The sequence below is a fragment of the Lactuca serriola genome, chromosome 9, assembly GCF_051521515.1.
Source record: "Lactuca serriola cultivar US96UC23 chromosome 9, Lser_US96UC23_V15, whole genome shotgun sequence".
Lineage (NCBI taxonomy): Eukaryota > Viridiplantae > Streptophyta > Magnoliopsida > Asterales > Asteraceae > Lactuca > Lactuca serriola.
In genome coordinates, this window is record NC_136416.1 from 101,909,269 (window position 1) to 101,981,357 (window position 72,089).

Consider the following 72,089-nt stretch of genomic DNA (forward strand, 5'->3'; position numbering starts at 1 on the left):
AAATTTAGAATTGAAATGTAGAGATAGTAAGTAAAATGGAATAAAATTGAAGGAAGAAAAATATAGTTTTAAAATGGTGGAAGAATGTATTATAATAGGAAATTTTATTAGAAAAAATATTAAAACATTCAAAATTGGAGCATCAGAAGATTCACGAGTCTATCAACCCGCATATTAAAACATTCAAAATTAGGCTGGTCGGTGTGGGCAACGCCCACACCGGCGTTTTTAGATAAAAACAAAGAAACAACGTTAAACGAAGGTGGTGGTGGCAACGTGAAGCAACCGCAGGCGTATAGCGTCCAAAAACGGTGAATGGGGTAGTGTTTGTGCGTTATAACGCCCAAAAACGCTCATAGGATGTTGCCCATGCCCAGCACTCTTAGAGCGAAAGGTCGGGACTAAACTAAAAAACCAAAACGACTTGTTGTATACATAAAATTAATTGTGAAAACTGACAAGTTTTTTCAAGGAAATTTGTAAAAAAAATTCTTATTTTTTGCCCTATTGACTTATGATGGTGAGAAATTTGTATTTTCAAAAAGTGTTTAGATTAACTTTTGTAGTTTATGATGGGGAAAGTCAATAAGTTGTTTTTTAAAAGTGTTTGTATTAATTTATAAATGTTTTAAAGGATATTTGACTTTTACAACCCAAAAGTTAGACAAAATTGCAAGAATGATCCCTATGGTTACGTGGAAATTATCAATTTGAGCCAAAAACGTTTGAAGTAACATTTATGGTCCAAAGATTTTTATTTTCTTGCCACTTTGATCCAATTTACTTTAAACTTTTTTGTAAGGACGACGGTGGGTTTGCCAGTCCGACTGGCTGTGCTGGTGTTTTGTGACAAAATAAGAGAGAGAGAGAGAGAGAGAGAGAGAGAGAGAGAGAGTTATTAAGGGTGAGAATTTGGTGGGGTAATTTCTTATTTTTTTTTAATTTAGAAAAATTTTATATTAAATAAAAAATAGAAAATGAAAATGTATACGGTAAATTCATCATTTTAAGAAAAATCAAACGAAAATGAACCAAACTCGCAACAAAATGATATTTTTTGGACCATTGGTGCTAATCCAAATATGTTTTGCCCAAAATGGTAATTTTCGACATACCACATGTATCATTGTTACAAATTTGTCAAAAAGTTATAAGGAGTTTTGATAAGTAAGAAATCATAACATACAAAATCTTATTTTTTTTTTTGTTGAAACACCCTCTAAGTTATAATATATTTTTGTTGAAACAACCATTATAATTTGTTTGATTTTTTTATATATGATAATAAATAAATTATACTTGTATTTAAAAGAAATATAAAAACCAATTAAAATGTAAAAATATATTGTTATGAAATGTATTTGTCACTCTTTGATGATGGAACTAAATCAAAATTTGATACGAAATGTATATCTTGATATCAAATACTTCGTTGAAAACAATGCATTAATTCATCCATAGATCGATAGAGAAGATGAAAAGAGTCTCATCCGAAAATGTTGGTTTTACCCTCCACGGATTTTTTTTTTCCTACGGTGCATTCCGCCATTCCACCTTTATCATGCTAAACAAATGAGATTCCAACACCTTTAACTAGAACATAACAACACAAATCAAATAGTTTAAATTCAGTTTATATTACACAACCTCCGGATAATTCTTGATTAAATATACAAAAATCAAATACCAAAAAACTTGAAAGAACCAAAAACCTAGATAGCATTGTGGTGGAACTTGAAAACCGAGAACCAAACGTCGAACAAAACCAGGTTTATTGAAACTCAAAACCACTTGAAAACCCAACATCGAACAAGATAAGGTTTATTTTCTGTTCAGTTTTGGCTTTAAGCATAAACCAAACCAAACCGATTCATGTCTATCCATATCAAATTTTATTTTATCTTTTAGGTGATTATCTTATACTCATACATACCATGTTATTTGCTATAGAGTTTGACTTATGTTTGAAAGTATATGGTATTCCCAAAAGTTGAAATACCTTTTGTGAAAGCATCTTAACATCATTATAACACTTTAATAAAGCAAATATACGTGGGATATTTGTTTGAAGTCAAATGGGCATTATGGAAATGACATACTAGTACCAAAAAGTTTGGCCATGATCATGATGGGTGGCATTGTGGCATGGGCCATTATTGTGCAACCAAAAGCCAACAGTCGTTCAATTCAATCATCCTCATCCTCAACTCAATTAACCAACTTTCCATCATGCTACAACATCTCATCATTGACTTCTTATATAATTAACTTAAATTCACGAATATTCATGATTTTCAAGTTACCATTTTCCAAAACCAAGCAATACATCCAAAATATATTTAAAACATTATGTAAAAGTTGTGAAAGAATAAGATTGCACGTATATATATTCATTGTTACATAACCATAAAGATAAACATATACCCCCAAAAAAAACCCGGTTCAACTTATGTACATCACCACAAAGGCACAAAAGAAAACAACATTATAACCCAAAATACAAAATCATGAACCCTAATTCCCAAAACCATTTATTCCCTTTACACAATTATATTTCCCTCAAACCCTTCACCTAGGTCTCGGTTGAACCGGTCGAACCAAATTAGCCTGAGACCGAGTCAACATCTGAGTCATTGATGGAGTCTGATACGATTGAACCAGGCTCGAACCATCGGTTGAGTCCCCACGAGCTGTGGCTCGTTGCCATGAATGTGAGCTCAAACCCGATAAGATATAAGCCCGACCCGATGCCTCGTATACATGTCGGCTAGCCATCCTCTCTTGCATTTCCTTAAGCTCAGCATCTAGAGCCATACAAAGCCGGTCTCCTGACCTAGCCGACACGGTTCCCGATAGAACCGCCCGACACCCCTCGAGTGCACCCACGGCTCGTGTCAAATCACCTTCTTCCGCTGCTTCTCTCGCTTGTACCATGGCTTCGGCTGCTTGTAACCGGTTCCTTTGTCGATCAACTTCAATCGAAACGACGTTTTCACTCCCGACTTTTTCCGGTCTTTTAATCGTAACATCTTCGGTTTCTAATTTCACGGTTTCCTTCGTGAAGGGATCGGTGTAATAGCAACGTACTTTGAATAACGAAGAAGTCAACTCTTTTTCTTTTGGCACGTTGACCGAGACGAGAAAATCGCGTTCCTCATCCGCGTACATATCGCCCACATCGATGATGCCGGATCTTCGATCCGGCATCAAGTGATTCTTGTAGCTTCCGGCTTTTAAAGATTTAAGACGAATTCCAGGGTTTTCGGTTTCGATAATCAGTTGTAAACTTTTCACCACAACACTCAAAAGTCCACCAATACATTGAGCAAATGCATCTTGAATCACACTTTCGGTTTCAATAAACGAAAATGTCCCCCCGGAGATCTCGGAAATCGAATGCATCAATGACGCATCGTGATCCGTTCCAAACCCGAATGTATGGACCGGAATCTTGATTCCGGTTCCGACCCCAGGAAGAAGTAATTGATAGTTTAACCGGTTCTGGCCACCGGAATTGGAATTGGAATTGGAACTGGCGATTACAGGTACGGTATAAGTATCTTGTCCATCGGATAACAATATTATACTCGCGACCGGATTTTTCTCACGGCGGTCTTCCATCACTTTCCTACCCTTCCTCAACCCTTCGGCGATATTCGTGCCGCCGTTTGCCGCCAGAGAGTTAACGGCTTGAAGCGCGTGTTGCTTCCCGGAATCCGACATTTTCCGTAGCGGAAACAACCGGCGGGCAGTGGAGGAGAATGCGATCACCGCCAGCCGGTCCGCGGGCCCAAGGTTTTGTATCACAAAACCCATAGCCCGTTTAAGTAACGCGAGCTTTGTGCCCGCCATACTACCACTTATATCAAGAACCGTTACAAGGTCAACCGGGGCCCGTGGGGCCCGGTTGACCACAGTTTGACCGGGGTTGATTGAAGTAGAAACCGGAGCTTTTAGGTGGATCAAAACTGTAAAATCATCGGTGGTGGTGAACCGTGGGACCGCCGGAACTTCGGTGTAAGTTTCCAATTTTACCCTTTGTGAATCTGATCCATTTGATGTGGTTGTTGAAGATTGGAGATCTAAGGGTTCATCATCGTTGAAGACCGGCGGCTCGTTCGCCGGAAAAACAGCAGCGGTGACTTGGCGGTTGGAGTTGTGTTGCGGCGGAAACTGGCGGATCACCGCCATTACCGGATTATTTAAACCGGTTGAAACTTGTAATGGGACTTCTTTCCATTTTGCTCGACAAATTGGACAGATTTGGTTGCCATGTTTTACATTTGAAGAAATACACTGAAAATGGAATGAATGCGAACATTCTGCTGTGAAAATTGCTTGACCTTCTCCCCTTTTCATTGATGTCAAACATATTGTGCATTTCTGAAAATTGACATGAGTCGAGTTAAAAATATGAAAAATAATAACTTACTTCCATTTCATTTTTATATATTGTCTTTTTCTTAATACTTTACAAAAAGACTGTTTTTATGTTGTAATAAGAAAACAAGAACGATTTTGCTACTCCTACAACTGTCATAAAAGTCAAAAAACATCAAAAAGACACGAACAAAAGAACAAAACAACCGAATCGAACATAGGGTTTGACGTAAGTTTTTGGTTGTTTTTAGAAATTCCGTCTTATTGTTTAATTCTTTTAGTTGATTATTAAGTTAAAAAGATAACACAGTCAACAAATGAGGCCGTTTACTTTTTGCACGAGGGGTATAATTATAATTATAATTATAATTATAATTCTCTTATATTGACAATGAAATGTAAAATGTGAACAAATCCCCGAAATAATTATAATATATAAAGAAGATGTCATGTTTCAACGATTAATTAATTGGTTTAGAGGACCATTTATTCGTTAGACAAAATCAAAATTTAAATATAGTATATGATGTTCTTGCTGAGAAATAAACAAACCATCAAGTTTCTTCTAAATTGGCGTAAAAACAAATAATATTGTTTTGTTGTATTGTAATAAATAACTTTTTTCATTGGTTTTTGCTACATCCTAATTTTTACTTTTTTTAGGCTTCCTGTTATAATCTTTTTATTTTTCTTGGTTTTTGTTACGTCCGAACTTAACTTTTTCTTCGAATAATAATAAGGTCAAAATTAATAAAGCAGGCAAATTTTCAAAAGATAAATCTTGATTATGAACGCAAATTTCAAGAATAGCTTCTAAGTAAAACAGAAGAGTATACAAAATCTAACCCGACAAAATTAAAGAAAGAAAAAAATTATATCTCAATTCTTTGTTTCATAAACATTTTAATCGAGAGAAAAATTAAAACACCCACATGATGATATGAATATGAAACTCTAAGTATAGTTGATTAGATAAAAATTTAGAAAATGAGGAGTATTAAGAACAAACCTTAGAAGACCTGCTAAAGCTTTTAGACAAGCGTAAGGCCGGAGACCACGGCCGAGGAGCAGTGGCAGAGCCTCCGAGGCTCCGCTGGTCAGACGCCGGAGACAACAACGCAGCGTCGGAGCACCTCTCCGATTGGGGTGGCGAGACGTCTGCATCAGCCGGAGGCACATATACACACAAATTAGAACCCAAAGCCATCTTCACTTTCCTCCATTTACTCCCCATTTCACCAAATCCGTTGGAATTAAAGAAGATCTGGAAGTGGGTGATGAGCAGGATTAGGTGAAATTGAAGGTGATAAATGGGGGTCGAAGAAAAATTGGGGAAAATAGGTGAATAGCACGAAAACCTAGAAGGGGTTTTAAAGAGGTGTGGAAGGCTATGACTGAAGAAAAAGGGGGTTTACAATTCAGAAGATAATGAATGGTGATGGGGTTGATTTTACAAGAAGTGTGTACTCTTCTTGGCGGGCATTTATTGAATTCGATAGAGGGGAGAGGAAGAAGGGAAAGAAGAATGATCTCCTCTTTCTATGTCTATTTTCTTTTTATGGGGTATTTTGTTGACTTTGGGTTTTTGAGTTTGTGGGGAATATTATCGGAATAGTACAAAAGCTTTACCCTAAATTCCCATCCACTAATTTTTTTATTTTTTTATATTTTTTTTATTTTTTAATTTTTTTTTAGTATTAGTAAACAAACTAGCAAGAAACTAAAGAAACTTACAAAGTACAAAGCATAAAACGGAGAGCTACACCAATCAAACTGATTAACATAATTATAAAAAGATTTATACTCAATCCAATTATACACGTTAATAACGGGATATCAACCGACGTCTTTAAGGGAGAGCTCCTCGAATTATTGAACACCAAATTGTTACGAGCATTCCAAATCACCTGAATCATTGTATAAATAGGGTTAAACCAAGTTTCTTCCTTTTTTTTCCATGAGTTTGGGCATTCATAACTTTTAAAATGGCCTATCTACTTGAGGGAGGAGAAGAAAACATCAAACTTCACTTGTGTAGCCAACTCGATACCTATACCGAGTAAGAGCACTTGAAGAAAACATGACCGATAGTTTCTTCCTCATCATTACAGAAAGGACAGGTAGTGCTATTTAACGAGACTCCAGACAACAACAAACTATGAGCCACCGAAATCCTGTCAAGTAACATGCACCAAACGAAACAGTTGATCTTGATGGGTACCCAACTGACCCAAAAAATATTTGTAAATAGTTATCCACCACAATCTTATTATCCATAAATCTTCTGCATGACTTAAACTCCCCGAGACATCTCCTTTCTAGATCCACTTATCTGGATCAGAAGATAGTCTTAAATCTACCAACAAATAACTCAATATCGAAAGTTCAACTGATTCCTTCCCTCTTATTGGGTCTCTCTTCCACAACCATTGAAAGTTTACTCATTATCAAAAGACAACCTTTTGGATAGATAATTTTTTAGAGATTCAATGTTATACAAGGATGGAAAATAGTCCTCAAGGATGACATCCCCAAACTACTTATCTTTCAAAAAATAAGTGGAATTTCCAACTCCCATATTTCTTTCGAACAATTCCTCATATATCAACGCTCCAATCTTCCAAAATCCATATAACATTGTAAATTGAAAGCCATGTACCCGGAATCCCACTCTTCGCAAAAGATTTACCGTCAATTTCACTAATATTATGAAATGCTTTGATGCATGACGATCAAAAGGAATTGCTTTCCACTTTCAAACGTTACAACCATTTTACAAGGAGTGATAGATTTAAGGATCTAAGACACCCTACCTAAGACCACCATTATATTTTGGCTGAATCACAACATTCCAAGCCACCTAATGGATTTGTCGGTTGTCAAATTCACCATAAAGAAGCCTTCTTCTAACACCATCCAATAACTCGATAACCTTTTTAAGGGCTTTAAAGAGAGCAAAGTTATAAAGAGGAAGGTTGCTCAAAACATAATTAACAAGCGTGAGTTTACCCCCAAAGGAAAGATTCTTAGCTTTCCGTATTGAGAGCTTGTTTTTGAATTTCTTAATAATAGGAAGACAATTCCTAGTAAGCTTCATGTTTGCACCTATGGGAAGACCATGATAGGAAAATGGAAAAATAATGGCCTCATAATTTAAAATATTAGGAAAACGGTCAATATCAATAAACTCCACTCCTACTCCAAAGACCTTACTATTAGAGAGATTAACTGTCAACCCGGAAGCTAGATAAAAGCATCTTAGCATTCTATTTAAATTGATGAGATTAATTTCGGATCACTCTCCCACAAAAGTTATGTCATCCGCATAAATAATGTGAGATAGATAGGGTTCGTTATTAGGTTAGGAGATACCTTGAAAGATATGATGTAACATCCAAAATTTCGAGGCCAAAAATTTCATTTTAAAATTTAACATGTAATAAAGCGTGTTACTAAAACATTGTCAAAGTGACATTAATTATAAAACATAAGGTTATGTCTCAAAACAATATCATCGGAAACAAAGAAAATCAGATTACGATCCCAGAAAAATCCAGTGCGGAAACCATGTGTGTGATGTGTCGTTACGCCGCCGGCTCTTTCCCCTTTGACGAAGAGGTACCTGAAACCACAACTAAAACTGTAAGCACGAAGCTTAGTGAGTTCCCCCATCATACCACATAACATATAATATCATCGGTATCTTTCAACCGGTAACAGCCGTCGGTATCTTTCAACCGGTACTCATCATCGGTATCTTTCAACCGGTACCGGGGACTATCTCACCCCCTATCGCTAGCATACAATAACGAGATATGAACATACAGTCTAGCATAACTGGGTACTGACCTACCCTACTGTCCTAGAGACCGATGTCAGGGAAAACTAATTCCTACTACACACAGCATATCATAAAGGCATATCTCACAACCAAAGCGCATAACCAAGCCAAGATAATTATCATGAAGACAATCATCTACTAGATACTCCTTTTTGGTGGGCCGGCATTGTGGCCTTAGACCCACCCCAACTGGAAGGTAACTCACCTCAAAAGGCTGGCTGCTGAAAAGCTGACCCGCAAATGTTCGACTGCTGCTCCGGTGATCCTCCGGCTATATTTCCATAAAACACTTAATCAGACATTGATACTATTCCTAGGGTAAAATGACTATTTTACCCCTGACCGATTCCAAACCAAAGTCAATTCAAAGTCAAAGTCAACTTCCAGTTGACCCGGCTCGCCGAGTTGGCTTTCCAACTCGTCGAGTCCATATCCAGTCGATTGTCCTTACTCCCGTCTCTTCTCGTCGAGTTAGGCATTGACTCGTCGAGTTCTCTTCCTAACTGATACTCAATGGTCCTTCATCCGACTCGCCGAGTTGATCTTCATCCGATGAACACTCTAGACTGTGACTCGCCGAGTTGTATGAACAACTCGTTGAGTCTGTTCTTGAGGCAAGAAGATTGCCTTGGACCCGCCGAGTTAGGGCATTGACTTGCCGAGTCCCTCCATTGTTGAGTCTGGCTTCCGACTCACTGAGTCCACCTATGGCTCATTGCTCTATTCATGTACTCGAAAGGGGAAAAATCGGGGACTCACGACTCAACTCGCCGAGTCCGAAGAACAACTCGTTGAGTCGCATACATGCAATCTCTATACACTCGATTCTGCTTGAATCCAGTGCATTCCATTCATAGATCTGGGTTCCTAGGGCTCGATTAACACGTAAAGTTTCTAACTTTACGTGTATATAATCATCAATGGGGATTTTAAGGCTCAAAACACACTAAAAGGGGTAGATCTAGGGCTTTCATGCAATATGGCCCCATAAAGGTATTAGATCTAGGCTCCTGGAACTCGAACATAGCCAGATCTAGTGGCTATTCAACCCATTATGATCCCTATTCTACTATCAAGCTTGGAAATGGCTCAAAGATAGCTTTAATGGTGTTCTAATGGGGATTTGAGCATAGAAACAGAATAGATCCGAATTGTACCTCAATGAACTCTGGATTAGGTCCTAGATCCTTGCTCTTCACCTTCTCTTTTGGTCTTTCCTTCCTTCTCTTCTTCAATCTTCAAGGAACAAGCACAAAAACACTTCAAATCACAAGGAGAGGGTTAGGGTTCGGTATAGGATGCTCTGAGGGTGAAGGATACTAATTTGGGGCGCATAAGGGGGTTTAAATAGGGTGAAAACCCCTTAAATTAGGGTTTCTTCCAGACCGGTGGACTCGCCGAGTCTAGAGTATGGACTCACCAAGTCGCTAAATTAAACGTGCTCAATATCCCATCCCTACTCGGCAAGTCTAGCCCACGACTCGTCGAGTCCAAGGCTAAAAATGTAAAATACTCAGATAAATCATACATACCAGGAACCAGGTGCTACATATGATGATCACAAGCTTCCTTAAGAGCAACTATAAGTCCCAAAAGTCGCTTGACGTATCAATCTAATCCGCTTGATGGTGCGGAATCCCAATCAAGAGAATGATGCAAGATCAAATGGAGAAGAAGAAGAACTCAATGAATATGTGATATATTGATGATATGAATGACAATCCTTACACAAGATTCACACATACTAGTTCTCTCTCTAACTTTCTCTCTCTAGCACACCTTGATTTACACACACTTGACCGTAAACTCCTCTTCCATCTAACATCTACTGACACTATTTATAGGGGAACAATAGCCTTAAACGTGTTTACTACCGTAAACACATTTACAACCATAAACCCAAGGCTATTTTTGGTCCTAGACCAAAAACTACAATTGCCTAGAAAAGTAAAGTATAAAGCGTATTTTAGACCCAACAATCTCCCCCTTGGTTTATAACTTTCTTTTCTTTTTGATCTAACAAACTCCCCCTAGGATTGTAGCCTGCATTTCTTCTAGATCTTCACTCTGAGCTTGAATTCAACATTTATCTTCGATTTCTTCACACGTTAGGTGAGGAGGCTTCTTGAAATAAAACCCAAAACTATTTTCGCCCAAGACTAAAAACAATAAATGCTTAGAAAAGCAGAGTATAAACCATATTTTTGACCTAACAATCTCCCCCTTGGTTTATAGCTAAACAGAGTGCATGTTGTAAGTGTGCTTGTGGAAACAATCAGATACAAGGCAAGGACGTGCTACCAGGGGCAAGTAGAAAAAATTCATACGTGAAGAAAAAGACGTGTTTTCACTGTGGAACACTTGGACACAAGTCCAGAAATTGTCCTAATCGTGCATATGTTCCCTATTACGCACAAGGATGGCGGAACACACCAAGAGGGAGATACCCCAAAAGAAACCCTTAAAGGTCACAATCGCGCAATAGTGACTGGAACGCGTAAAAGGCTAAAAATCCAACTCCCAAGGTCAAGAAGGGAATGTCGGACAAGAAGTCCAATTCAAGAGATGATCCAATGAAGCCAAGACTGGTTAGGTCAAAGCCATCTCGACAGCTGACTTCAAGTTCAAAAGCAAGTACCGAGCCACCCATCCGACCGAACAAGAAATGGGTTAAACCCGACTATAGATGGGTACCAAAGGTTCAATATCCCAAATCTTTAAATGATTCTAACATTTCTTCATCTTCTGTTTGTGATAAACAGGACATGTCATGGGAGATAGTACCTTGCAAAGATGACAAAGGTCAAACCAGTTTCAAAATGGATTGGGTTCCAAAGAACAAGTAATTTTGCACTCTGTGCTGGAGCAACTATGGAGGCATATCATCAGACTTCAGTTTGTTGGTAGTGGTTGATCCAAGCACATGATAGGGGACATCTCTCAATTGTACAACACTCAGAACTTTCAGTGGGGATATGTGTCCTTTGCGGGAAAGGAAGAAAGGAAAGGATCACACATGGGGTTTGTGCTTAACAATGTGAAGAATTTTCAGATCTGTTCTGAGATTGGAATATGCGTGCTATTCTTAGACCTTCTGGATGCAAATTCAATTGGTGGCTTACGGTTTGAGTTTTCTTCTTGATACTCCTGAGTTTTCTCTTACAATGATTCGTTTCAAAGAAAACTTTTTTGTTTTTCGTTTGTAGGTATTGTTTGGGAAGTGATATGAAGGCTAGTGCTAAAGGGCAATCTGAAATTTGTGTAATGCACTAAAGCCGAATTGTTTAGACTTTGTGCTCAATGTGCTGGTAGGCACGAAGGATTCAAAAGGACTAGACTTAGATTGATAAATGAAAGGACTTCACTTTGTGGAACTAGTTAGTTCCATTTGGTCTGACAATACGATGCTCGGGTAGATTGAGCAGTGAGATATACATGGGAACTTGCGGGATACACTCAGTGGCGAATCTAAAATAGAATAGTATGTGGTTCCTAATTAAGTGAAATTAAAAAATCTTAAAAGTAAACAATCCATGTGATGAATCGGCTCGGGTCGATCCAGTAAAAACCAGTCTACCTGGCCTCTAAAACTAGATTTTTGTAAAAGAAAAACATTTATTTTGCACGACTAAATCTCTTTTTTATTAAAGAGTTCATTTGCGATAATTATTTTTACAACCAACAATATGGAATGAGTTGTGTTGCTTTTCAACTTTCATTATAACCATCCACCATCCATTTTATAATATCAAATAATTACATCTCTTTCTTTTTATCTCTTATATGGGATAAGTTTTGATAAATATTAACTCTTTGTTTTGTAAGTTTAAATATAAACCCACCACCATTTCTTTCATTTATTTGTATTTTTTATCTTGTCAAAAATAATGTAAGGTAGGTCATATTTTTTTCTCAAGATGGTTCTTAAACTTTATTCAATATAGTTAATATATAAAACTAAAAAAATAGGTGGGTCCTAGGACCCACCTTTTCTATTTGGATATACGCCCTTGGATACACTAAGAGTTAATTATCTAGAACTGTGGCTCAACATTTCCTTGATGTATGGACTCATGTCCTTAATTATGGTATTGATAGGGCGACTGGGGGTTCTAATAAAGTAGGTCTGTAGAAAATTATTTTCTTGCTTTCTGTCTATCAGTCATATGTTGCTTCCTTTGCGTGATTGGAACATATTCGACCTGGAATGCAACATATGCAACTCTATCTCTATGCATATACTTATCTATGAAATTCTTTCTATTTATTAGTCATATGTTGTCCCCTCTGCGTGATCGGAAGATCCGATCTGGGACACAGCATATACACCCTATTATCTCTCTAACCCTCTATCTATGTTAGTCATATGTTGTTCCCTCTACGTGATTGAAAAACATCCGACCTGGGATACAACATATGCATTTATATATCTAACTTCTCTCTTAATGATTGAATACTCACCTAAAGTAAGGAGTTCTATGGAAGTTCTTGATTACCGGGGTATGTCGGGAAGTGAGAAACACGTTCTAGTACATCTAAAATTGAATCATTTAATAGGTTGTCTGTAGATCTTGCTGCTAAATTTAAATGGACAACAATATCCTTGGTCGTTGTCATGTAAATGGTCCAATTAGGAATATAGGTACAATGTCTTGTCACTTATAATCTGTCCAATTTGTCGAATATCATTTGTGTTTAAATGGACTACAATACCAGTGATTGACCAGATCTATTCATGCAGATGTGTGCTGATAAAGGATATTGAATTGCCTTACAACTTTGATCCCAATAGTCTTAAATTTAGTAACTATTTTCGTTTTTGTTAAATTTGTTCATAGTTTTTCTCTATGCACAAATTTATGGGGAGAATTAAATTTTTTAAAAAAATCAAACAAAAATCAGAAAAATTAAAAATCCAAAAATAGTGTTATTTCTTTATTGCTTGTTTAGAAAATATGAAAAATCCAAATATATATATATATATATATATATATATATATATATATATTGTGTGCTAAGTTTTCTTTTAATTTGTTTTTTATCTCAAATTTTTCTTGGTCTTGAAAAGTGAATGCAGATGTAGATCAGACTCATAGAGACTGTATCGACATTTTCCGAACCAAGGCTTCATCCGTGATCATTGAACAATTCTTATTCGAAGGAACAAGAAATAAAGATTATTCTTTCAATTTTCAATCTTTCAACTCCATAAGCAAGGTGAAACTACACTTGAAGATTATGTGACAGATTGCATTGAAGCCTCCTCAATCAATTTGTTGCTATCTATCTACCTGCTGAAGTGATCCAAAAGATTTGATCTCTCTGATATTCTCTCTGAAGATTCTCAAGCTGAAAGCGTAGATTTTCAAGAATCCTTTCAAGAAGCCTCCACAACCAACGTGCGTTCAAAGTCAAATTTTGAAGAATTGCCCAACTGCTCAAGATGATGTCACTCACATAGAAGATTCAGTTGTTTATCTCGAAGTTGTGAAGAAATAGAAGACAAAAAGTTGAAGTTAAGCTCCAAACGAAGATCGACAAGAAAAGCCAACTACATTTTTAGGGAGAGTTTGTTGGGTCAAAGGAAAAGAAAGCTATAAATCAAGGGGGAGATTGTTGGGTCAAAAATATGGTTTATACTTTGCTTTTCTAAGCATTTATTGTTTTTTTTTTATCTTGGGTGAAAATAGTTTCGGGTTTTATTTCTTTTTTTTTTTAATTTTTTTTAATTAAAAATACTGACAATCAAATGGGTTTACAGCCGTAAACGAGGTTTACAGCTGAGAACAGTTCACAACTAGGTTTACGGTCAATCAAGGGTTTATAGTCAACACTGGTTTGCGGCCGAGAACGATCAAATTCCAATTTACAGCTGAAAACTCAAACAGTTTACAGTCGATAAAACATTTACAGCTGTAAACACAAGTAGATTACAGCCAAGAAAACGTTTACAACTGAAAACTCAAGTAGTTTACAGTCGAAAACACACATATTTTTGACGAAATGAACGATTTCCAGCCGATTTTCGATCCTTTTAGCCTTGAATTCACAATCAGCAGCAATAACCCAGCAACAACAACAGTAGCAATGAACGATTTGCAATATGAAGCTTGAACAACCCAGCTTAAAAACATTTTCTACATGTTACAAACAACTTAAAAATATTTTCTTTGTTGAATTTTGATAGGTAGAAATCATGTTATAGTTTACTATATTTATATAATTGATTTTGGTAGTTTACCACCACCATCTCTACCACCTCCCACTGCCACCATATTCTTATATGAATAATTAATTAAGTTATACTTATTAATATATGAATACATTTATTTGTGTATGTGTGTGTGTGTGTCTCTCTCTCTCTCTCTCTATATATATATATATATATATATATATATATATTGTGTGCTAAGTTTTCTTTTAATTTTGTTTTTTTATCTCAAATTTTTCTTGGTCTTGCAAAGTGAATGCAGATGTAGATGAGACTCATAGAGACTTTATCGACATTTTCCGAACCAAGGCTTCATCCGTGATCATTGAACAATTCTTATTCGAAGGAACAAGAAATAAAGATTATTCTTTCAATTTTCAATCTTTCAACTCCATAAGCAAGGTGAAGCTGCACCTGAAGATTATGTGACAGACTGCATTGAAGCCTCCTCAATCAATTTGTTGCTATCTATCTACCTGCTGAAGTGATCCAAAAGATTTGATCTCTCTGATATTCTCTCTGAAGATTCTCAAGCTGAAAGCGTAGATTTTCAAGAATCCTTTCAAGAAGCCTCCACACCCAACGTGCGTTCAAAGTCAAATTTTGAACAATTGCCCAACTGTTCAAGATGATGTCACTCACATAGAAGATTCAGTTGTTTATCTTGAAGTTGTGAAGAAATAGAAGACAAAAAGTTGAAGTTAAGCTCCAAATGAAGATTGACAAGAAAATCCAACTACATTTTTAGGGGGAGTTTGTTGGGTCAAAGGAAAAGAAAGCTATAAACCAAGGGGGAGATTGTTGGGTCAAAAATATGGTTTATACTTTGCTTTTCTAAGCATTTATTGTTTTTTTTTTATCTTGGGTGAAAATAGTTTCGGGTTTTATTTCTTTTTTTTTAAATTTTTTTAATTAAAAATACTGACAATCAAATGTGTTTACAGCCGTAAACGAGGTTTATAGCTGAGAATAGTTCACAACTAGGTTTACGGTCAATCAAGGGTTTATAGTCAACACTGGTTTGCGGCCGAGAACGATCAAATTCCAATTTATAGCTGAAAACTCAAACAGTTTACAATCGATAAAACATTTACAGCTATAAACACAAGTAGATTACAACCAAGAAAACGTTTACAACCGAAAACTCAAGTAGTTTACAGTCGAAAACACACCGATTTTTTACGAAATGAACGATTTCCAGCCGATTTTCGATCCTTTTAGCCTTGAATTCACAATCAGCAGCAATAACCCAACAACAACAACAGTAGCAATGAACGATTTGCAATATGAAGATTGAACAACCCAGCTGAAAAACATTTTCTACATGTTACAAACAACTTAAAAATATTTTCTTTGTTGAATTTTGATAGGTAGAAATCATTTTATAGTTTACTATATTTATATAATTGATTTTGGTAGTTTACCACCACCATCTCCGCCACCTCCCACCGCCACCATATTCATATATGAATAATTAATTAAGTTATACTTATTCATATATGAATACATTTATTTGTGTATGTGTGTGTGTCTATATATATATATGATTTATTCTGTCGGGCGGGTATGCTGGAACGTTTAAGCTGACGGGTTTTAGCCATAAGAACATCCTATGTGCTCATGCAAACCCTAATGCTTGGATCTAGGTTTCTCTATTGTACATGCATTCATCCAAGACTTTAAAACCTAGATCTAGCATGTGATAATCAATATTAACATAAGAATGGGGTTTAAACCCTCAGGAGCGATCTCACCTACTACAAGTTCCCTGGTCTTATCTCGGCCTTCCTCGGTTCGGGTACGGATCCTTTGCTTTCAGTAGTACGGGACCATACTACCTTCCACATCTATCCGTACCTTCTTCAAGGATTGCCTTGACTCCACCAGGTCCCTTTCACTACCGCTGATCACTGCTATACTCATCCTAGGCTTGCCCTAGGAAAATCTCTAACTCCACTCTACCCGGTCCTCAGCTGCTGAAGGTCTCCTTGTAATGCCAGTTAGCCATTACCTGAGTACCATCACATGTGGTGAGGCTCAGATAATCCTTCGAGTAACAGACTCGTCTCTACAACGGTTAGACTCAGACAAGAGTTGCGCAATAGAGCCAAATCCAGCACTCTAAGATTATCCAACCTTGATCACATGTGATGTGACGTATTCACCTAATGTCTAACTCCCATCACTCAGATTCCCACGAAGCACAAAGTAAGCAACATTCAGACCACAGGAAACAATCTCAAGCAAATCTGTTCTCACAGAGAGAAACTAAACTAGCATACAGTGCTAAACTCATACTATCAGGCATAACCTAAACAGGCTATCCTACTGTTGTCCACTCAATTCTAGCATGCAGTTTTCATACACTGAAGCCCATAAAGCAGGCACATAAGGCATCACTCCCAGATCCTTAGTCATATTCTAGCATGTTGTTATACTAAAACTGATAAACATAACATAAACTTGTATGGGTACTTTGGGGAATACTTACTTGAGCTCGGTCGGTCGCGCACATCACACACTTCGTTCCTTCTTAAAATTCTTTACTTAGCTTTTCCGAAAATCTTTTCTTTCTTAAAATCTTTTAATCCCTCGATTTGAGTTCAGACACCCCCAAAGGTGTGTCCGAATCCCTCAAACCAGGGCTCTGATACCAACTTGTAACGTCCCAAAAATACGAGCCAAAAATTTCATTTTAAAACATGCACTTATCAAAACATTAGGAATGCAACGTTCAACGATCATATCATTTCACAAAAGATATTGTATATCTGGAAACCATTTTTATAAAACATAAAAGTGTCAGAGTACAAATCCCCAGGAAGATCTCATAATGCGGAATACAAAACATGTGTGTGATGTACCGCTACCGTGCCAGCTCCTTGCCCTTCGAAGAAGAGGTACCTGAAACCAAAACTGAAAACTGTAAGCACAAAGCTTAGTGAGTTCCCCCAACATACCACATACCATACAATCACATAACATACAAATATTGTCAGGCATATCTGGGTGCCCGACCTACCCCTTCGGTCCTCTCGACCGGATACTGTCTAGTATATCTGGGAGCTTGCCTCCCCTTCGGTCCTCTCGACCGGATACTGACCAGTATATCTGGGAGCTTGCCTCCCCTTCGGTCCTCTCGAGGGATACTGACTAGCATATCTGGGTGCTGGTCTCCCCTTCCATCCTCTCGACCGGGTACTAGGGACTATTTCACCCCCTACTACTACCACATAACACATATATCATATAATCTATCTAGCATGGCTGGGCATGACCACCCCCCTTCGGCCCTATCGACCGATAATCTGGGGGACTATCTCCCCCTACTGTCACTAGCACATAGCATCGCATCATACTAGAACAATAACATAACACAGGTAGTAGCAACCCTATATGAATATCACAGAGACAATCATCTATTATACAACTCCTACTGGTGGGCCGGCATTGTGGCCGTAGACCCACCGCTACTGGAAGGTAACTCACCTCAAAGTAGCTGCTGATCGGTGTGGGAACTGACTGTCTTCTGCTGCTGCTACTCTGAAAATCCTCTGGCTATAATTCCCACAAAACACTTAGTCAAATACCGCTAACCGACCTCAGGGTAAGATGACCATTTACCCCTAACCAAACCAAGAGTCAAAGTCAAATTCAACTGCTAGTTGACCCGACTCGCCGAGTTGGCTTGCCAACTCACCGAGTCCCTATCCCTTTGTCTGACCATAAACCCGTCTCTACTCGTCGAGTTAGGCATTGACTCGACGAGTTTTCCTTCTAAACCAAAGGCCAATAGTCCTTCATCCTACTCGCCGAGTTGTATGAACAACTCGCCGAGTTCATCTTCATCCGAAGAACACTTTATGCTGCGACTTGCCGAGCTGTATGAACAACTCGCCGAGTCTGTTCTTGAGGCAAGGAGATTGCCTTGAACTCGCCGAGTCATGGCATTGACTCGCCGAGTTACTTCATGAGTGAGTTTGGCTTCCGACCCACTGAGTCATACCCCATGACTCACTACTCCACCTCGCAAACACGAAAAGGGGGAAAAATCGGGGACTTGCGACTCGACTCGCCGAGTCCGATGAACGACTCGCCGAGTCTGTCACATGCAAATACTATATACTCGATTTTGCTTGAATCCAGCTCATGCCATTCATAGATATGGGTTTCTAGGGCATGAATAACACGTAAAGTTTCCAAGTTTACGTGTAGATAATCACCAATAAAGGTTTTAGGGCTCAAAGTGCACCAAAAGAGTAGATCTAGGGCTTTCATGCAATATGGATCCATAAAGGCAGTAGATCCAAGCTCCTGGAGCTCAATCATGCGTAGATCTAGAGGCTAAACAACTTATTACAAACCATAATGCACAATCAAGCTTGGGGAAAAGCTCAAGAAGGACTTTCATGGAGTTATAAGGGACTATAAGCATGAAAACAGAGGGAAATCGAGTTATACCTCAAGGAATTTGCTAAGATGACACAAGGATGCCTGGCCTCCTTCTTCTCTTCTTGATCTACTATTCTTTCTTCTCAAAATCTTCAAGAAACACACCAAAGCACTTCAATCTCACAAGGAATAAGGGTTTGAATGATGTTGGGAGCTCTGAGGGTGAAGGGGGCGAGGTTGGGGCGCATAAGGTTGGTTTAAATAGAGTGCAAACCCTTGAAATTTAGGGTTTCATCAGACAGCGGGGACTCGCCGAGTCCAGAATGTGGACTCGCCGAGTCGCCAACTTAAACGTGTCCCCAAACCCGTCTCTACTCGGCGAGTCGGGCCTACAACTTGCCGAGTCCAAGGCTAAAAATGTTAAATACTTAGATAAATTTTATGTACCAGGAACCAGGTGCTACAGTCACCCTTTGCTACCTTCGCTTAGAACCATTTAGTGTGGCGGTTAACCATACACGCTCCACTAACGTCTTTGCAAGGGCACAAAGTGTAATTTCATGGAATTGCATCAATTCACTTTTGCCTAAAGTATCTAGGATTGGGAATTTTGTATAAGACATTTAGTTACTTTATACTTAATTATACTTTTAGTGGAAAGGGTTTGCCCTATCCTAACCGTTCGGCTAACGACCCTCCACTAGTCAAGAGTGCGGTGGGTAAGAGTGGATACCCATTCAATCGCCATTTTATAGGCAATTTCCTTAAACACCCCTTATAGACCAGCTTTGTGAATGAGGCCTACTCACGGTAAGAATAGCAGCTTAAGTTATACATATATAATATTAGACTTTTAATGTTATATATAGTATATGGGTGTATTTTACATTTTTAAAATACTATGTGGTCTAATTTAATAAATTAAACTTCTAATTTAATTAAATGTAAACCATATCACTATGGATTTATTAACTCTCTTTTAATTATACACTTAATTAATTTAATAAAACCATAAGGGTGCAATTTGAACTTTTTCAAAACTTAGGGTTTTAGAATTTAACATTTTGAAATTAAACTTTTAATTAAAAAATTTTAATTCCAAAACTTGAGGGCAAGTTTTGAAACATTTCAAATCATTAGGGTTTAGAATTTAAATATTTCAAAAATAACCTGTTTAATAAAAAATTTAAATTCCGAAACTTAAGGGCAAGTTTTGAAACTTTTCAAAACTATCTAGATCACAAACAAATAAGGTAATTAAACAATTAATTGGTGATTATCTAGTTTTGACCTAATCCAATTTCTTGCAAGATAATTGACCAAATAATTTAACATTTATCAAATAAGGTAACAATTATCTAATTAGATGACAAAAATCTTTTATTTTGAGAAGGATAATCATAAGGAATCAATAAAAATCGTATTTTATTAATTTGAAACAATTATGGCAATTATCCTAAGTCAAAATAAGCAGAAATCCCGAAAATCCGTCTGTCTGACAGCTAAACTGGTCGAGTCCACTTTGGAACTCGTTGAGTTCATCAAACAGAAAGCATGAAAAACGATTTTAAAGCTTGAACAAATAAACAAGGAATCAATACAATAGAAACCAATCATGGCTCTGATACCACTGATGGGTTTTAGCCATAAGAACATCCTATGTGCTCATGCAAACCCTAATGCTTAGATCTAGGTTTCTCTATTGTACATGCATTCATCCAAGACTTTAAATGCTAGATCTAGCATGTGATAATCAATATCAACATAAGAATGGGGTTTAGATCTTACCTTGATTGTTATTTAGCAATAACAATCTCAAATCCTCCTTGTAATGGCTTTAGAAAGCTTAGAGTCACAAGTGTCACTCCTCTAATGGCTCACAAATACCAAGAGCAAGAGGATGAAGAAGGAGAAGAAAAGAGACACCCAAAAACGGCTGGAAACCCTAAGGAAACTCTTAGCCCCATTTTTGGTGCCCTAGGGATCCTTAAATAGTGAGGCTATTAGGGTTATCTAACAATGAAACCTTAATTTGACTGCTTAGGCCCTAAGCATCCCATTGACTCCCTCCTTAGAGGCCTTGGACGATTTCTAATGGGTTTCCCCATAGAATTCGTCCACTCCATCCTCTATGGAGTCCATTAGCCCAATATTCAACTATCACACAATTGACAGTTCTAGTCCCTTAAGTTTAATTAATATCTTTTAGCCACAAAATTAATTCTTAATTAATTATTGACTAATATTAATTAAACAATATGATTTCCCCTTTAATATATTATTCTCATAATATATTAATAAATCATAATTAATCCTCTCTCTCCATAATTCATCCTATCAAATTGCTTTGGTGAAGGCAACCCAAAAGGACCATGCACCATCGGGTCAAGTACATACCAAAATAGTTATGGACTTAGACACTAATCCAACATAAGCGACATATTCGAAATGAGTGGCCCGGATATTTTACTTCTGAGAAAGGTAGTTAATCAGATTTTGTGTTTCTATAGCTGAAAGAAATTGTAACATCCCAAAATTCAAACCCAAAAATTTCATTTTTGATTTTAAAACATTTTACCAAAACATTGTCGATAAAACAATACCTTACAAAATCATAATGTTACGTCTCAAATCATGACATAAAAAGTAATGAAAATCATAGTACAATCCCAGAAGTTCAATGCGGAAACCATGTGTGTATGTGATGCGCTGCTACACCGCCGGCTCCTTCCCCTTCGACGAAGAGGTACCTGAAACCAAAACCAAAACTGTAAGCACGAAGCTTAGTGAGTTCCCCCATCATACCACATACCATACAATATCATCGGTATCTTTCAACCGGTAACCTTCATTGGTATCTTTCAACCGGTAACCTTCATCGGTATCTTTCAACCGGTAACCAACATCGGTATCATGCAACCGGTAATCAACATCGGTATCTTGCAACCGATAATCAACATCGGTATCTTTCAACCAGTAACTGGGGACTATTTCACCCCCTATCACTAGCATACAATCAACATACATAAACATACAGTCAGGCATATCCGGGTGCTGACCTACCCTTGGGTCCTATGGACCTCTATTAAGGAAACTAATCCCTACTATACACATAACATATCATCCAAACAAATCTCATAACCGACACATAACCAAACCAAGATAATTATCACAAAGACCATTATCTTATGAATACCCCTTACTGGTGGGCCGACATTGTGGCCTTAGACCCACCCTTACTGGAAGGTAACTCACCTCAATGTTGTGTAGTGTTTGAATTATCCTCGGCGTACTAGTCGACTCCCTTCGACTCTTTGATCCCTACACGACAACCTTCAAGTCAACACACAGAAAATACAACCTAAACAGGGTCAGTCCAAGTCTAGTCAAAGTCAACTTCAAGTTGACCCGACTCGCCGAGTTGAATCATCAACTCGCCGAGTCCCTCACCCTTTACTCGTCCTTATCCATGACCCGACTCATCGAGTTGGGTCGTCAACTCGACGAGTTCCACCCTCACATGAACATCTGATGAAACTCATCCGACTAGCCGAGTTGATGAACAACTCGCCGAGTTCACCTTCAACTGAAGAACAAGTTCTATCCTCGACTCTCCGAGTTGATGAACAACTCGCCGAGTTCATCTTCATCCTTAAGAAGATTTCCTTGGACTCGCCGAGTTCGTTCTAGCACTCGCCAAGTCCCATGAACTCCAGCTCTTAAACTAAGTCCAATGCGTTGGGTCATTCTTTCTGTCCTGCTACAACCTTTCTAACACCCCACTGAGTTCTTTTGACCCCCAACAGATATGGGACTCAAAGTCTTGGACTCGCCGAGTCAGTCATGTCCATAGTCTAAATCCTTGATTTATGATGTACAACACTTGTCCAAATGATAGATCCAAGCCCCTAAACTCGATCTAGCATGTAAAGTTACAAACTTTACGTGCATGCATGGTACAATGAGCTCAAAAGACATAAAACAAGCTCCTATGGTGCATGGGACCTTTCATGGGTGCAAAAGCAACCCAAATCTATCTTGTGACTCCTTTAATGACGTGATTCAGAAGCTCAAACCCCCAACCATGTTTGCAAGCATGGTTGGCCACCAAAAATGACTTATAAAAGCCTTAAATCACCTCAAAGAGGGATCTAACAAATGAATGAGCAAATTTACAACTTTTTACCTTCAATGAGCTGCAGAAGGTGCACAAAATCGGGTTCTCTTGGTCTTTACTTGTTTCCTCAAGCCTTTCTCTTCCTCCTTATAGTCACAACTAGCAAGATCCACCAAAAATGTCTTAGTTCTTCTCAAAAACGGCTAGGGTTTTCTATGAGGGGTTTCTGGAAGCATAAAGGGGCGATGGGGGCTGCATAAGGTTGTTTAAATAGGGTGTAAACCCTCATATTAGAGTTTTTGTCCAGATAGAGCCTACTCGTCGAGTCCGGGAACCGACTCGCCGAGTCCATCACTTAAACCCCGCGTCTCGTCCCGCTTCTACTCGGCGAGTTGGTCCTTCAACTCGCCGAGTCCAAGGCCAAAAAATGCACAAATACTTAAATAAAATACATACTAGGAACCAGGTGCTACATAAATGTGATTTTTTGTGTGCTTGTTATAGGGAACATGATACCCAAGAGCTTAACAGCAAGACAAATTCAAGAATGACATTGTTCAGTTTCTTTCACTGTAGTCTGCTTGTCAGTGGCAAGTTTGCAAACATGGCATTTTAAGTCGTCTTTTGAGAATAAGAAGCTTATTTAAGTCCAGGACAAGCATATTTTCTCAAGGCGTTTGAGCGGAAAAGTAAAAGAGATGGAAAATTAAAAGAGATGTATGCTTCAGTAGATAATTTCTCATTGAAGTCCACCATGGACGTAATTATGAATTTGACCTCTAGTACCCATGCTTTCCACCTTGGTGATAAAGTTTTAGATGTATCTCTCAATCACCACATAATTTGTCATGTTGTTTGAATTCAAATTTGAGTTGCAGGTTTTTGTGTATCGTTTTTGGTTAATACAATTGTGTTTTATCTTCTTAGCAAAGGGTAATTTAGATATTTTACTAATAGTTAAAGGGTCATGGAAGAGCATGGTAGTAGGGTGAGATGATACGATCTTAAGATATATAATGTATTCATAAAAACAAATTCCAATTTCTAAAAAGTCATTTAAAAAAAAAGTCAAACATGACTAAAGTTATGGACGAAGTGTGCCAAATCAAGAGAATCCGAAATTGAAAATTTTGTTAATTAAACATCGCATATCAAGATAATTAAGGGATAATGACTTGAGAGGGTAACATACTTTTGATTTTGATCAAATTTGGTCACTGAACTTTTTTTCGTGCTCTATTAACCCTTTAACTTGTTGATTTGTGCAAATTTTCCCCTTCCGACCGGGTTTAGCCGGTTTCAATGAATTTATTGATCCTACGTGTCAGTTTTGATCCTACGTGGCATCTAGGGTTCTTGTTATTAAAGGAGGGGCGTTTGTTGTTCATTTATTGTGCTCTAATACCCCGTTGCCCTAATACCCGATGGCTTCCTCCTACAGCATCTCATCCTCCCTCAATCGATCAAGCAAGAAATCCACAGTGAATGATCCAAAAACTTGTGATTGTGGGTTCCCTGCACGTATTCTAACATCAACAACACCAAAGAATCCAGGGAGGCATTTCATGGTGTGCAATGAGGTAAGCAATTTCACTTAAATTTTCCCTCTTTTCTGATTCATTTATTCCAGATTTGAAATCTCACTTTGAAATTTTATTGTGGAAGGGTAAATGCAAATATTGGAAATGGTTGGATGTAGAACTTGTACAGATGCCTCTGATGGAAGTGGTGGAGGGAATGAAAGCTGAATTAGTAGCATTGAAGACCGAAGTAGAGAAGGTGAAGGAAGACATGGAACAGATGAAGAAGGAAAAGTACTCTGATGCCATTGCAATGAAGGAGAAACTATATAAGTTTACCATTGGATTTCTTTTTCTGATCATCGTGTATATGATGAAATGAAGTCACATGATGTATTGAAAGATGTTGTTTGAATAGAATAGAGTTGTTATCTTAACTTCTTGTTGGAATGGAATGAAGTAACATTGATTGTAATGGAAAATTTAATTATAAAGAAGCATACATATTAACTGCATACATATTAACTTTGATTGGAATGGAATCACAAAGAATGGAATGAAGTAACTTTGACTGGAATGGAATCACCAAGAAATATTTTTGACTGGAATGGAATCATAAGGATAAAGAAGCATACATATTAACTGCATACATATTAACTTTGATTGGAATGGAATCACAAAGAATGGAATGAAGTAACTTTGACTGGAATGGAATCACCAAGAAATATTTTTGACTGGAATGGAATCATAAGGATAAAGAAGCATACATATTAACTGCATACATATTAACTTTGATTGGAATGGAATCACAATGAATACATATTTGATTTTGACTGAAATAGAATCACAAAGTAGCATGCATATAAAGAATTAGTTTTGACTGGAATGGAATCACAAACTAGCATACATATAACAATACATATAATAAAAAAAAGTAAGTGAATGTGGTGGTTGGATTCATTGTAATACGCCATTAATATTCTACAGTTATATAAGTTTTTGTCTGCATACACAAAAGTAGTTTCTAGGTAACACAAAAGATTCCTGCATAGACAAAAGAAGGGCCACCATGTGCCCATACACCTACTTGATAGTACCATAGAAAAGCATAATAAAAAGACTACTACTTTGTCTTTACATCACAACTGCCTTACACCCACTACACACCCACTAAATTAATCAATAACTGAAGGGTTATCTGCATTACTCCCAACCCCAGGTATCTGCCTCCTTAATGCTTGTTTGATAATCCGTTCAGAATATTTCCTCCTTCCACTTCTACTAACTGGGACCCTTCTTCTTGGCATGGGGGCTGCAGGTGGTGGTGGAGGAGGTTGTTGGGCTGCAGGTGGTGGTGGAGGAGGTTGTTGGGCTGCAGGTGGTGGTGGAGGAGGTGGTGGTCCTTCATTGCCCCTGGATAAACTTGGGTCTGCTCCACTGCCCCTGGATGAACTTGGTACTGCAAAAAAAAATTAAAATGTCAATTCTTTGTTCAAATGATGTAATGTTTTTAAAAATATTCACCTGATGTATTGCTTTGTTGGTTAGATGGACACTTTTTCTTGTTGTGACCTGGTTCCTTACAAATACCACACTTTATTATGCTACCCCTTCTTGAGACAGTTTGTCTACTTGATCCACTCAACTCTCGTTCAATTGCATCCCTCTTCCTTTTCACAGATGGCCTACCAGGTAATCTTCTTCTTTTGGGAGGCAAAGGCTTATGGTATGGAACATCTGGCCACATTTCACTACTATTGAGAGGATTAATGCTATATTTGTAGCATTTTAGGTAAGCCTCAGTAGTGTATGATTGGGACACATATGCCTCAGCATCATGATTCAAGTAAGATATTGCTGCCACTCCATGTAAGCATGGTATCCCTGTAAGTTGCCATATTCTACAGGCACACTTCTTTGCAATTAGATCCACTCCATATGCAACATCAGTGAATCTAACCTCATACTTTTGATAACCACAAGGAGTAACTCCCCACAATCTGTTTAAGCATATTAACATCAGTGAATCAATAACACATCCTCATAATTAACATAAGCATATTAAAGTAAAATAATTACCTCTGTTTAACCTTCAGCTCTTCTATACGCTTCCTAATAGCTGGACATATAAGCAAATCCCATTCCATTCCTTCAACTCTTTGAGTGTATATCCTTTCCATCACAAATAACCTAATCTCCTCCAGCATAGTGATTATAGGTCTCCTTCTAGCATGCCTAATAGCAGAATTGAAACTCTCACTGACCCCATTGTCCACTGCATCACAGTCTCTTCCTTCTTGAAAGAATGCCTTAGACTAGGTAGTAGGATCTCTGTCTATAAGGTAATCATAAGCATGAGTATCAATAGATTTGATCTTCTCCATTATACCTCTGAACTTCTCCACAGTACTAGCCCTTACAGCCCTCCAAAATAACTTTATGTATTGTTGACCAGTAAACCTTTTATTAAATTGGCCAGAATGTGTCTAGCACATTGTCTATGTTCAGCTTCTGGACATCTTTCCTTAACTGCTTGTAATAACCCCTACAAATCACAACATCATTATGAGTGAAAAAGCATAAAAATGAAGCATAAAAATGACCTAGTACTAACCTTATGTCCATCAGAAAGAAGGGTAATGCCTGCACCAAGACCACCATTAATGTCTTCCATAAGCAAATCTATGAACCACTTCCATGTTTCTTTATTCTCAACACATACCACAGCCCATGCTAAAGGGTAGATGTGGTTGTTTGCATCTCTCCCAACAGCTGAAATAACTTCTCCTCTAACTATACCCTTTAAAAAGCAACCATCAAGCCCAATTACAGGCCTGCACCCTTTTAACCAACCATCCCTTACAGCTTTGAAACACACATAAAACTTAGAAAACAAAGTTGTGGAATCTGGCATGATGTCTACATCCAATCTCACAGTAGACCCAGGATTTGACCTGATAATTTCCTCACCATATGACCACAATCTCCCATAATGTTCAATTAAACTTCCTTCAATCTCTTGTAATGCAAATTTCTTTGCATTTCTGCATTGCCCCACACTCACATTTATGTTGAATGTTGTTGACACTTTAGCTTTCATCTTCCTTGCACTCATTTTTGGGTTCTCTATAATTTGACTCATAAAATGTTTCCATATCCATCTATAAGTTACAATTGACCCAAACTTAAACACCCTACAACAATTATGTTCATTCACTAGAGATTTGATCTGAAAAGTCTTTTCTTTACCCATCCAGGAGGCCCATAGTCTGAAAGGGCAAGATGGTGACTTATTCTTTTTGCAACATTTCACTAACAATCTATCAGAGTCATTTTTTTCAAACCATAGATCATACCCATTAGCAACTGCATAATTGCTTAACATATGTTTAAGCTCAGTAGGGTTACAAAATCGCATACCTATCATTGGTTTCATCTGATCCCATGGCTGTCTCTCATCATACACAGGGTACTGGGGTGGCACGTATTCATCATCTTGATCTTCACTCTCTATAGGTTCACAAAGGATGTTTAAAAATCTATCACGTGCAGTTTTGTTTGCTGGAAATGGATAAGTAGCATCATCTTCTTCATGATCAACAAAATATGAATCTTGAATAACTGAATCCTCATCTTCATCTAAGTCTTCGTTTTCACTTTCACTTTCCTCAGCCTCAATCCAGTCGAAGATAGGTTCATTATGGTGATCCACATATACATTCATTCTCTTGTCATTAGCATACGCCAAATCCAAAAATTCCTTGTAATCACCGTCGTTCACCAATGTATGAATTCCAAGACCTAAAGACTCTTGTGGAAGGCAGAAATAGATGTCTTTGCTTCTCGATTTGGTGAGCTTGTGAAGGAATTCCATGAATTGCTCATACCCAAACCCACTGAAGTCAACATCTCGCACTGATGCGTCGGGATCAAAGTAAACTAAGGGATTGGGTGCAAACTGACCATTGTAGTGGAAATTCACTACAATGAAGTTCTGATCAGTAGGATTTGGAGATGATGCCATAGAACGGTTGAAGGAGATGAATGATCGATGGAGAATTTGGTGACCTAGTCGAGTTTAAGGACCAAATGAGACTTCGGAGTGTGGTTTAATGAGGGGTGTGGTTTAATGAGATGGAGACGAAAAATCGGGGCCTACATGCCACCTCTTTCGCCACTTAAGATAAAAAATACACGTAGGATCAATAAATTCATTGAAACCGGCTAAACCCGGTCGGAAGGGGAAAATTTGCACAAATCAACAAGTTAAAGGGTTAATAGAGCACGAAAAAAAGTTCAGTGACCAAATGTGATCAAAATCAAAAGTATGTTACCCTCTCAAGTCATTATCCCAGATAATTAATTATACCTATCATTAATTGCTGAGCTTTTCATTCTCTAATTATACATGTACTTGTTTCATTCTTGTTAATTTAATAATACAAAATCGTAAGTACATCTAGGAAATTTGTTTACGCAAACTTATTTAATGTAAATTAAGAAATTGACTACATATAAAACAAGAAAAAACCAATTGATAAATGATAGGAAATTAATACTACAACAATCGGTGGGATGCAATCATTAATCAATAAAAAAAGGGTAATATGTTAAAAATCCAAATAAAAAACAAAACACGTTCAAGAACAGATAATCAAACTTAAGTTACAAATGACAGTGAAAAAGAATTGTGTGGAAGTTACAATGCAATGCAGTTAATATAGTGAGAAACTGATTTTGAAAGTGGGGTTGGAAAATCACATATATAACCTTTTATCATAATTATAATGTTTTATAATTAGATAAATAATAAGAATGATGTGTCAATGTATAATTGGATAATATGTGTTTTCGCGTTTTCGCATGAGCCTTCCCATATATATATATATATATATATATATATATATATATATATATATATATATATATATATATATATATACACACTAGACGAATGTCTGCGCGTTGCGCAAAAGCATCTATATAGCTGAAATCTTTACAAATATATATATATATATATATATATATATATTTTAAATGTAACAATAATGTCATTAAATTTGATATAATAATTCGTATACGAAGTTGATATATAGTATATTGATTATTTTGAATTATATGATAATATATACATCTATTAAAACTAGACAATCTCAATCTTTTGAATGGCCTCTACCTACGAGTTACTTATGAATAAAATTAAATATAATATATGATTTAGTATTATTTAGAGTTGTTGTTATTGTTAATTCATTTTTAAAATTTATTTGCTTAATGTTTTAATTTTCATCAGTGTATCATTTAAAACATCAAACGTTTTTTTTATTTATTTTAAAGGTAACAATATAATCATTTATATAAAGTTATTTTTAACTATTGTTATTGTAAGTTATTTTAAGCTACTTATTTCAAAACTTTTAACGATTATAAAAATATCTTTAGGAAATATTTTAGTGACTTGATATTACAATTTAGTTTTTGCATTTAACACTACAATTTATCACTTTTCACTATTCACAAAAATATTCTTTGGGTTTTTTAAGTGAAACTGAAATTTATATTGATGTTGACCCTGTATAGTTATATTTAAATTAACAATTGAAGTATTTTGTCCATACAGTTCAAAAGTTGTAGCTTTAAACTAATAATGGTTTACATACAACAACATATTAAATCTAATAAATTAAGTATAATATGTTAAAAGTTGAAGAATAACTTTATAAGTAGAAGTAAAACTATTATTTTAATATTGAAATTTAGTTTATTTTTTTTATTACAATTTAGGTTTGATACTTATTTAACCTTATTAACCAATTTATAATCATTATTAGAAAGACACTACAATTTATCACTTTTAACTATTTACAAAATATTTTTTGAGTTGTTTAAGTTGAACTAAAATTTATATTTAAGTTGATCCTGTAAGGTTATATTTAAATTAACAATTTAAGTATTTTATACAAATTGATCAAACGTTGTAGCTTTAGAATGATAATGGTTTATATATAACATATTAGAATAAATAAATTAAGTATAATATGTTAAAAGTTAAAAACAAACTTTATAAGTAGAAGAAAATATATTTTTTAATATTGAAACTTAGTTTATATATGATTACACTTTATGTTTGATATTTATTTAACCTTATTAACCAACTTATAATAATTATTAGATAGAAATTGAAAAGTCATGAGAGTTTTCAAATAAATGTGGTGAAAGGAAAATAATACATGGGTGTTTCAAATGAATGTGGTTCAAAAAAAAATGCAAACTTTATAAGTATACAAGGCGTAACCTCGCGCGTTGCGCAAAAATGCATTTAAGTGGTTAAAATAATTATGGGAAAAATAGAAATATGTTGAAATTTACGTTTTTAGTCATGTTTTAGGCATTAACCGAATTATCAAATAACATAAAAATCCATCAATTTATATTTTGATACTATTGAATATAGTCCCTACCTTATAAACTTTACTTTTACTTTTATAATATCCAATATATATTATAAGTTTTTGTATAACATTAAAATATACTTTTTCTTATGTCCGAAAATACTTTTTTTGGATAAAATAAGAAATAAATTGTTTTGAATGAACTATTAATAAACAATATTGAACTAATAAACTTTGTATTACATTATTTATATTACACCAAAATATCCAAGGTTTCATATATGAACTTTCAAATATTAAACATTGAAATTAAGATTGAAGTCATACAAAATATATCATTATACATAAATGTCATCAAGAGTTTTGAAATAAGTTGATTAGTAAATATGATATTTAATTTTAATTACATATTTTGCAAAGCGTACGTTTGACTTTATGTTGGTGCGCCGAGAATCTTCTTCTTAGTTTGTACCTAAAAAATTAAGGTAGATAGGAATATAAAATAGATATTACTAAGCATTAATATAAATAATTAAAAAAAAGTATGTGGATCTCCTACCACCGGTTAAAGACAACATTCCTCTCTAGTGATATTGATTCTTGTGTGAAATTGAAATAGTCATTTTATGTACACCTTATTTTCTAATTACATAAACAAATATGAGTAACCAAACATAAAAATGTTATCTCTATGTTGGAAAAATATTTTAGTTAACTAACAAATTAAATAATATAAGTTTAAGAGTTAGGAGTTTCAAAACATTAATATTTTTATTAATCAATCAATTATGTAACACATGTTGAAATTTTTACAATCATTATTAAAAAACATTTGAAATATTAGATTTTAACTGAATTTTGGTTGAAGTGTTTTGACCTTTCTCTCTCTCTCTCTCTCTCTTTATATATATATATATATATATATATATATGTATGTATATATATATATACATATATATATATATATATATATATATATATATCATACATACTTATAAAGCTAACATTTTTTCTTGAATCTCATGCATTTGAAACCCCCTTTTTTAACTAATGCAACTCAAAAGTTTTCTTAATTATGATTTAACACTCAAAAGTTTTATAACTTATATTATGTTTAATTAGCATTTAGTGAAAAGTTTACTATAAAAAGGCCAATCTTTTGTGTCTTTTGTGTTATATAAAATCTTACATGTAAGAAGGATTTTAAGATATTGTGATTTAAAAGTTTTCATATAGTTGAAGCATTCACGATCAAAATATGATGATTTGAAGAAATGGTTATGTCGCATCGATGGTAATTGTAATATAATTTTTTTCTTTCAACCAAAACAAGTGAAGCTTTTCTATTCTTTCTTTATATTCACTTTCTCATTCAATCTTTATATGTGATTTGTGTGTATTACTCAATCTTTAATGTGACTCTCCAAACATCAATATTTTGCTTGTATATATATATATATATATATATATATATATATATATATATATATATATATAGAGAGAGAGAGAGAGAGAGAGAGATGGAAAGTCTACTATATGTATGAGTTTTAATTAATTATCTTTTTGAAACAGTACAATTACAAAACAAAAAAAAACATATTTAAAATATTTAATTAAATATTTTTGACATCACCCTATATAACATAATAACATATGATCAATATATTAACGATTAAACCACAACATACAACGACGATATTACAATAATACAAAAACGAAGAAAATAAACAAATTATTATAACAAACTTAAAAATTAAAAGCCTTAATATAATAGCATATGTCCAAAACTGGTCATAAGACCTCAAGTCAACACAAAAACCTTTAAGTTTGTTTTCTTTCTTAAATTTGTATATGATTTTTATGTATATCTTCCCAAAAGATTGACTTTTTTATAGTAAACTTTTCATTAAATGCTAATTAAACATAATATAAGTTATAAAACTTTTGAGTGTTTAATCATGATTAAGAAAGCTTTTAAGTTACATTAGTTAAAAAAGAAGGTTTCAAATGAATGTGGTTTGAGGAAGTTAAAAAGGGGGTTTCAAATGCATGAGATTCAAGAAAAAATGTTAGTTTTATAAGTATGTATGATTAGACGAGTTCCCGCACGTTGCGCGGCGATATTTAAAAATATATTGTTAAAATATTGAAAATAATATTCATTGACATCAACCCACATTCCTCACTAATAGAATTAAATATAATTATCTATTTAAAATTATTTTTAACAATTATTATTACTGATCAATTATATTTTTACTTATGCGATCATTTTCTAATTTCAGTAATGATGTTCATTTAAAATACAATTTATTTATAGCTAAATGTAATTTATAATTAGATGTTATTATAATTTAAAATTGTTATTCGTTAGCTTTAAACCACTTATTATTAATAATAAGTTAAAGAAGACTTTTAAGAAACACTTAATATTATTATTAAAATGTGAAACATACACTAAATAATAAAGTAATAAGATAGACAATTTGCATTTCAAAAGAGACTTGCATGGATAATATGACATATCTATGTAATTTGATTTTATTATTTATAATCATTGCTTATTAATTTGAAAACCACTTCTTATTATTAATAAGTGAAAGAAACTTGTAAAAAACACTTATTGTTATAATTAAAATGTTTAACATATACTAAAATATAAAGTGATAAGATAAACAATTTTCATTTTAAAAAAGGCTTACATGGATACAATAGTTAATTAATTATTGTTTTGAAGCAATATGAACATACAAACATATATACAATAGTTAATTAAATATTATATATCATCTTCCATAACATATGACCGATAACATGAATCTAATCTAATTTACATTAAAACTTCAACCACAACATACAATGATATTCTTAAAAGAATACTTAAATCAAGAAAATACAAAAAAGAATTTGTATATAACAAACTTACAAATTAAAAACTTCAACATAATAACATGGCTCGAAAAAATGTTCAAAGCCCTCAAACAAACACAAAAAACTTTAAACTTGTTTTATTTATGAATTTTGTATGTGATTTGTATTTGTGTGTCTATTCAAAAAGATTGATCTTTTTTATAATAGAGTATCCATTAATTGTTTATTAAATATATTATATAAGTTATAAAACCTTTGAATTGTTAATCATTATTAAGAGACTTTTGAATGGTATTCATTAAAATATGAGGTTTCAAATGCATGAGGTGTTTGCAAATTTTTATGGGGGTTTCAAATGCATGAGGTTCAAGGAAAAATGTTAGCTTTATAAATATGTATGATAATAAAATAATAATGATAATGATGATGATGATGATATATATATATATATATATATATATATATATATATATATATATATATATATATATATATATATAATGGGGCCCATGGGGGTTTTGAGACGGGGCTACCCACCCCAACCCCGCTCCGGAAATTAAAACGGAGGTTAACCTTGTCTCGCGCCCCCGCCTTTGATTTATTTAAAAAAAATACCCTTATACGGAACGGGAACCTTACATGAATATGACCCCATGAGATATTTTGACATCCCTAATCAAATTTTGCATTGCCAATATTGTCAACCAATTCATATTTACTTGGAATTACATGGCATTATCTAGCCAAAATGTCTTTAAAATCAATAAGTCGTTGTGTATGCTTTACATGTCTTAGAAAAAAGTCACATTTTTGAGTTTTTTATTTATCTGTGAACATTAATCGTTAATATTTGCCCATGAACATTAATGGTTAACATGAGTTTAATTGATGATTGATGCTTAAATATTTATTATATCATCGATAGGTTTTTTATTATTATTGGATTTTTGTATAAATATTTATCTATGAACATTAATTGTTAATATTTGCCTATGAATATTAATGGTTATCATGATTTTATGTATGATTGTCATCAATAGGTTTTTTTTTATGATTGATACTTGAATTTTTTAATTTTGGATTGATTTAAAATAGATGTTAAAATTTAGGAAGATTATTAGAAATATATATTTTTTTAAATAAAATAGCAATTTATCCTCGTATCCTTATGCTCCTAAGTTGATCAAGTGGTGAAAAAATGATTCTATAGTTATGGTCATAAATTTGGTTGTATGTTGAATATATATATATATATATATATATATATATATATATATATATATATATATATATATATATATATATATATATATATATATCAAGGTTGTAAAAAACGCTCGACGTTAGCTAGTCGGTAGACTGGGGTTAAGAAATTAATCGGCTAGGTGGATAAATCGGAGGATTAATCGGGAACCATTAATTGCTAACTCGTTAAATTTTCAAAAATTAAATATGACTGATATTATAACAAACTTCGTAAATACCACTAATATCTTAATAAAACATGTTAATATGATTAATACAACATTAATCATTCCTCAAATGGTTTCTATTAAGTAGAATTTCTTCAAAGTGTTAAAATTTCATCGTTTTCTACTATTTCGGTCATTTTGTATGCAGAGATTAATCGCTAGGAGCCCTCTAATCGGTCAGGTAGCGTCTAGGGATTAATCGGAGATTAACCGGGATCTAATCGGGATTTTTACAACACTGATATATATATATATATATATATATATATATATATATATATATATATATATATAAGTAGGAAGAAAAGGTAAGAGGATATATATATATATATATATATATATATATATATGAGAAATTAAATATTCTCCTACCTTCTGTTCTTATTTATATTCCTACCCATGTGAAATAGTGATAAGTGTCATATTTGGATAATATTAATTACATTTTAATACATTTGTCATAATTTTAAATGGATATGAAAATAAATATGAATAAAAGTAGGAGGATATTTAATTTCTCAAATCAAAATATAGAAAACCAATTAAAATAGATAAAGCAAAAAAAAAAAAAAATTTGGATCAATATGATAAAACTACTCTTATTTGGATTCGATTCACCTTTTGATTATGGTTGATTTCGCAGAAGTACAATGGATTTAAGTTATTGTCTACATATTTCTATTGTGGTTATAAATGGTCATGAACGGTAGTCTTATGTATTTAAGTTATTGAATTGATTAATTAACATTCAGATTTGATCAATCACTAGTCATAAATTTTTTTATAGTCATAAAAGAATTATGATTCAAGCAATTCAATAAGATTGGTCCTCTAATTAGATCAACTCATAACAATCTGAACTTTAATATATAAGGATCTATGATAAGCGAGCATAATAAATTAGAACAACTAATAAATTTGAATCTTTTAAATCAACACGTAATCTTAAGGATCCTCTACTCTAAGCGGAAGTAAAATACAATTAGTCAATAATCTCAATATAAAAGCAATACAGAATCATTAAAACGAGGTTCAATATGATAAAATACGCAAACCAAACGATTTCTACTTGGTTCACTCTTCGATTCTTCAAGATCTTGCTTCAAACGTAATCTCCATTCAAATCACTCGAGAATGGTTCTTATAGCTCAAAGTTGTCTTTTTCTTGTTGCAAAAGGTTGCGTATCGTAAAAAACTAACAAAGAGCTTCTATTTATAGATTTCCAAATTGTTAACATCCATGTTGTGGAGAGCATGACTACGCGTCATGGATCTAATTTCTTCCCCGACAAGCTCGACATTCTTGATATTTGCATGGCATGAGAATGTGTAGATGTGTTGTATATATCCAAAATTCTCACAATCTTTACCAATGCAATCCAACTTTGTGTTTTTTTTCCTTTTTCCGCTCCTTTAAGCTCTAGACATACCTATCAGCTACAAAACACCATTTCTTAAATAATAAATACTTTTTATCTTCATTTATATCAAAATATATAATAATTCTATTCAGTATCACATCAAATAATTATGTAAAATAATCTATATCAAAATACATCACACTTGAATTTTGTTTACCTTTAAGCAAACTAAAATTAACTCAGGCCAAAATCAAATCTTAACCCCAACATTACTACATCAAAGCATTATTTGCCAATATTATACAAAATAATTCAATTAAAAACCACCAATTATACCAAGAATAATGTGTGTATCTAAGTATAATCCTAATAATGTTCCAAACTTCAAATACTCACAATCCTCATAAATGCTCTCATTTGGTTTGAAAAATACTCATTTTTGTATTTCCTTGAATATGCCCTTTAAAAGACTTTAACCTTAAGATATTTTGTCAAATTCCCTAGCTTCCTAGTCCTAGACTAAAATAAAAGAAAAATAACATAAAGAAATAAAAATGTAATAACTCCTAAATTGGCTTTTCAACTCTTTTTCTTGATTTTCTTTTTCTCATCCTTTAATTGATTTATTACTTGCCTTTTTACGATTCTTTTTTTATTTCTTTTCTGTTTTTTTTTTTCAAAACACATTTTTTTGCACTCTTATTTTTATCACACGTAACTAAAAATAAATAGACTTAATAACTAATATGGAACTCATGACTTTCGATAAATACCATGTATCAGAGTTCGCCCCATCCTGATTTGAGTCGATATGCGTCACATGGAATAGATCAGCATCCATTAGGGGGGCTAAACCAAACTTCAAAGGTCACAGATTGGATCTACTCCTAACCTATATAATACTAAAATAATATTAAACAACATCTTGAGAACTTACTTAAACCTATATTAGGTAATGACTCAGTCAAATGATCAATGACTAAAATAACATTTCAAGGGTTTATGTTAGCAAACAATGCAAAATATATTGTATCCCTAAAACTACACAAGTTCGTATTTTTGGCTCATGATTTCACGAAACCGTGGAAAACCATAGATATTCTAAAGCATGTCAGCTAAATAAAATCTTAAAGACTCATTTCAAAGTATCCTATATAACATTAATAAACTTAATTTCAATGCAACCATGCTAAAGAAAAAGTTTAAATTTAGTCCCAAACTCCAACTAGCATACAATTGCCTATATTCAAACCTATATCCTACTCTTAAATCATATGATCCCCCCATTATATGAAACAATGAAAATAAAGAAAAGGGAGAAAAAGAAATAGAATCCTTTAGGATATTAGTAGAGAGGTCAAACTGACTATCGTAGGTTGCGTTTGGTCATGCATCACATTGACCAAGCTAATAACTAGAAACAATAATGAAAAGGCTGCATTAAAATGCGTAATGAACAATTGGAACTGATGTAAACAATATGAATAAAACTCGTAAATACTCTGGATATCGAAACTACATGACGTGCAAATAGGATTGACGCATGACTAATTTCATGTATGCTCAAGTCCACCTGTGATGAATATAGTCAATGTGACACGAAGTGAAGATTGTCGCGTCACAAAGATAAATGGTCACGTGATATTGATATAAATGTAATGCATCATAGATCTTCAAAAAGTGTTAGTGTTGCTGAATAAAACGTAGTAGAATCTAACGTTGATGTGTAATTGATAGTCTATAAAATATACTTGAAAATCATTTAAATGGGTAACGACGCCGAAAAATTTGATTCTATAAACTTTAAATACAGACCCAATTTTAAATTTATAAAACCAAATGAACCAAACTAAAACTATCTATGCCAGAGAGTTGACCTGATCATGAATAACATAACCTAAGTAAGTAAGGGTGTCAAACACATGGGAAATAGAGATGTACTATGATTTTTAAATCTTATTATTAATTAATGTCAAAAGAAAGCATATAAATGGGGGATTTATGATAGGTGCCGCCAAAGAAAATAAATAATCAAACTAGCAGTTAAATAAAGAAACTAATACTCATAACATCTATGGCTAACTATATAGATAACATAATCTTAAGGTACTCATATTTTCAATGAATCACTCCTCATTCGAATCATGATTTCATTTAACTGGATATTGGTTTGTTTTTCACCTTACCTAAATTGATTAGATCAGATGGTCAAGTCACTAATCATATGTTTCTAAGTTATCTACCAACATTGTTAGCTTTCCTAGATCCATTATATTAATTCGTATTATAAAAGACTTGATTGGTATGATCGGTTCCATTGTTCCTATGTTAATGGCATAATCATGAATATTAACTTGATATTTTTGTGTCTAACCTAGGGGATGTCTCCTCTAGTCAGATCTACATATTCCCCAATTAGTCAAGTTATGGTATCCTAATGTTAATTAAGCATTTGATTCAAATAACATAATTTGAGTTCAATCATAAGATCATGCACTCAGCTACATAGACATAAAACTACCAATCTTAATATAGACGGATCTTTAATGTAAAATTCATAATATATTAAACAACTATTAATAAACAAATATCAATCAACATTAAAACTAGGGTTTCATAAATATGAATAATCATAAAGAGTTTGATCTTAAATCTTGAAAATAACATGTAAGACACCAAATATTTGAATAATTATAGACAAAAAAAATTAGCAATTCAATAACCTAATGATTTCTTCTCTTGATCTTCATATTTTTGCATCTATATCAACCTACCAACTGATATACTCCAAGGGCTCTCAAAACAATCCTTCTTGGACGACTTCTTCTGTCTCTTTTGTTGAGATTGTATGTTGTATATTATGTATCTTTTTAGGTAGAAATCAGTTATGTAATTATAGACTTCGAGACCTACATGGTGCTTTTAGTGGCTTATGTGGCACGTGGAATTAACCTTAGCATAATCTCCAAGCCAAGCCAAAAAAACGTATTTTTCTTCACATATATGATGCATTGGTTTTTTTTTTCTACGCGATACATGGAGGATTTCCTAGCGTTTTCTTCTATCTTCTGCATTCCAACTCGTTTTCAACTTTTTTTTTTTTTTTACAAAAACACCCTTTTTACCTACAAAATACAAATAGGAAGTACTTAATTACCTTTTGCTCTATATTTATTACGAAAATCTCCATAAAGTACCTAAAATGTCCACGAAATATGTACAATTTGGGACATATCAAGATACCCTCCACTTTCCTTTTGCTTGTCCCCAAGAAAAATATAGAACTCTTCAAGTCAACTTCAATTTTACTACATCAAAATTTCATTTACCAACATCATACAAGACACCCTTATTTTGAATCCATAAATTATATCTAGCTTCAATGCGCATATCTATGTCTAAATCCTTAATAAATTTCCTAGGTTTAAATTCTCAAAATCCTCATAAGTGTTCCCCACTTAGTGTAAATAATACTCACTTCTACATCCTTTCGAATATAACCTCAAGGTATTTTTGTCAAATTTCTAATATTTTTATACAATTCCAAAATGATGTTTCTATTTGAGATAACACTTTCCACTTTCCTTGGTACATAACGTCTTATGATTTTTCATGACCACACACAATACCAAATTGACAAGCTTTAGCTTGTGACTTTCTGCGGAAGATTTTTGGATACTTCATAATTTTCCTTCCAAATGCCACTCAAAGAAGTCCATGACTTTCCATGGAAGATATATATGACATGAGTTATTTCTCAGCCCTCCTTCGTTAATTACCGATGAATTTTCCTTATTTTCAACATTTTAAGGCCCCAAACATTGCTCTTTTCCACTTTATTTTTTCACACATATACTATACATGAATATATTTACTTTCACAAACTTATACCTGATATCCACATGTGTACCTTCCAGAATCTATTACTCATTTCATGCTTTAACATTATGATCACTAGTGATGCATGTGATTTTGGATAGGCCAACACACATACATATATGCACACATTCAAACACATACACACACACACACACATATATATATATATATATATATATATATATATATATATGTATATATATATATATTATACACACAAACATATACATACACATATATACATATATACATACATATACACATATACTTACATACACACATATACACATACACATATATACATACATACATACATACACATACATGCACACGTACATTCACATAAATATACACATTCAGAAACATATAGACATATACATACACACATATACAAATACACATATACATATACACATATACGTACATACATACATACACAAACACACACACACACACACACATATATATATATATATATATATATATATATAGACACACATACACATATATATATATATATACACATTGATATATATATATATATATATATATATATATATATATATATATATATCCAAAAACACATACACATGTATATACACACATACATACTCATATATATACATACATACATACACACATACATGATGGGTTTTCTAGGTTATAAAAAAAATTCATGTGGAGGTAAAACACTTAAACCCTTAAGTTCACATGCAAAGTAGAAAGGATCTATGTTTTCTCTATTGATAGCAAAAACCTTTGAACATCAAGAAACTATAGCGAGAAGCTATAAAAATTGAAATTAACATAAATATTTGGGTTACATACCTTTTAATTATTATAACAAATAATCAAATCAAATCCTCTTGAATTTCTTGGAAAACAAGCACCAAAAGGATGATGCCTCTAATAGATCACACCCAAAACCAGAATGCCTAGAATTAGGAGGAGAGGGGAGATAGGAATGGAATTTTGTTTCTATGCCTTTAGGTAATGTGGTGAACGAAAATTGCATGCAATTGGGTCCTATTTATAGTTTACGTAACTTGCAGGCAAAGCAAGTTTTGAATTGATTAAATAATAAATTTCATCATATTTCAAAACATTCCTTTTTATGAAACCAGAAGGCTTCCAGAAACCCTAAGAAACCCTCCAAAATCGTCCATACCATGGAGGGTTCCATAATTGCTTATTTTGTTTAACTATTGAATAGTTACGATTCAACCTTGCACCTTTAATTAATTCCAATTAATCTTGAATTAATTCTGATTAATAATTAATTAATTCTAATTGATTTCACATTAATTTATTAATCATATAAATTAAAAAATCAATTGTTTGACAATAAATCTCATATTTATTTATTAATCACATAATAAATTAACAAATCAACTATTTGTTTCCAATTAATATATTATTCACATAATATATTAACAAATCATTTTTCCCTTAATTTCAAATTAGTTTATTAACCACATAATAATCTAATAAATTATACTTCTCTCTACTAATGTCATTTAAAGCTATTTCTGGTCATGAGGGTAACGTAAAAAGGACTTTGCTTCTAATTACAAGAATATAAAAATTTAGTTATTGGCTTAGACACCTTAATCCAACAGTCTCCCACTTGGATAAGTATATAACTACAATTAAAAGTATAGACCTTGAATTAAAACACAAAGAGTGCTTTCCAAATCCACTGCCGAACTCTAATTCAAATCAAAAGTTGCCCCTAAGATTAGTGATCAACTATTCCTTCGTTCTAAAAAATATTGTATAAATTGAGTCATGGATTAAATGATCAACCTTATGTTCATTTGTTCTGTTTCCCGATTTCTCGATTTGTGATCGATTTCGACTAAAAAATTGAACATATCAATTCCGTTCGGACTAGGCGCCTGGTTTTTCATAGATCAACTCAAATTTTCTAGGGGCCTACATATATCACTTTTACTGTTATGGAAAAAGGAACATATTACATTGGCTATATAGTCATACAATTTACATATCAAATCACACATGGAATAACCCTTTATAACATCCAGTTAGGAGATGCGTTTAAGCAAACCAATGCAGAATTGATGTGTAAACTATGAACTATATATCTTTTATTAAGAATAGAAGATATTATCATCTTAAAATTACTTGTGATTGAATCCATGAAGTAATCTCTAAGCGTGAGTTTATCCAATACTTAAAATCTATAATTTCAAAGTACTCATTAATATTTTAGCAATTCTAATTGCAATTTCTTAACCTCAATTGACAATCTACAATCAATTCATGACAGTCTTAATTCATTACTTACTTCCAAAAGTATGAACGATTGTGGAATTTAGGAAAGCAAAGAACTGTGTGGACAAGGTTTTGAGAACTCAAACTTTGAATTAAAAAGATTAATTTCTACTACTAATAAAGATCTAGTCAAGTCTGGTAAATCAGTATTGTATTAGAATTAAGATAATCAACAAAGTTCTCAAAGTATAAATAATTAACAAGTATGAACAATGTAAAGTGATTCAAGAACAAGAAGAATGTAAGATAGAATGATTGAATGAATGGTTCTTGATATAAGTGAAAAATTAGGGGTGAGCATAATAACCGAAAAACTGAACCAAAACCAAATTAACCGATATAACCGAACCATTTTAAAAACCGTTGGTTCGGTTTCTAATTTTTTTAGCCGACAACTAATGGTTCGGTTACAGTTTTATAGGTTAATCAAACTATTATTAACCGAACCACTAACTTTATATTTTAATATATAAAAATTATAGGTTATATACAAGATAATATAGTTAAACTTATTAAAGATCCATTAAAATTTTGAAAGTATAATCCATTAATCCCCACTTATCAAGAGATGAACGAGCAATCAAACCATCAAAGGTTGATCATGCAGACACACACAATTTTCCAATCATGCCTTAAGTTAGATTATTGATGAGTAAATTACACGAATGGTCCCTATGGTTTAAGGTGATTTGCGCGTTTGGTCCCTAACTTATTTTTTTAACTCGGAAGGTCCGTACTGTTTGTTTTTGTTACATATTTGGTCCCTGTCTTAGCTAAAAAGACTATTTTTTCCTTGATTTTTTAATTTATTTAGATAAACACACCCCCAACCTCACCCCCTTCACCTTACCTTACCTACCCCACCATTTTTTTCTATTTAAATAATAGTATTTTTAGGTAAGACAGTGACCAAACACGTAACAAAAACAAACAGTAGGGACCAAGCACATGGTAAAAGCAAACAGTAAGGACCTTCCGAGTTAAAAAAATAAGTTAGGGACCAAACGTGTAAATTGCCCCAAACCATAGGGACCATCCGTGTAATTTACTCATTATTGATTAATGTTGTAATTCATAATTGGCTAATTCTACAATTTGTAAACATTATTAACAATTAGTTTAATCTTCACACTCATAATTGTAATCGAAGACTTCTCAGACCGTTAATTTTAATCAACTATTGTTTTAACTTTATAGTCCTATTAAAAGGATTTTTTTTGACTTTGTATTCAAGACTTCTAGGTAAGTTATGTTTTTGGTTCTTCTTGACTCTGTGATATATTAAGAATGTATTTTTTTGGATTTTTTTATTTACTGTTTTTGACTTAATCACATTGAATGTATATGTGTGATTGATTTTTTTTAATCAAAGAACACATAATATGAATGTTTGGCTCTTTTATTTTATAGTTTTTTCTTTAATCGTATTAAACATGTATGAATGTTTGACTTTATTTTAATATTAATATCATTTATCAATATATGAAATTATTAATGTCAATTTTTTTAATGTTTTCTATTTTTATTGAAAGTTTTTGATTTTGAATGTGACTATGTGTTATCTCACTTTAAGTATTAAAGGTACATATTTTATTCTATTACTATAAGCTAGGTTACAAACATTGGCGTCGATGACCTTTTGGTTTTCTACTTTCATTTTTTATGCCAATATACTTTCATCATTTATATTATTTTGAACGTTTGGTTAACCAATATTAACCATTAACCGATAAAAACCATTAACCATAACCAATATTAACCATACCCAATGGCTATCAAAATGCATTAACCAATCATAATGGTTATAATTCGATTTTAACCAATAACCGAACCAAACCGCCCCATACACACCCATACAAAAAAGTGCATGTTCCACACTTTGATACAAAGATAACTACTCCTTAAATAGTCAAGGAGTATCTATAAGAAAAATGTGATAAAGCGTGCATGGAATGTGAGACTTCTGAAGATCAACAGACTGACATAATCGTTGTTGTTGATTTTGTCTCTTGTACTATATTATTAGACAATAAGAATACTACAAAATAGTGCTTACAATAATAAATGCACATTACATACACAAAATACTTCAAGAGAAAGATGCATCTCGGACTGATCTTGACTTCAGAATGGACTTCACTTCATAATGTTTTCACCTCGGACATGCTTCATCTCAGATTACTTAAGTGAACTTAGCAATCATTCGACTCATTACTTGGCTTCATCAAACACAAACACATAAGCACTCTGGATCCAGCTTCGGACTTCGATGTACCATTAGAGATGCTCAATGAATTTCTTTTTGACGTGTTCGAGGAATCACTCTTAGCAAAATTTAAAATAAACTTCTAAAGAATCTTGGTAGGAATAAGGTGTTTTTAAAGAACTTGGAAGAATTTTTTTTATTAGTCTTTTTCTTGAGATAGAGATAACCGAGTCCTGGTTCTTCAGTTGGACCTTCTACTAAGATCTGGGCTTCAGGAAGCTCATTGGTAATTTTGGCCAAAAAAATTTCAGTTTTGAAAATGTGAGCAAACTCCACGTTGGATCTACAGAATTCAGCAATTTAGTCCTTGAGAAAGATAATAGCGGAGTTGTAAGCTCCAATGCTTGATTCATTTGACTGGCGATCTCGGAGATGAGCAACTATAGTGAGAATGTCGTTTAGATTCATTAAGGAAAAGCTTGCATCAGTAATGGTGATAGTGGATTGCTTGTTCCAAGATATGACGTATCTGCACAGAAGATAGTTGAGATCAAACTTTCTTTTAACCTTATTACCATATTCAACAATCTTGGTAATTCTTTTCCGAGACGAAACTTCCTTTTGGGGTTGTGTGTTGGTGGAATAGAAGATTCTTAATCTCTCCTGCTCAGTTTGGATGATTATTTGTGGATCATTTGATGGATGCAAAGGTGTGAACTTGATGCAGTAGTGTCCATGAGGAGAGATTGGTAAGTCAAGTTGGTTTTCATCATTTTGTTGGAAGATTGAAGTACAAGAAGGCACACAATGTATGTCGTGTAAAATTCCTTCTTGAAAGAGAAGAGAAATGTCCAACATTGTATTGGTATTGTCTTTGAGTGTTTGAATCTTGATGCTTTCTTTCATTGTTTTCTGCAATTGTTCTTTAGACTAGCCCTTAGACTTTTTAGACGACTTTACTGGGCTGTCCGAACCGGTATCTGTTTTCTTTCCTTTGTATTTGGATTGATCAGATTGAAAGGAGATGGAGGAGATGATTTGTTGGCCAAGTTGGGTGATGATCATCTCAGATAAAGGAGGAAGTAAGGGTTCTTCATGGATCTCATCAGGGTTCCTGATAGGAGAACCTTCATCGATCAGAACAATCCTTAGAGCAGGAGTTGACTGAGTGACTCGAAAGGCATTGATTATTAGTTTGGTTATGACCTTATCCATGTCTCAACTCCTACTGAGAGCTTTGGGTAAGGATGATGGCTAAGATAATGAGGACCATTTCATCTTATTTGCTTCCAAAATGACTTTGGTACGTTGTTCCCTAATAGCTTGAAGTCCAAGAAGCACATCATTCACAAAATCATCTTCATCATCATCATCTACTTCAGAAGTTTCAATTTTCACAATTTCTTTATCAGAGTCTTCATCTTGGAGAGCAAATTCTTAGATTAGTTTCCATTGCACTGTATGTTGTTCTCCCCCTCTAGCATGGGATGGCCCTGCCTACGATTCAAGCAATGAATCTGACTTTAGATCGCTTAACCATTCAAACACTCATTGAAAGCTCATGTTGATTTTCTTGGAAAGCGAATCTTAAGCCTCGAAAATTAGAGATTGAGCTTTGAGATGAGCAAAGGTTTCATCTATAATGATGAGAATTTCATCAAATTTGTGGTTCAGAGTATCAACAAGATGTTGAACTAAATGGATGACTTTGATAAGAACTTCCTGCATAACCATGTTCATGGCATCCTTGTGACATTTTTTTTGCAAGCGTTGAATCTGCTTCTCATGACAAACATGGGTTTGCTTGATCGGTTCATTTGTAGCATAGATAATGTCTTCATGGATCTTGAGCATGGTGTTGATGGTAGAGAGAAGATTATCCATATTATCCTTGTAATGTTCTCAGCGTCTTCTAGAGTACGAATCAAGAAAAGAGAGATAAGTTGATCCAATTAATTTGTACGATCAAGTTGATGGGTTTTATACAAACAATCATGTGTGTGCATGCAACCCTAGATTTGGATATATGTTTTTCTGTATTAGATACACAACTTTATGAAAACATGAAGAACCCTAGCATACACCTAGGTATTTTGAAATCTATGTAGTAGAAGAGATTACATACCTCTTGTTGTTATATTGCAATAACAACACAAATCTTCAATCTCTTAGTCTTGAAAGCAAATACCACAAGTGTAGTACCTCTAATTGCTCACAAACACCACAAGCAATTGGAGAGGCAAGAGAGAGAGAGAGAGAGGGGGGGGGGAGAGGTAGGAAATCGGCTCTAATTCTTCTAGGGATCAAGTGGCCGATTTCCATGGCCTAAGGGGTCTTTATATAGGGTATAGATCAGGGTTTCAGTCCTTATCCTCATCTGGTTGCTTGCCCACCAAGCAACCCAAAATATAAGCCTAGAAGCCTTATCCTTGGACGAATTCTAAGGCCCTATCCCCTTGAATTCGTCCACCCTATCCATAGGGCATCCATTGCCCTAATTTGCAACTATCACATAATTACAATTTAGCCCCTCTAGTTTAATTAATTACATTTGATCACAAAATTAATTCTTAATTAATTATTGACCAATATTAATTAAACAAATATGATTTCTCCTTTAATATACATTATTCTTATAATATATTAATAAATCATAACAACCTCTTTCTCTATTATTTCTCTAGTCAAGTTGCTTTGGTGAAGGCAACCCAAAAGGATCATGCACAACCGGGTCAAGTACTTACTAAATATGGTTACGGTCTTAGACACTAATCCAATAGTCTCCCACTTGGATAAGTCTAGTAACCACAAATGCAAGTATAACTCGATTAGCAATCGTAGCTCTCAAAGATGCTGTCGAACACTGATCTTATCAGTAACCTGTCCTTTAGATAAGGGATCGTACAGTCCTCTGTTTTAGATATCGTGCGGACAATCTCATGGAACATAGTCATACTTATTGTCCAGCAGTGGGTTTCTCGATCTTGGATTCATTTGACATAGAACTTAATTGAACACATCAATTCAATCCTGAACGGGCCCGGCACATAAGTCAAATCAAATCATCGAGGGGCCCTGATATCACTTTTACCCTCTTAGGATAAAAGAAACAGATAAACTTCGACTTATATGCATTTACTACTCACTAACCAAATTATACACAACAATGCGTTTTATGACATCAATTTACTGATGCGGTTTCGCATTATCAATGCACACTTAATAAGCAAACAATAAATCATATATCTTGGTTTTAAGACCATATGATATTATCGTCTTGCGATCACTCGTGGTAAATTCCATGAAGTGATTCCAGCAAGCACGGGTTTATTCCAATGCTCAAAACTCATTCATAAGCACTCATGAACGTTGTAACAAACCTTTGTTATGTCTAATACCTTTCAGACAATCTACACACCAACTAATGACAGTATTCATTCATACCTACTTCCAACATATGAACGACTATGGACCGTTTGAATAATTCGTTTATTCTTAATTAACTCAATTATTCAGGAAGTCAAAACATGCAAAGTGAAATAATAGTTAAACAATCAACATAAGACGGTGACTGTACTAATAAATAATACTCCTTTATTTAATCATCAAATGTCAATTACATTTATATATTACACGTTTCTAAACTATCTAATCCAAACTAACATCGTCCTTCAACCCAATGCTCCTAGCGTGCTGCAAGTGCTTAACCCTACTCAGTCCCTTCATAAGCAGATCTACTGGGTTATCCTCCGACAATATCTCTTAACTACGAGGAGTCCTTCTTCTACCCGATGTCTAATAACGTGATATTTTTTGTCGATATGTCGAGATCTACCATGATCCCTCAGTTCCTTGGTCAACGCAACCACTCCTTCATTATCACAGAAAATTTCCATAGGCTCCTTTATGGAAGGTACAGATCCAAGGTCTCCAATGAAGTTCTTCAACCATATCGAATCCTTTGACGCTTCGCTCGCTGCAATGTACTCTGATTCGCCCGTTGAATCAGCTACGGTTTCTTGCTTGGAACTTTTTGAAGTCACTGCTCCTCCATTAAGGGTAAAGACCCATCCCGACTGTGAACGGTAGTTGTCCCTGTCGGTCTGGAAACTGGCATCACTATACCCTTGCACCTTTAAGTCATCAGTCCCTCCGAGGACTAGAAACCATTCCTTGGTCCTCCGAAGGTACTTAAGGATATTCTTGACTGCGGTCCAATGTGCTCTGCCAGGGTTCCTTTGATAACTACTGACCATGCTCAAAGCGAAGGACACATCAGGGCGAGTACAAGTCATAGCATGCATGATTGAGCCAACTGCGGAAGCGTAAGGTACTCGGCTCATTTCTGCTATTACGGCTTCGGTACTCGGACTTTGAGTCTTACTTAACTTGGCATTACTCTATATCGGTAATTCTCCCTTCTTCGAGTTTTCCATACTAAAAAGTTTTAGCACCTTGTCCAAGTAAGTATTCTGACTAAGTCCTATTAGTCTCTTACTTCGGTCTCTCACTATCCTTATTCCAAAAATATAGGAAGCCTCTCCGAGGTCCTTCATAGCAAAGCACTTCCTGAGCCAGGACTTAACTTCCTGCAGAGTCGGGATGTTTCCTATGAGTATTATGTCATCGACATACAATACGAGGAAGCTAACTATACTCCCACTGACCTTGACATACACACATGATTCATCTTCGCTTCGTACAAATCCAAACTCTTTAACTTTCTCATTGAAGCAAAGATTCCATCTGCAAGATGCTTGCTTAAGTCCATAAATGGACTTCTCAAGCTTGCACACTTTATTGGGATGCTTCGTATCAATAAAACCCTCTGGCTGAGCCATGTAAACATCCTCAACAACCTTCCCATTAACAGTTTTGACATCCATTTTCCATGTTTCATAATCATGAAAATGCAGCAATGGATAACATTACCCTAATAGACTTTATTTTAGCAACTGGTGAGAAGGTCTCATCATAGTCAACTCTGGGAGTTTGAGTAAAGCCCTTTGCAACCAATCGCGCCTTATACGTGTGCGCATTCCCATCCATGTCGGTCTTCTTCTTGAAGATCCACTTGCACCCAACCATCTTACGTCCGAGCACATGGTCAACCAAATTCCAAACTTGGTTGTCATACATGGACTGAATCTCGTTGTCCATTGCCTCTTTCCATTTTGCAGACTCTGGGCCAGCCATGGCTTCCTTATAGATGTTAGGTTCATCTAGATTTACTAGTGTACTATCACTAATATATGTGTCCCCTTCGGTAGCAATATGAAAACCATACAACTGAGGTTGAACTCTAACTCTTTCGGAACGTCTAAGAGGTAAGGATTTGTCAATCAGTTCAACCGGAGTTTCCTCCTCGGGTTGAGCGCCAACGTTAGATGTTCCTTCATCACTCGAATCTTGAATCTCTTCAAGATCGATTTGCCTCCCACTGTCCCCTTGGCTTATGAGTTCTCGCTCTTGGAAAACCCCTCTCCTCGCAACGAAGACAACATTGTCACTCGGTCTATAGAAGAGATATCCAAAGGATTTCTATGGGTAGTCGATGAAAATACATCGCTCACTACAAGGTTCAAGCTTGTCGTGAGTCTCTCGTCTTACGAAAGCCTCGCAACCCAAACCTTGATATGTGCCAACGAGGGAGCTTTCCCTGTCCACATCTCGTGAGGTGTTTTCGTAACCTTCTTTGTATGGACTAAGTTAAGGATATGGGCGGCAGTTTCTAAGGCATACCTCCAGAATGAGATAGGTAGTGAAGCGCGACTCATCATGGAATGAACCATGTCCAATAGGGTTCGATTACGCCTCTCAGCTACACCATTTAACTGTGGTGTCCTAGGTGGCGTCAATTGCAAAACTATTCCGCATTCCTTGAGATAGTCGTGGAATTCAAGACTTAGGTACTCTCCTCCTCGATCGGATCGAAGCATCTTGATTTTCCTGCCCAATTGATTCTCCACTTCTTGTTTAAATTTTTTGAACTTTTCAAATGTTTCTGACTTGTGCTTGATTAAGTAAATATACCCATATATACTATAATCATCGGTGAAAGTCACATAGAAGCGGTTCGCGTCCCTTGTGGTAGATCTAAAGGGCCCACACACATCGGTGTGTATGAGATCCAATAAACCCTCACCCCTCTCACATTTGCCAGTGAAGGGTGACTTGGTTATCTTTCCAAGTAAACAAGACTCACACACGTCATCGTCCCTAAGGTCGAATGACTCCAACACTCCATCCTTTTGGAGTTGGGCTATGCGTTTCTTGTTAACATGTGCAAGACGACAATGCCACAAGCATGCTTTATCCATACTATTGGAAGAATCCATACACAATACATCATTTCCTAGGTTATCTACAACCATAATAGTTTCATAAATTCCATTACAAGGCAATGCTTCAAAATATAAAACACCATTTAGATAAGCATAAATCGAACCTTTCTCATTATCAAACGAATATCTAAATCCTTGTCTAAACAAACCATAAAATGAAATGATGTTTCTTTCCATATCTGGCGAATAGCAACAATTATTTAAATCTAAACCTAATCCATTACTAAGCGCTAGAGAATATACTCCAATCTTGGTGACAGGCGACGATCTTCTGTTCCCCATGATTAGATTTATTCTTCCATGCTCCATATCCCTATCTCTTTTTAGTCCCTGAAAATCAGAACATATGTGAAAACCACATCCTGTATCAAGAACCCAAGAAATAGCATGTGATGAATCATTAGATTTAATCGTGTAAATACCTGCGAAGGACGACTTGATGTTCCCATCCTTGATGGCTTGTAGATATTTCGGGCAGCTTCTCTTCCAATGCCCTATTTTGTGGCAGTGGTGGCAATATGCCTCCTTTGGGTTTGAGTTGGGCTTGGCAGAACCAACTTTGGTTCCACTAGAAGAGGTACCATCTTGGGGCTTTCCCTTATGGTGACTCTTTGAAGGAGCCTTCCTCTTCTTGCCCTTCCCTTGCCTAATGGCCAAAACAAGAGTAGCGGGTGGAGTAGGAGTTAATGCAACAGACTTGTCCTTGAGGTTGCTCTCAGCAGTCCTTAGGAGCCCTTGGAGTTTGCTTAGGGTGACCTCTTCTTTGTTCATGTGGTAGGTCATCCTAAATTGGTTGTAGCACGAGGGCAGGGTGTGAAGAATGATGTCGATTGCCAAATCTTCCCCAAAGTTAACATTTAACTTGCGAAGACGATCAACATACCTCTGCATCTTTTGCAGATGCGAGGTTAGGGATTCTCCACTTCCCATCTTAGTGGTGATCATGTTGGTGATGATCTCATAGTGCTCTTGCCTTGCTCTTTGGTGGTACCTCTCCAGCAAATCTTGGTGCATTTCGTACGGATACATGTCCTCATAGGACTTTTGGAGTTCAAGGTTCATTGTGGCTAGCATGATGCAATGAACTTTCGTTGCATCACGCTTATGGGTCTTAAAGACGACCATTTCTTCGGGAGTAGCGATTTCCAGATTGATCTTTTCAAGCTTCTCATCGCGGACATATTCTTTGTCCTCCTAGCGAGCAATCATGCGAATGTATCTTATCCATTCGTTGAAATTCAATTCGTCAAATGTCACCTTTTGACATAGGCTCATTAGCGAGAATGAACCAGCAGCAGCGTTGTTGGTATTTGTGTTAGACATCTGCAAATAGAAAGGAACAAAGTTTGATTAGACTTGAATCCCTAATTAAACACCCAAAATGAGAAATTAGGGCTAGGATCCAACAACATTATTTACATATTAGAAAAGGGATGCTGTAATCCAACATGGAAATAATTTGGAGGTAAGTGAATGACGATTCACTAATTCTTCAACATGAAAAACATAAAAGGCTTAGGTTTTAAATGTATTGAGAATTCCTAGATTCCTTTTGAGATTCATTGAACCTTTCAATGGCATGTTTAAATCTTGATATGCCCCTCTCGTTTGTGACTGGGATGCCGAGGATCACAAAGCGGGTGTGAATAACCATGCAAATGTACATGGTGCCCTCATTGTTACAGTCACCTATTCGATGTGCTGGTTAACCACACACGCTCCATCGAATTATGACAAACAATGAGTCACCCTTTGCCACCTTTTCTTAGAACCAATTAGTGTGCCGGTTAACCACACACGCTCCACTATCTTCTTAGCAAGGGTGCAAAGTGTAATTTCATGGGATTGCATCAATTCACTTTTGTCTAAAGTAACTAGGATTGGGAATTTTGTAAAAACATTTAGTTACTTTATATAGATTCATTATACTTATTAATGAAGAGAGGATTTCCCTATCCTACCCATTCGGCTAACGACCCTCCACCAATCAAGGAAGCGGTGGGTAAGAGTGGATACCCATTAAATGACCATTTTATAGGCCATAACCTTATACTCCCCTTATAGATTGGTTTCGTGAATGATGCCTACTAATGGTAAGACTAGCATTTTAGTTATACATACATCTATATATATATATATATATATATATATATATATATATATATATATATGTATATATATATTAATCTTGTAATAATATAATAGTATAGGGTGTATTTTAAACATTTTAAAATACTAGGGTTTTAATTTCAATTTAAAATTTTCGAAATTTATAACCTTTAAATTAAAATTTTAAATATTAAAACTCTTGATTTAATAATTATCTAAATTAAACAATTAATTTGAATAACTAAATCATAAAGGATTATCTTAAATTAAACAATTAATTTTATCCTAATCCCTTAAATCCCTCTAGATTTCGAAAATCATGGGATGGGATAATTCAAAATCTTTAATTACCATATTTAACCATTAAAAGATAATTACAAGATATGTGATTATCCAAATCCCTAAAATTTAGGATCTTATCTTAGGGAGGAGGCATATTTCGAAAATCCTAGGGTTTGCAAACACTAGATTTCAAAATCTTAGGCAAAAAGGAAAGGGTTTGAAAACCCTTATCAAAAAAATCGAAAACTAGGGTTCAAGAACCCTAATTTCGAAATACTTGCCTCCTAGGGTTTATTGGCCATAAACCCTAAAGTGTCAAATTCATACAATTGAATAATCTAATAGAAAACAAATAACCATAAGGCTTTGATACCACTGATGGGTTTTATACAAATAATCCTGTGTGTGCATGTAACCCTAGATTTGGATCTATGTTTTTCTCTATTAGATACCCAACTTTATGAACACAAGAAGAACCCTAGCATACACCTAGGTATTTCGAAATTTATGTAGTAGAAGAGATTACATACCTCTTGTTGTTATATTGCAATAACAACACAAATCTTCAATCTCTTAGTCTTGAAAGCAAGTACCACAAGTGTAGTACCTCTAATGGCTCACAAACACCACAAGCAATTGGAGAGGCAAGAAAGAGAGAGGAGAGAGGCAGGAAATCGACTCTAAATCTTCTAGGGATCAAGTGGCCAATTTCCTAAGGCCTAAGGGGTCTTTATATAGGGTATAGATTAGGGTTTCAGTCCTTATCCTCATCTGGTTGCTTGCCCACCAAGCAACCCAAAAGATAAGCCTAGAAGCCTTATCCTTGGAGGAATTCTAAGGCCCATCACCTTGAATTCATCCACCCTATCCATAGGGAATCCATTGCCCTAATTTGCAACTATCACATAATTACAATTTAGCCCCTCTAGTTTGATTAATTACATTTGATCACAAAATTAATTCTTAATTAATTATTGACCAATATTAATTAAACAAATATGATTTCTCCTTTAATATATATTATTCTTATAATATATATTAATAAATCATAACAACTTCTTTCTCTATTATTGCTCCAGTCAAGTTGCTTTGGTGAAGGCAACCCAAAAGGACCGCGCACAACCGGGTCAAGTACTTACCAAATATGGTTACGGGCTTAGACACTACCAACACAAGTTTGGAGGGAGCAGTAGCCTTAATCTCAGAAATAGACTTAATGACAAGATCAAGTTTCGTGTGAAGGCCTGCGACCTTCTCATTAATTTTATCAACTTTGGATTTTGTTGAGACAATATTATCTCGGAGTTCCAATAGGGAAAATGGAACCATAATGTTCTCGTCAGAGAATCCCATGTCCGAAGTGGAACTTTAATACTTCTGATCATCATCGTCTTTACTCTTGTTATCATTGGGTAGAACTTCTTGAGTGGGAGGTTCTTGATGACCTTCTGAGGTATTTTTTGGATGAGGAGGAGTAATTTAATTTCTCTCAGGATCTTCATTTTCATTAGAAGCTTATGAGGACGAAGAGAGTCCAAAATGAAAATTAGCTTTGGAGGTGGAACGTTTCTGGCAAATGTCGAATGAGGTGGGAACTAGAACTGGAATGACACCAATAGTGGTGTTGTCGTCTTTAAACATAATCTCTTTAGAGAGATCATCTTCAACAATAGGTGAGGAAACATCACCATTACTAAAAAACATTGGAGGAGGATCATCCGATATATTGGTTGAATCAGGAACATCTCCTTTAACAACAACAACATTCCGAGGAGGAGCGTTCATAGTGTTGTCAGGACTGTGAGCTTCTGCACTCTTTATGGTCTTCATTGCATTTGATGGGTGGTTAAAGCTCTTGATAGTTTTCTTCATTGGAAGGATACACAAATGGAATGTGACTGCTGATTGCTCATTGGAACATTGAAATGAGAGTGTATTCCCCTCGATCTCAAGATAGCTTTAGACGTAGTGAGTGAGCCTTGTCAACAAAATTTTCCCAATCTTTTTCAAATATACGTGATCGTCCTCTACCTGAACCAAGTATCAGACATGTTGTGGCTTTTGAAATAGGAGAGACTGCTCCTGTCTCGGAAAACATGGAATTAGTGACAGGGGCCATTGATTGTGCTCGTGTAGAAGAAAATGTAAAGTTCAAGTTGACTCGTGAGTGGGTCCCAGTGGGCTACAAGGCACTTTTTTCAATACCAACACGACCTTGTTGGGAAGGTAGGGGTAGATTATGTGTAGACTCCCCGTGTGTGTGTAAGATGTGATTTTGAAACTCCAAAGGGTACTTCGGAAGAGTGGATGGGTAGGGATGGTTGAGACTTAGAGTCAGGTCAAATGTCGATTTGCGAATCCTTGTGAGAGGGTTCACCAAATTTATCTCTCTTTCTGGCTTTAAATTTTGAAGGGGATTCCTTTCTCTTGGAAATTTGTTTTACTCGACCTTTCAAGGTGGCTGATCTATTCTCTTTTGATGTTGTTTCATCCGAGACTGGGGGATGTTGTGTTGGGTTGAACATAACTAAGGTTTCAAGATGATGTTTGAGATGTGGTGAATCGAAAGGAATAATGCTTAACATGGGCTAAGGGAAACGTCTGATAGGTATGAAAACAATTTGACTTGGCAACCTATATGTTTTAATTGTTTTAATAGAGCAATATACCTCTTGGTTGTCAGAGTTGAATGGAATGGCTTCTTGTCGCTCAAAATACATTTGCTGTAAAGTTAGATCCTAGAATCTCGGACTAGGAATCTTGTTTGGCTTCCTTTTGATTGTGAACTTCCTAAAGTCTTGCCAAATGACTTTTGGTAGGTCGACGAAGTTGGCTCTTCCAGTGAAGATGCTGTAAACAACATAAATCCAGTCCTTGCTGTGACATCCCCATTTTCACGGCCAGAAAAGACCGAATTTGTTTATGCTTTATGAAAATCAGAGTACCTCTTTTAATAAAAATGTTGCCGAATTTATTCCCAAAAAAACACGATAAATACGTTATCAAAGTATTTCCGAAGAAACGTATTTTATTCATTTTAAAACATTTGGGATGTCATCGTCAATACAGAAACATAAGCGTAAACAGAACTTACATTCCTTTACCCTAGTGATCTATATCTCCTTAATCTCTCAGTGTAATGTCACTTCATATCGACACCTGTGATATAAATAAACTGAGTGGGTCAGGTTGGGAAACCTGGTTAGTACATAGGGTTTTCAACCCTCAATAATATAATTATTATGTTTAAACAATCAAACAATCAACCCAATTACCCATCCCCATTATCTTCTTTAGTCTTAAGGATCTACCTTAAGAATCAGCTATTCCTTGTTCATTCATTACTAAGGATCATCCTAAGGAATCGACACAAATTCCATCGTTGCCACGGTTTACTCAACGGGCACTAAGTCTGCATAGTCGCCAGGGTTTAGGCATCAAGTCTGCATGATCACCAAGGTTTAGGTATCAAGTCTGCATGATCACCAGAGGTTAGGCATCAAGTATGCATGATCACTAGGGTTTAGGTATCAAGTCTGCATGATCACCTAGGTTTAGAGTACACCGGGTGAACACATCGTTCACAACACCTACAGGTTGCGAGCCTGCTAGTGTTCCACTGGACTGTCTAGAATAGTCTGTGGTTGTCATCCATACTCTGCTGAATGATGGGGCCATCATTTGGGAAAAAGGCTTCTCAAGCGTGAGTCCTGTGCTTCCAGTAGTATATGCATCTACTACCTTTCACACCTACTCATACTCTTCCCAAGTATTGTCTCGCAGTCCTCAAGTTCTAAAATCACAAAACAATTTAACGCATATGAGTGTGTCTAAATAATCATAAAAATTTCCCTAGGCTCTACTAGGACTTCTTCCATGCGTATCTTAAATCATCAATTCTGCTTCCACTCGGTTGGTGACAGAAATTCCAGATGATAGGAAAACTTTAGGAATTACACCAATCCTTCTATCATCCCGCCAATCAAATGTGGACATTCAGATGTACCGTACTTCTCTAGACGTACTGCTATTTTATCAGACGTATTCTAAAGGCAAGATTCCTCTCTTATGATATCTTTTGATAGGTATCATTCACTATCATAAGCAATCTCATTTCCTCTATTTTCTCATTCTATCATGGTTCGAATCACTTCCTGAACTTCTGCCATTGTGATAGGTTCGGGTGCAGGCGCAACGACCGATGCATGACCCATCACATTCTTAGGCTCAGGTTGTTATCTTCCTCGGATATTTCCTAGTCTGTCTTCACCATGACGTTTTGTACACCCAAGTAGACGTTCGGTGTACCGAGGCGAGAATTTAAGATATGAAAGATTTTATTTACGATAGACGTATAAATCTCCTTGTCACACCGAAAAGTTATATGCCAGTTCTAATATTGTAATCAAACGTTTAGAAATCTGAACACATAAAATTTCCAGATCCGGTCGACAATAGACCATAGATTCGAACAAATAATAGCATATAAGGCATCTTTATAGCTATAACATAAAACATTTAGCACATAAAACATTTTAGGCATCGTTCCTAAAATAAGCTAGTGCTAGTGTCTATTCAGGTGTATTACCTAAATCTATTAGACATACTCCTCACAATCATTGGTTAGCATTCTAAGTTTAAGTCTAGAAATCCTACAAATTCCTAGTTCTCTTAAACTAATGCTGTGATACCAACTGTGACATCCCCATTTTCACGGCCAGAAAAGACCGATTTTGTTTATGCTTTATGAAAATCAGAGTACCTCTTTTAATAAAAATGTTGGGGAATTTATTCCCAGAAAAACACGATAAATACGTTATCAAAGTATTTTCGAAGAAACATATTTTATTCATTTTAAAACATTTGGGATGTCATCGTCAATACAGAAACATAAGCATAAACAGAACTTACATTCATTTACGCTAGTGATCTATATCTCCTTAATCTCTCAGTGTAATGTCACTTCATATCGACACCTGTGATATAAATAAATTGAGTGGGTCAGGTTGGGAAACCTGGTTAGTACATAGGGTTTTCAACCCACAATAATATAATTATTATGTTTAAACAATCAAACAATCAACCCAATTACCCATCCCCATTATCTTCTTTAGTCTTAAGGATCTACCCTAAGAATCAACTATTCCTTGTTCATTCATTACTAAGGACCATCCTAAGGAATTGGCACAAAGTCCATCGTTGCCACGGTTTACTCAACGGGCACTAAGTCTTCATAGTCGCCAGGGTTTAGGCATCAAGTCTGCATGATCACTAAGGTTTAGTTATCAAGTCTGCATGATCACCAGGGTTTAGGCATCAAGTCTGCATGATCACTAGGGTTTAGGTATCAAGTCTTCATGATCACCTAGGTTTAGAGTACACCGGGTGAACACATCGTTCACAACACCTACAGGTTACGAGCCTGCTAGTGTTCCACTGGACTGTCTAGAATAGTCTGTGGTTGTCATCCATACTCTGCTGAATGACGAGGCCATCATTTGGGAAAAAGGCTTCTCACATCGTCCACCTCTCACCCTCACCTCGTGGTCTATAACACCTCTCAACTCATCATCCAACTCATATTCCATCTATTACATCTACCCATGTTTTACCCTAACATTATCGTAGATATAAAATACATATACAGTTTAAATCATTTAAAACATGTATAAAATCGTTCATCCAACATAGACAGCAAGTATTCAGATAATATGCACACATAGCATATAATTTATATAAAATACTTCATATCTATGTGTAAGATGAAAGGGGCCATGCACTCACCTGATAAGGTGATGACTCGGTACTCGGACATCACTTCATTACTGTTAAAACAATTTCCCTCAGACAAAACCTAGTATCATTACCACTAGAGTTTTAGTCTAACGTTAACCATGAATATTAATAGTCTAGATATTATTACTATTATATAAGCATTAAGAAACACTCTTATATAAGTCATAATAATAGCCCAAATACTCATTATAAGTTCCGAATAACGTTACTATATTAAAACATAAGCTATACTAAAGATAGGGTAGGTATAGCTCACTTACAGCGGGTTTCCTTGGAAACCAGGCTCTACTGGAGCAGAGTTTCTGAGCCGAAGGCCCTTCCTTTCGGAGCCGTCAGGTGCTCCGGGGCTTCCGCCTCGTGCTAGGGGGTTCCCTAGGCTTTTTTTGGGGGGGGGGGGGGGGGGGTTGGGAGGTTTAAAGAGTGTTTCTAGAGAGAGAAAGAAGGGGTGAAGGTGTGAGGTTGAGGGTTGCCTTGAAACCTCTATTTATAGTGCTTCTGGAGCGTCACCACGTCGTGGTGTTGCGTAGGCTCCAAGGCTTCGCCTGGTGCTGACACGTGGCGACGCACACAAGGTGGAAATCAACTGATTTTCAAAAATTCATAACTTTCTCATACGAACTCCATTTTCGACATTCTGTTATTCCACGCGTAGGTAAAAACAAGATCTACAACTTTTGTTTAGACTCCGTCGGCTAGTTCTCGACCGATCTTAAATTTAACAGTAAGAGGAGATTAGACTGTTAAATGACCGCGGAGAATTCATAACTCCTTCATATGGACTCCGTTTTCGTCTATCTTTTTACCATTGAGTTCCTATTAATGAGATCTTCAACTCTCATTAAGGTTTCGTAAGCCAAAAACCGATCGAACTAAAATTCGAGTTTCGGGCCGTGCATTGCTATGCCAAATCTTAGAAAAATCATAACTTCCTCATACGAAGTCAGATTTGGGCGTTCTTTTTATGGATGTTCTCCGTTTAAAGTATACTACAAATTTGGTTTATATTACTAAGGCTAAAAATTCTTCCATCGTAAATTCACTATTTACGTCTCCCGGTGTTGTATCGGTTTTGCCGAAAAACTTCGACGGACCATAACTTCTTCGTTATAACTCGGATTTCGGCGTTCTTTATAGGTACGGAACCCTTGAGACATATTCTAAAAATTGATTAAGATTATTTATTATAAATAATCTTTTGTCGAAAAGTCGTTTTCGACCCCTATTATCTCTAAATTGACTAGCCCGGATCTACGGGCGTTACACTTGCTCATAATGTCCATTCCTACATGTTTACCGGATAAACCTCTAAGAATGAAGTGCATCAAGATCATCCAAAGGCCAGGAAGAAATGATTTCTTGAACTCTTTGGCCTTGAACTCACCATTATATCCAATTAGAGTCAGGAACGACTAAAATTCTTCTAGAGTGGGTTCTTGTACTTTGAAACCTTGTGGGTTTTCTGCAACACCAATTGCATGAAGAAATGTTGCTTTGTGAAGGGTCACAGTCCTATCATCTATGATTTTCACTTCCATACCATCATATTTAATCTTAACACGTTCACAAGCTTTGTGAAGAAGTTTGAGACGGAAATTAGGGATATGAATTTTGGTGAGTGGAATGACGATTGGATGATAGGATATGAACTCGATCATGATTATGACTGATTCATCATAGTCCATTGGATCAAGTGAAAATAGTTGGGTAGTTTCTATGAGAATGAGTTCGGTTGAGGAAGATGAAGCAGACCCTTTGGATGATTTCTTCATGGTTGCGGGTTTCGATGATTTGGGCGCCATTGTAGAAGAGTTGGAAGCCATTGAAGAAGATGAGAAAAGATTGAAGAACAAAGTACGATGGAAAAGCTCTAATGAAGACGATAGCCTAAGTGAAAAGTGGGAACAGTTAGGATTCAAAATCCTTTTATATGTGAATATATCGGACAAAACTTCAAGTAAGATAGTATTATGAAATTCTTAAGACTAGAAGAAAAGATTATATAAAAAGACACATAATGATCCTTTATTTTACAAGAAGAAATAATTCCAAGGAGAAAAATGTTTTCAATCATAATTATTTGACTTTATAATGTTTCCATTAGATTGTACAATCTTCTTGAAAGAACTGAGGATCAGACATCATCATTCCCATGTTGTTCAGAAACCCATTAAATTTGTTTTCATCTAATGCCTTAGTAAATACATCAACAATTTCATCATCAGATGGAACAAGAATGAGTTCATTGTTACATTTTAGAACATCATCTTTAGTAAAATGGTACCGAATATCATTGTGCTTGGTCATGGAGTGTTGAATTAGATTGTGAGAGATCGCAATTGCACTTTGAGAATAACAATATACAAGAATCTGTTGAAATTGATAATCATATTCCAAAAGTTGAGATTTCATCCTTAGAACTTGTGAGGTGCAGCTTGTAGCAACAATGTATTCCACTTCAGTTGTTAAAAGAACAACACAATTCTATTTCTTGGATGACCAACTAACCAATATTCCACCAAAAAATTGACAACCACCATATGTACTTTTTCTTTCAAGTTGAAGTCCTCCATAGTTTGAGTTGGAATAGGCTTGAAGAAGGAAACTTTCATTTGAAAGATACCAAATTCTGAGGTTCTTTGTTCCGTTGAGATGTCAGAAGATTTGCTTAACATCCAAAAGATGAGACATCTTCAGATTAACCTGAAATTTAGCACACAGACATGTCAAGAACATGATGTCGGGACGACTTGTAGTGGGGTAGAGTAGTGATCCAATAATTCAAATATACTTCTTCTGACCAATGACAACACCAGATGGGTCCGAGAAGAGTTTGTATCCGAAACCCACTATAACCTTTGCAGAGGCACAAGTGTCCATTGAATATTTCTTCAGAAGTTCGGAATTGTATTTGTCTTGATAAATGAAGATTCATATAAAGGTCTGTTTAACTAGAAGTTTGAGGAAGAAGCTTAATTCACAATTCATACCCATTTGGAATTGACTAACCATTAGTCTAGCAAAGGTTGCAACCATCGTCAGATCAGTTGATCCAAAAAGATATTATCGACATAGATTTGTACTAACATGAGTTGTTTCCCGTTTGTTCTTTGGAATAATGTGGGATCGAGAGTTCCTCTTTGAAAACCGAAACGCTTCAGAAAATCAACGAGAGTCTCGTAACAGGCGCGAGGAGGTTGTTTGAGGCCATAAACAACTTTTTTGAGTTTGTAACAGTAGTTCAGATATGAAAGATTCATAAACCAAGGAGGTTGTTAAAGATATACTTCACTATCAAGTTCACCATTGAGAAAATCACTTTTTACGTCCATTTAATAAACTTTAAAGCCTTTTTGAGCAGCACAAGTGAGAAAAATTCAGATAGCTTCAATACGGGAAACATGAGCAAATGTCTCGTCGTAGTCAAGTCCTTCAATATGAGTAAATCCTTTGGCTACCAATCTTCCTTTGTTTCAGATTATAACTCCAGCTTCATTGAGTTTGTTTTGGAAGACCCATCTCGTACCAACAATAGGGTGATCCTGAGGAGGAGGGACAAAAGTCTACACTTAATATCTATCAAATTCTGCTGACTCTTCTTGCATGGTTGTAATCTAATCCAAATGTTCTAAGGCTTCGTTGATGGATTTAGGTTCAAACATTGATATGAATGTGGAGAAGTGACACTCATTTTGAATGTTAGTGGCCGAGCGAGTTTGAACTCCAATGTTGAGATTTCTAATTACTTGATTCGGAGGATGATCCTTTGTCCAGATATGCAATCTCGGAAGTTCTTCTACAGGAGATGACTCAATATCAACAATGGGGTTGTGTTGCTCCCTGTGAACAATTTGAATTTGATGATGGTGCTCCCCCTGAACTTCTGAATTGGGTATGTCAGTATCGTCACCGTTCGGAAAGTCGGAGAAGTTGACATCATCTTCATTGTTGTTCAAAATTGGATCGATTTGAGCGAATTGATCTATTGTATTTTGACATCCATCTACATTTGATTCGAGGGTTGGATTGGTATTCTCCCCCTCAAACTGATAAGGTGGAAATGCACTGGAATCAAATGGAAGAAAGGTTGGGGTCAGAATAGAAACATTTTGAGAAACTGGAGTGGCAGATGAGGAGGGTCTTGATCAAGATACCAAAATAAGAGTAGTTTCTATTGGTCCGAACAAGCTTTTGAAATCAACTTCATGGATAATTTGAGGATTCATTGCTCTGACAGGTGGAGCATCGAACTCCATGATATGTATTTTAACATGAGTATGAACTGAGTTCTGAACAAAATTATCATCAAAAGTGATATCAAAGCTTTCTTCAATTACACGAGTTCTACGATTCATAACCAAATCATTCATGTATCGGAAGTTAAGATGAGTAAGACTCCGATGCCATAGTTAACTTACGTCAGGGATGAATTTTGATAAAAGATAGAGTTGAGGCTTTCCAGTGATCATGTTAATGTCTAAAGGATACATATTCTTCATGTGATCTGATTTGATAAGACATTCTTTTTCGTCTTCTATCATAACATAGTTGTGCTTCTTAAATAAATCAACTATCCAATCTACATTAGTGAGTTGGGCAACACTGATCAAACTATGCTTGAGATCAACTACGTAAGCCACATTGGAGACAAAAACATTGTCGTTGGTCAAGACACCACAACCTCGAATTTGAGAATTCGAATTATTTGCATAAGTAACATAACCAATATTTTGAGTAAGTTTGAGATCACACATAAAATATTTCTTCCCAGTCATGTGCATGGAACAACCACTATCAATATACCATATTGTGTATTGTTCCAAAGCATAAAAAGCCAACAAAATCAATGAGTTTTGGAGTTTTTAGCCTTCGAGTTAGACTTAGGGACTTTAGCATGGGCTTTGGACTTGGTTTGTGATTTCTGAACAACTGGTATCTCAAAAGGATTTTTCCAAGATTCTTTTGGAAAGATGCAGAATGTCAGGGTCTTTTCATTTATCCAAAAATCATACTCAACCATTGGTTGTTTGAGCACTACTTTCATCGGAGGAACAATTTTGCAAGATGTTGCAAGAATAATTATGTTCCGAGGTGTTTCAATTGATTTTTCAAACCTTTTAACTTTCCATTCAAACTTTTGTTTTGAACCTTTAAAAGGTTTCTGAAGAACAGTGTTCCAAACATCTTTTACTTTGTTCACTACATTTGTAGGAACATTTGATTTCAGAAATTGTTTTGGGTTAAAAATCATGCCATTCGAGATAGCAATAAACACAGAAGAATATACTTTCCAAAGAGATTCAATTTTCTTAGATGAGGTCTCAATAGTAACATTTTTCATACAACGATTAAAGATGTATTATGAATATCCGAGCTAACAGGAATAGATGGTCTCTTAAGAATCTTAATAGACTTGAAAGTATTGTGATTCCTAGTAGTTTGACTGACTGTTTGAGGCACTTTATCCTTGGATATCTCAAGGAACCTAGAACATTATCTAGATCTAGTTTCTTTTTCAAGAGCTTTCCTAGCTTTGGTATTTGGATGAACAATGTCTTTCTTGTTTAACCAAGGTTTCTTCCTAGAGTCAGATAATGAGTTGGAAGTTTATCCAACCAATGGATTGTTGAAACGAGGCTTAATTGGCACTAGAGTGTAACATCCGAATTTTTCCAGGGATATTATTGTGTATGTTAATCTTGAAGTTGAAGGAGAGACTCGACGAGTTTAGGGTCCAACTCGCCGAGTTGAATCGAGTTTCTCGTGTGGATTTAATGAACGGAATCGACGAATCGGGAGGTAGGCTCGCCGAGTTGGTGTTGGGCAGAGAAACCCTAATTTTTCAGGGTTGGGGCCTATATAAGGGAACTTATGCCCCCATTTCCGCCTCATCATTTACCCAACACCCCTAAGAGAAAACCCTAATTGCTATTTGAGCTAGAGAGTGAGAGAGAAGCTCATATTGTGGTTCTTGTGCATCAATTGAGGAAGAGGATGAGGTTATCAAGCAAGGAGCTGGAGGTGAGGCTGTTGGATCCAGTGATTTCCTGTCCAGAGCAGGGTCAGTAGAGCCAAGAATAATATCATCAACATAAATTTGAACAAGCATTAGATGGTCCCTAACCTTCTTTCAAAAGAGAGTGGGATCAGCTGAACCTTGTTTAAATTTCGATTGTTTTAAGAAAGAAGTTAAAGTTTCATACCATGCTCTTGGTGCTTGTTTTAACCCATAAACAACCTTATCTAAAATATAGCAATGATTAGGATATTCTTTATTTACAAAAACTGGAGGTTGTTCCACATATACCGTCTCTTCGAGTTCTCCATTCAAAAATGCACATTTCACATCCATTTGATAAAAATCAAAATCTTTATTAGCTGCATAGGCCAAAAATATTCGAATGGCCTCGAGTGTTGCGATAGGGGCGAAAGTTTCTTCATAGTCTATTCATTTTGGTTGCGAATAACCTTTTACTACAAGCCTAGATTTATTTTGAACAATATTACCATCTTTGTCGGTTTTATTTTTGAAAATCCATTTTAACCCAAGTATCGAAACGTCTTTTTTACTTAAGAATTAATCTCCAAACCTTGTTTCTTTCGAATTCAGCCAATTCAGATTGCATTGCAACAACCCAATCTGAGTGTTGCATTGCAACCTTAACTGTTTTTGGTTCAATTTTTAAAATGAAAAAGTTAAACATGCAAAATTCCTAATGAACGTTAAGTACCTCATTCTTTGCACGAAGTTGAGCTCTCGTTAACATACCGTCTTGTGGATTTCCAAGAACTTGTTCCTTTGTATGATTTCTTGTCCATTTATCTAAAGGTGGATATGCTGGATCAAAATCCAACGGTGCATCTTCAAACATTTCGTCATTTTCAGATCCTGCAACAGAAACATTGTCATTTGAATCATGAAAATTTTCATTATGATCACTATTCGACATAATTGAATCATTTCGCTCCCCCTCAATAGGATGCTCCCCCTCAACATTGTTATCCAATCTCCTATACTCCCCCTCAACCTGAGTTTTCGAATTCAAGTGCCCCCCCTCTACTTGATCATTTAGCATGCTTTCGCAAAGTCTTAAAGAATTCGATGTTGAATTCAAGTCTGAAATATCTTGTGTGAATGTCGAATCATCAAAATGCTTTGAAGCTTCAGTTATGCGATTATCAGTTGCATTAACTTTAGCATCAACAACCATATCTGAAGTAGCAAAAATTAAATCATAATCAAAATCTGTCGAATTTGAAATTTCAGACTCAACATTTGATTCATTAATAATAGGTGTGTGATCAAAACATTTTTCGACTCGTTTAACATAATAATCATCAAATGTTAGATTAAATGGTTCTTCCACTTTGCTTGTCAATTTTTTCAATACTCTATATGCAACCGAATTATGAGAATATCCCAAGAAAACTCCTTCGTCGACTTTAGACTGGAATTTCGAAAGATTATCCTTGAGATTCATGATAAAACACCTGCAACCAAAAACATGAAAGAATTCGACATTAGGTTTTTGCTTATTAAGAATTTCATAAGGAGTAATGTTAAAACGACGATGAATAAACGATCTGTTTTGTGTAAAACATGCAGTGAATACAGCTTCAGCCCAAAGATATTGAGGAAGATTCGCATATGTAAGCATTGTTCGTGCTGCTTCATAGAGAGAACGATTTCTTCTCTCAACCACACCATTCTGCTGAGGTGTATATGGTGAAGAGAAATTATCCGATATCCCTTGATCAACTAAAAACGAATCAAGAAAGTTATTCTTAAATTCAGAACCATTATCGCTTTTAATTTTTTGAACTTTCTTCTTTAAGCTGATCTCTATCTTCTTGATAAATTCGATCATTACTTCAGCAACCTCAGATTTTAACCTGAGAAAATAAACCCAAGTAAACTGTGAAATATTATCAAAAATTACTAAAATGTATCATTTCTTGTTGAGTGTCTCAATAGTCGATGGTCCACATAAGTCTATGTGAAGTAATTGCAACGGTTCGACAATCTTTGAATCAGCTACGAATTTGTTGATATTTCGAAAATTCAAGTGAGAAATTCGTCGATGCTAAAGCCAACTAACATCAGCTGAGGCTTTCGAGAGTAAACACATTGAGGGTTTTCCGATGATTGGTTTGATATCGAGAGTAAACATGTCTCCATGTCGTTTGGATTTGAGCAAAACTTCTTTAGTGTCTACATTTGAAATGATGCTTCATGCTTCGTTAAGCACCACTTGATTGCCGGTGCCCACAACAAGTTTTGAAACGCTTATCAAGTTATATTGAAGACCTTCAACATATGCAACCCTCTTAACAGTAAATTCCCCATTCATGACTTTGCCATTTTCTTTCACCTGACATTTGTGATTGTTTCGAAATTTAACTACTCCTACATTCTCCAAACTTAAATAATCATGGAAATTCTCCTTATTTACAGTCATGTGAGGAGAGCAACCACTATAAATGTACAATTTATTATCATATTGCTCATCACACAAAACCTGCAATCAATGAAAGAATTTAGGTACCCAAGGCTGTTTGGGTCCTTGGTTATTAGCTTTGAAAACCGAGTGAAATGAAGAACCTAAAACCCAATCACAAACTTTTGATTTAAAAATGTCAATTAAGTCGACATCATTAGGTAATGGAGCAGAAACATAAGTTTTCGAACGTTTAGGATTGTCACAGACATTCGCCTTTTTGTTCGCAGTTTGTTTCTCAACATGTCTGTCTTTCAAAACTAATTTCCATGTTTTCACAGAAATATTTGATTCTTTTGAGGATGAACTTCCGTTTGAAGAATCATTCACATATTTCTCATAAGCTTCTCGAATTTGTTGTTAGGAAAATTTTTGAGATTGAAACATCTTTCCTTTCCCTTCAAGCTAATGGTCGATATTCTTCACATTTGACGAACCCTTAGTATATGAAACTTTCAAATATTGCTTCCCAAAAGGATTTGGAAAATTTGGTTTTTGTGGAGTGAAATCAATATTTGATTTAGGAAGAAATTTCTCAAATTGTCGATTTTTAACACTGTTTTCGACATTTGTGTTATTAGAAAATCGATTTTGAAAATTCTTTGATTGAGTTGGTGGATGAGTGTGTTTTAAATTTGTATTTTGAGAAAATCTTCGTTGTGCATGAGGAAAAAATTGATTTAGGAAATTTTAATTTTGAACTTTCTACGATGAATGATTGAAATTTTTCGAAAATGATGTATTGGTTTGAGTTTTATCTTTTGAAAATGTAGTTTGTGAAATGGATTCAGACAATGATTTCTTAAATTGAGCGGGATTTTTCTAATTGTCTGAGTTTGACGAAGACTTAGTTTTAACAGATTTGAATACTGTCTTTCCAGATGTTTTCTTTGTCAATCCATTTTGTTTCTTTCGAGACTCAACAGTTTGCCAGAAAATTTTCTTTCTTGCTTGTCTTTTTTGAAATGTCATTATCTTTCAAAAATTTGTCAATTTGATCTTTAAATTCTTTTGAGTTTATTTTGACAAATTGTTCAGTTTTCTCCTCACTTTGTTTTGGAATTTCGTTTGAAACTTTTGGTTTCTCAATCCATTTTCTTTGAGGTTTTTGTCTTTGAAAAGTGTATGTATTCTTTGTGAGATTATTTTCGATAATACTCTGATTTGCAAAAAATCCTGCATCAGATGTTTGTTTGTTATCTTGCTCAACTAGTTTGTTAAATTCTGGTTTAATGCTTTCAACATTTCCTTTTGTTACAAACACTTGATTTGGAAAAACAACATCATCTGAGCATTTGAAGTTCGGATACACCACTTGATTAGTTTCGAGATAATGAGCACTCTTTTCAGTTATTACCTTATCGAAATTTTCAGAGTCACCATACACCTGATCAACAACAATTCGTGGAATTACTGTTTCTTTCGATTTTTTACTTGTTGATGATGTTTTGTTTGAAACTTCATCATCATTTTCATCATCACTACTATCTGTTTGACTATCTGTGAGACTCACATGATCGAAATCATAGACTTTCGAAGTTGAGGGTTTGTTAGTGACAATCTTAACCAACGAATCATTACACTTCTCTTTTCCTTTAGACTTAGATGCAACATTAATGACAGATAATTGAGAACAATCAACATCCTCAAAACCACTAATTTCGCTAATATTGTCAAAATTATCTTCACTATAAGCAAAATTAAATTGAGAATCAGATGTTGAATTCTCAGTTCTTTTCAAAATTTTAATTTGTTCTGTTTTGGTCAAGGTGTCATTCACAATATCAACTAATTCATCTGCATCAAGATATTCATCAATTTTCACAATTCTATAAGCATATCTATCATCAGGAATTTTATCAAATTCGGTAATTGTTTTCTCACAATAATAAGAAATATTATCAACCTTCTCTCTCTCTTAAGCTAAAAAAGGTAATAACTTCCTATGTTGTTCCTTGCTTTTTAAGATGAATGATGCAAAGCAGTTAATTTCGCGTAAAGTCATTTCGCAGAATTACAATATATGTTTCTTTGAGCTAACAACAATTTTACTTCACTACTCAATGAATCCCTATCACACATTATATTTGTAATCTGTAACTCTAAACTTTCTATTTTTATTTTCTTGAAATCTAACTGCTTCTGAACCTCTAGCAACTAAGTTGATTTCTTAACTTCATTACTAGCAGAGATAACTTGAGTATCAAAATAAGCAACAATATCATCAAAAGCAATTAATTCGGAATCATATGCACTTAAAGGAATATTAAAAGATTGAAGAATAGAACGTACCTTTGTTGTCATGGGTGATTTATCTCCTCCTTTGGTCATAAAACAACGACCATTCACCTCTTCATCACTTTCTTCTTCAAACTTGGCATACATGACCCATGCATAGGATTACGCATTTCCTCGTCATCAAAACCTGAGGACCAGATTTGGCATGTTCCTTCATCTTCATCCTCACCTTTTGCTACAAGAGAGATTCCTTTTGCTTTCGCTCTTACTTCCTCCAAATGTTCAACATAATATTCTTCGTCTTTCACTTTATTTTTCTTTTCATCCTTCTTTCGAAGCATACAATCACTAGACAGATGATTTTCACCATGACAATAGTAACAATCAATTCTAGAGTCTCTTTTCAGTTTTTTCTCAACTTTATGCTCTTCCTCTTTAACATAAATTTTCTCACTTTTCTTTTTCTCTTCTCCTCCTGCTTTTTCCATGAACTTTCCTTTTCCCTCACCAATTTTCGACTTTGAACTAAAGGGTTTCTTGAAATATTTATTTACCCTACTATTCGAGTAAAATGCAACAACTTCATCGTCTGAATTAACCAAAAATCCTTCACTATCAGAATCTTCCTTTTCAACTGACTCTTTCTCATTAACTTTCGTCATCAAAGCTAATGGTCCTCCAAGACTCAATTTCGATTCCTCAGCAATTTCATTTACTTCTCCTTCATGAGTTTTTAGCAGATTGTACAAGTCATTAAGCGTCGAAGTATCGAAACTCTGCTGAGTTTTCACCATCAATGTGACATTCCTCCGTTCTTTGCGTATACCTATGATGAATGTCAAATTGAACTCCATGTTTGTTCGAGTGATTCCATGGCAATTACACTTGTAGATTAACTCGTTCAACCGATCATAGTAATCTTCTATCGATTCACCATCCCTCTGTTTGAATTCTTTCAATTCAATCAAACAGTGTTTTACAAAATTGATCTTAGTCTTTTCACTTCCTTGAAACTTTTCTTTAAGATTGTTCCAGATGTCTTTTGCATTTTTACAGCTTCTGACATAGTTGTACACATCAGGAGGTAATGCACCACGCAATTCTCTCATACATCTTTTCTCAAGCTTCTTCATCCTATCAGATTGATCAGTAACACTTGAAGTTCCAGATGAAGATCCAATTGCTTGAACATTTGGTGGAGGAGTACCATTTCCAGTAATACATGACCAGAGCTCCTCATCCAGAACGTTTAAGTAGTCTTGCATGCGATCAGCCCACTGATCATAATATTCGGGGATGAGCATAGGAATCTTAGTTGAAGATCCTAGCAGATGAGAATTTGATGTCATTGAGTTCAGGTTGAAAATAGCCATGAACGTACGAATGATTTTTTCAGAAAAACTTAAGAGTTTTTGAAAACAAATAGCTGAAGCGATCAGAGATTTCAACAAAACACTCGATTCAACAAATCAGTTGCAAAATCGAATCACAACTGTAGATCAATAACGATTTTCAAAACAAAAGGTGCGGAAATGTTTGAATCCAGAAATTGATTCAAAAACCTTTTGATTTAGAATGAAAATCAGATTGCAGAGATATGATTCCTACTCTGATACCAATTGATGAAGTATTGAATCGAGTAATTAACGTAGAATAAGAGTAATGAGAATTAAGAACACCGAGAGTAAATAAGATCTTGTTTCAGCTCAATTATGCTTCATGATTACAAAGAGAGAATCGACAAGACTGACTTCCAAAAACTCTTATCTAACTCTAATTAACATTTCCTATTTATAGGAAAATAGTAAATCATACAAAAAATTACAAAGGACTAAGCTTTCTAGTTATGACACAAAATGCCTTTGTAATAACATTACATTTTGACACC

The 72,089-nt window shown here is 34.9% G+C and overlaps 3 protein-coding genes across 3 annotated transcripts; 1 reads left to right on the top strand and 2 right to left on the bottom strand.

The window, feature by feature from the left end:
* Positions 1-2,358: 2,358 nt before the first annotated feature.
* LOC145072646 (E3 ubiquitin-protein ligase WAV3-like) lies at positions 2,359-5,939 on the bottom strand. Its single transcript, XM_079019111.1, has 2 exons — positions 5,390-5,939; positions 2,359-4,383 (listed from the first exon to the last, which is right to left on the bottom strand). Exons 1-2 carry the CDS (start codon positions 5,612-5,614, stop codon positions 2,569-2,571), a joined length of 2,040 nt encoding a protein of 679 aa, XP_078875237.1. The 5' UTR covers positions 5,615-5,939; the 3' UTR covers positions 2,359-2,568.
* Positions 5,940-24,155: 18,216 nt separating this feature from the next.
* LOC145074763 (uncharacterized) lies at positions 24,156-24,969 on the top strand. Its single transcript, XM_079021094.1, has 2 exons — positions 24,156-24,521; positions 24,607-24,969. Exons 1-2 carry the CDS (start codon positions 24,366-24,368, stop codon positions 24,841-24,843), a joined length of 393 nt encoding a protein of 130 aa, XP_078877220.1. The 5' UTR covers positions 24,156-24,365; the 3' UTR covers positions 24,844-24,969.
* Positions 24,970-25,396: 427 nt separating this feature from the next.
* Positions 25,397-26,725, bottom strand: LOC145073749 (uncharacterized). The gene is made up of 3 exons (XM_079020250.1): positions 26,541-26,725; positions 25,986-26,461; positions 25,397-25,920 (listed from the first exon to the last, which is right to left on the bottom strand). Exons 1-3 carry the CDS (start codon positions 26,666-26,668, stop codon positions 25,637-25,639), a joined length of 888 nt encoding a protein of 295 aa, XP_078876376.1. The 5' UTR covers positions 26,669-26,725; the 3' UTR covers positions 25,397-25,636.
* Positions 26,726-72,089: the final 45,364 nt, after the last annotated feature.

What these genes read in the sequence shown, in the direction of transcription:
- LOC145074763 (XM_079021094.1), top strand. Translation starts at nt 24,366, where the DNA reads ATGGCTTCCTCCTACAGCATCTCATCCTCCCTCAATCGATCAAGCAAG. An exon ending in ATTTCATGGTGTGCAATGAG is followed by an intron (nt 24,522 to 24,606) that starts GTAAGCAATTTC and finishes TTATTGTGGAAG; the next exon opens with GGTAAATGCAAATATTGGAA.
- LOC145072646 (XM_079019111.1), bottom strand. Translation starts at nt 5,614, where the DNA reads ATGGGGAGTAAATGGAGGAAAGTGAAGATGGCTTTGGGTTCTAATTTG. An exon ending in GCTTTAGCAGGTCTTCTAAG is followed by an intron (nt 4,384 to 5,389) that starts GTTTGTTCTTAA and finishes GTCAATTTTCAG; the next exon opens with AAATGCACAATATGTTTGAC.
- LOC145073749 (XM_079020250.1), bottom strand. Translation starts at nt 26,668, where the DNA reads ATGCTGGAGGAGATTAGGTTATTTGTGATGGAAAGGATATACACTCAA. An exon ending in GAGCTGAAGGTTAAACAGAG is followed by an intron (nt 26,462 to 26,540) that starts GTAATTATTTTA and finishes ATGCTTAAACAG; the next exon opens with ATTGTGGGGAGTTACTCCTT. An exon ending in CCAACAAAGCAATACATCAG is followed by an intron (nt 25,921 to 25,985) that starts GTGAATATTTTT and finishes TTTTTTTTGCAG; the next exon opens with TACCAAGTTCATCCAGGGGC.